At 40.7% G+C, this 70,288-nt stretch overlaps 5 protein-coding genes across 11 annotated transcripts in view; 3 read left to right on the forward strand and 2 right to left on the reverse strand.

Moving 5' to 3' along the window:
* Positions 1 to 1,306: 1,306 nt before the first annotated feature.
* CMC2 (C-X9-C motif containing 2) lies at positions 1,307 to 16,798 on the reverse strand. 5 transcript variants are annotated; one of them, XM_064159978.1, is made up of 4 exons: positions 16,379 to 16,798; positions 10,339 to 10,475; positions 5,597 to 5,668; positions 1,307 to 3,099 (listed from the first exon to the last, which is right to left on the reverse strand). In XM_064159978.1, exons 2-4 carry the CDS (start codon positions 10,417 to 10,419, stop codon positions 3,025 to 3,027), a joined length of 228 nt encoding a protein of 75 aa, XP_064016048.1. In that variant the 5' UTR covers positions 10,420 to 10,475; positions 16,379 to 16,798; the 3' UTR covers positions 1,307 to 3,024. The 5 variants fall into 5 exon arrangements, with proteins under 5 accessions (XP_064016048.1, XP_064016050.1, XP_064016047.1 ...); XM_064159980.1 differs by having other exon boundaries at positions 16,713 to 16,780; XM_064159977.1 differs by having other exon boundaries at positions 16,662 to 16,748.
* Positions 16,799 to 17,117: 319 nt separating this feature from the next.
* Positions 17,118 to 26,732, forward strand: CENPN (centromere protein N). 2 transcript variants are annotated; one of them, XM_064159975.1, is made up of 11 exons: positions 17,118 to 17,206; positions 17,387 to 17,568; positions 18,619 to 18,664; positions 19,731 to 19,787; positions 20,108 to 20,184; positions 21,792 to 21,968; positions 22,676 to 22,777; positions 23,975 to 24,032; positions 24,425 to 24,537; positions 25,098 to 25,221; positions 25,513 to 26,732. In XM_064159975.1, exons 2-11 carry the CDS (start codon positions 17,398 to 17,400, stop codon positions 25,626 to 25,628), a joined length of 1,041 nt encoding a protein of 346 aa, XP_064016045.1. In that variant the 5' UTR covers positions 17,118 to 17,206; positions 17,387 to 17,397; the 3' UTR covers positions 25,629 to 26,732. The 2 variants fall into 2 exon arrangements, with proteins under 2 accessions (XP_064016045.1, XP_064016046.1); XM_064159976.1 differs by having other exon boundaries at positions 24,428 to 24,537.
* Positions 26,733 to 27,775: 1,043 nt separating this feature from the next.
* On the forward strand, positions 27,776 to 40,949 carry ATMIN (ATM interactor). Of its 2 annotated transcripts, none has more exons than XM_064159984.1 (4): positions 27,776 to 28,011; positions 31,802 to 31,927; positions 32,449 to 32,648; positions 33,603 to 40,949. In XM_064159984.1, the coding sequence occupies exons 1-4, from the start codon at positions 27,781 to 27,783 to the stop codon at positions 35,431 to 35,433; spliced, it is 2,388 nt and encodes a 795-aa protein (XP_064016054.1). In that variant the 5' UTR covers positions 27,776 to 27,780; the 3' UTR covers positions 35,434 to 40,949. The 2 variants fall into 2 exon arrangements, with proteins under 2 accessions (XP_064016054.1, XP_064016053.1); XM_064159983.1 differs by having other exon boundaries at positions 27,918 to 28,422.
* A 9,466-nt stretch (positions 40,950 to 50,415) lies between these two features.
* On the forward strand, positions 50,416 to 56,399 carry LOC135184333 (protein phosphatase 1 regulatory subunit 3E-like). The gene has a single exon (XM_064159985.1). The coding sequence runs from the start codon at positions 51,166 to 51,168 to the stop codon at positions 52,120 to 52,122; it is 957 nt and encodes a 318-aa protein (XP_064016055.1). The 5' UTR covers positions 50,416 to 51,165; the 3' UTR covers positions 52,123 to 56,399.
* A 10,391-nt stretch (positions 56,400 to 66,790) lies between these two features.
* Positions 66,791 to 70,288, reverse strand: part of GCSH (glycine cleavage system protein H) — a 7,829-nt gene continuing 4,331 nt past the window's right edge. Inside the window, exons 3-5 of the mRNA XM_064159986.1 lie at positions 69,206 to 69,269; positions 67,498 to 67,629; positions 66,791 to 66,920 (exon numbers count right to left, since the gene is read on the reverse strand). Coding sequence (XP_064016056.1) covers positions 66,823 to 66,920; positions 67,498 to 67,629; positions 69,206 to 69,269 — 294 coding nt within the window. The 3' untranslated portion in view covers positions 66,791 to 66,822. The remainder of the gene's footprint in view (positions 66,921 to 67,497; positions 67,630 to 69,205; positions 69,270 to 70,288) is intronic.

Here is a 70,288-nt window from a genome sequence, read left to right on the forward strand (position 1 = left end):
CTGCCAGTTGCCTTTTCTCTGTGTACCGTCCCCATTTTCATTTTCCCATGTCAAGTGCCCAAGAGCTTCTCACACGATGCACCACAACATTCCATCAAATTTCTTTCTTTCTTCTGTCTAAAACTTGCTCCTTCAGGAAGAACAATGGGGAAAAGCCTTCTATATGTAAATGACATTTCAATAAACTGTCCTCAGAGTCTTCATAGATAAAGTTTATTTCATCCAACACATTCCCTACTCACCATTCAAGTCCTTTAGGAAACAACCCCCCCCCCCCTATTTGCCATTTCACCCTTACCTTCTGTCAGATAAATCATAAATATTATTACACTAGTGTTTCTCAGCTTCAAGATCCAAACAGTAACATGATCCCTCTCAAACAAAGAGGAACAAAACCACAGGAATCAAGGGGTGATCTCATATTGCACTAAGAGTGAGCAATTAGCAGAGAGAAACAGAAGGATAAACATGATCATATTTTCCCTAGGTAAACAAAGTGTACTTGTAAAATAGATTTATTGCTAAATTTAGTTCAAAGTAGCAATAAAAACTGTACTTGCCATTTGGTCTTTCATTCATTAAGCACATTGATCTTTGCAAACACGATTCTGACTGAGCTGTGTTAAGTGGCTCTTGGACTCTTATTCTGTTGCTATTCTAGTGAAAGACGTGGTCTTGCAGAAGCTGATGAAAGAAAGAAAAGCATCAGTGCTTCTGCACTCAGATATCAGCTTCTCAACCTAATCTCTAGGCCAATTCTCCATGTATTTACTTAAAGATTACAAGCATCATCAAATCCTGTTCAAGATCTTGTCTGAAGTAGATTGTGTCATCACAAATGGAAGAAGGATCAAGAATGCAGATTTCCCAGTTAAGGAACTTCACTTACAAAGCACTCTTCAAAAGTATTCTGAAGAGTACCAATGAAAAGACTGCACCACTTCCAACCACTCAAGTATTTAATTCAAATAATGCATCATTTACTTGTTCCAAGAAAGCAGTCAGCGTGCCCAAAGATGCAGAAACAATTGCTTCATGTTTTTCTTGGGCCTTTCACTGCAAACATCTGTGGTTGTGGTTTACCAATTAAACTGGGTCTATCTAGGTATTGAAAAATAAGCAAAATTATTGTAATTTAAAACAGATCACAAAATGAAGCATTATTCCAAAACCAGGTGCATGTACTCATTTCAAGACTGTCAGCAATGCTGCTTACAATAAACCACAGAATTCAATGCAGAACAGGCAATCTCTTTTCAAGACACTTAGCATATTTAGTTCAAAAGGTTTCAAGACACTTAGCATATTTAGTTCAATAAAATATATACTTTTAAATAATCTTTTGTTGTTAGGCAGAAGTACTTTCAAAATAAGGTGAATCCAGAAGACGAGACCCAGAAAAGCAGATCCACCAGAAAAGCAGATCCATCAATGCACAAACCAGCTTATTTTAAGATCAACTCTCCTGAACTCAGAAACTTGTTGAGGACTTCCTGCAGGTTCATAGCAAACAAACAGCTCCAGTAGGCTGATAAGGCAACTTGGTTAGCACAGTACCAGTTGACTTGTCTAAAAGGCAAGTTACACTTTCTTTTACATCAGTGGGAGTTTTCCTCCAACAAAGGCTTTGTCTTTGTACCAGAATATGTAGAAAAACTATTTAGCTTGTATTTTTGGCAACACTCCTCTGCAAAAAAATCACTCAGCACACATTGATTGCACTTAAAAAAAAATAAGACAAAGGTCTGCAAATCCCTGGAAAGGTTCTGCTCTGAATTTCTAAACCTGCTTGCTTTGGGTACAATGAACAAATTGTCTTACCACAGTCTGCACTCTACATACAGCTGACAAGAAGATGGAAGTTTCAGTGGAAGATGGCAATTCCATCATTGTAGCTCAAATACAAATATCAGAAGTCCAATAGGCAATTTCCAATTTCAAGCCATATCTGTTTAAAATTTCTTTTTGGCAATTTGTTTAAGTAGTGTTGTCACAACACTGCAAAGAGCGGTGGAAAAAGTCATTCAGTGTTCTGCAAGGGTAAAAGGGCAAAAAACAAGATATGAAAGAGAAACTGCTAAACACAAAGACATAAATGCAACTCAGTGCAAGGTAGCAATGAGGCAGCAATGTGCTCTTGTGGCCAAGGCCAATGGCATCCTGGGGTGTACCAGAAAGTGTATGGTCAGTAGGTTTAGACATTCTCTTCACCCTCCACTCCGTCCTGTGAAGCCACATTTGGAATACTGTGTCCACTTCTGGGCTGCTCAGTTCAAGGACCTCAGGGACCTGCTTGAAAGAGTCCAGTGCAGAACCACAAAGATGCTGCAGGGAGTGGAACACCTCCCTCATGAGGAAGGGCTGAAGGAGCTTGGGCTCTTCAAGTCCTTCTTATAATGTCTATAAAGATGTGAAGGGCAGTGTCAGGAGGACAGGGCCAGGCTCTTCTCAGCGATGCCCAAGGATAGGACAAAGGGCAAGGAGAGCTAGTTGGAGCATAGCAGGTTCCACTAAACACAGGGAAAAACTTTTTCACTGTGAGGGTGAAAAAATGCTGGAAAAGGCTGCCCAGAGAGGAGACATTCCAAACACGCCTGGTTGCATTCCTGTGTGGCCTGCTCTAGGTGATCCTGCTGTGGCAGGGCGGTTGAACTGGATCATCTTTTGAGGTCCCTTCCAATCCCCAGCATTCTGTGACTGTAGGGAATATTGCTGCATTGAATACATAGCGATCTACACACACTCATTCCTCATTACTTAACAATCCTAACAAAGCCATGTCAGAAGAAAGACTTGCCACAATGTTGCTCTCTTAGAGGTCAAAAAATACATTGTGAGTGATGATTTATTGTATTTTGTTTTCCACACCGTTTGCCTTGCTGGGAATGACTACGTATTAAGCACATTTATTTTTTTCACCATTTCACTAACCACAGGCTGAGCAATGGTGATGGGCAAGAAGTATTCTGTCAGCATTCAACCAAGTGTCCCTGTTGAGATACAGCTGTCCAGCTACAGTTGAGCTCATTTCTCTGCCTTTCTGTGAGCGTTAATTATCTTCCGTCGCACCTCCTGGTTCCTCAGCCTGTTTGCTTCATACTGGAAGACAAGGGAATTAATGGATCAGCTGTTAGCATTACACAGACAAGGAAAATCTCTAAGTGTAGAAAGCATTTATTACTCAGGAACAGAAACAGTATCTTTGATGGATGCATCAGAAATGCAGCTCTAGTTACTGTCTATATATTGGTTCGTTTTGACTTTGAAATTAACATTTATTTGATTAAAATATATGTTTCTGAGTTTGAGGTTATTAAGCTAAGGACTATTAGAACATTATAACAAGATTCAGTTATCTTATGGAGGAACTTAACCATCTTATAACCATCCTATGTACAACAACTACAGATGAACTAGGAATAAAAGCAGCATTTGTGCTATTCTAGAGCACAGGGCAGGCTTCTTTCCTTTTAGAAGATATTGATTAATATAAGTGTGTCTGCCTTCTGAAACATGAATCTGTCATCACAGACTTGGTCTATTTTAGATCCTGATCATTAATTGTGAGCACAGATAAAGAGGTATACCAAGATGAAAGCAATGAAGGCAAATTTGGGTTGGATAGGGGTAAGGAATCTCAGGGTAGGGGGCAAGGGGTGTTATGGTTTAAAAAACCCAAGCAGAGATGAGACTCCTTTGTAAAACAGAATTAAGAAAGCCTTCACAGCTTAGACACATGCAGAAGATGACCATGCTTTCAGCTATGGCCCTGCACCAGCTGAAGTCCAAAGACTGAAGAGCCAAACTCTTTTTCCTTTTTGACTCCAGTGGAAGAAACACCAAACACATGGCTAAAGGAAATGAAAAATTAAATATCAATGCACGACCTTACATTTCAGGAGAAGCAAATATGCTTGACCTTCAGTTAGAGCAGGTACTTGTTCAATTTTTTAATACCTGGTATCAAGAATAAAACCCAAGTAATCCACAAATACTCAATTCTCTATATAATGTAATAATCTCTTGAGGAGATTGATTTTGGAAAGGATTTTCAGGTTTTCATTCATTAGACTGATTGGTTTATAACTGAAATAATGGCCCAAAACATTACTTAACATTTACAGAATGCTTAACTTTTTCCCATGGTAATAGTTAATTTTTCATTAGCCCATCCATATTTTCAGGTAGAATGAGAACAGTGATCTTTAAAAGCTACATCTGTACCTATTCTATGCTTGTAAGCAGCCTTTCAGGGGCTTCCTAGATATGGCATTTCAATGTAGACGTGTTTTAAGAAGGCAAATACAGTGTTGTAGTTTCACCCCATCAGGAACTCCTTTTAATGTAAGTGCTTTGATGGTACAAAGGAAAAAACAAGATTATGTGGAAAGAAACTTCATTATTTTCCATATCTGTGCTACAGTTTTTACAGGGAAAAAGAAGAGTATTTGATATGAGCAGATAAAATTAGTATCTCACAGATTGACAGATAATTAAAGGAGGGTCCAAGCTGCTCTAGTTATCTTGCACTTAAGTTTCCTCTATGAGGCATAACTGTGAAACTTACAACAAAATTAGTTAGTAGAATTTCAAGTTAAAAGGTGTGTGAAAAGCATAGCAACCACAAATAGACCAACTGATACTGAAAATGTGCCCATTTGGTAATTCATCTGCTTAAAATCTTGGAGTCTTCCATTCCTTCCTATCTGCAGATGCAGCATGGCAATGAGTAGGTTCTAAGCAGCAGTATTTCACTTTGCAACTCATCAAATAATTTCAGTAATAAATGTTACTTATGCAGAAGTGACTGCTATGCTTTATATTGTTCTGTGTGAATACCACTAATAAGAAATAGAATAAATCAGAGCCACTCTCTGCAGTATTTGTTTGGTTGCCTGTTTATATATATCCAAAACTAGACCATGCCTCAATTCAAGAGAGATGTTGAGGTGCTGGAATGTGTCCAGAGAGGGGCAACAAAGCTGGTGAAAGGCCTGGAACACAAACCCTATGAGGAGAGGCTGAGGGAGCTGGGGTTGTTTAGCCTAGAGAAGAGGAGGCTCAGGGGTGACCTCATTGCTGTCTACAACTACCTGAAGGGAGGTTGTAGCCAGGTGGGGGTGGCCTCTTCTCCCAGGCAACCAGCAATAGAACAAGGGGACACAGTACCAAGTAGTGCAGGGGAAGTCTGGGCTGGATGTTAGGAGGAAGTTCTTCACAGAGAGAGTGATTGGTACTGGAATGGGCTGCCCAGGGAGGTGGTGGAGTCACCGTCCCTGGAGGTGTTCAAGGAAAGACTGGATGTGGCACTCGGTGCCATGGTCTAGTTGACTGGACAGGGCTGGGTGCTAGGTTGGACTGGATGATCTTGGAGGTCTCTTCCAACCTGGTCGATTCTATGATAGCATTTGTTAAAGCCAGGTTTTACCTGACAAACTGATCAGAAGAAGTTTAAATTTGATCTCAAATGCCCACTCCAGAATGTGTTTATATCTCAAGGTCTATTTATTGATTTGTGCTACTCTGTAAAAAGCAACTCTGTTTCTAACAGCTGAACTTTTGATTTTATTAACCATCTCATTAATGTGTTTCTTACCTCTTTCTTTAAGCACTTCCGCATCTCACGGTCGATATCATTGCAATGGCCAAAAAATTTCAGAATGTTGTGCTGGTATGTTAGGGAAACAAACAAAAAATTACAATTCAAAGGTTTCTTCCTTCTAACAAGTCATTTGTATTTTGAAACATATCCTACTCTTCTTTTCCTTCTCTTGAGTTTGTGGAAAATGATGCTTCGTATCTTTTTGACTCAATAGATAAATTTTACAGCCACTCCTGAATGCCATCTGAACCACCCTCATCTTGCTGAAAGTTGAAGGTTCTCACCATGTTGTATAACCTGAGCAAATTAGGATACTTAAGCTAAAGCTATGAAGTCTAAATGTCAAACATATACTTTATTGATTTAGGAATCAGTCTTAACAGTTTTCACTCATACTAACTTCAGTGACTTACTAAAAAGAAATATTCTGAACCCCAGCTTGTGATCTAGGAAGATGCAGGGGGATCTACAGGCATCCTGGAGGCAGTGTCCTCTGTTCTTTAGTTTCCATTATTTCTGTTATTTCTTCATGGCACAGAAAGTCAAAGGACTTCAACTCCACCATCCTAACCACAAGAATGTGTTGTTGGTCCAGAAGATGCAAGCAGTAGGTTTATATATCAGAACCAATATAAAAAATGAGGGATTAAGTTTCTCCAGATCTTGAGGTGAATAAATAAAATTAATTTATCATCTTTAGGACCCAGCTCAAGTGCAGGCCTTCTCCATACCTTGCATGTTACTTAGTTTCTGACAAACTGCAGGCATTGTCTTCCTGAAGACATTCCCTAGCTACCCTGATGCTATTCACTGTAAAACTCCATCCTCTTAGCCAGGATTTGCTGAAGCAATTGCATATTGTCAGCCATGAAATCACCCTCAGAATGCTTTCTTCTAAAAGGACTACTGTGCTAGCTACTAACTGGAATATTTTAATGAGAAGAATTAGATTATAGGCTGTGAAAAGGAAACAATGGTGATGTCTACTTCACTCATAGGCATGCTGAGATGTATAAAAACAAGAACACAAAACATAGATAAGACACAGTGTGTGTGGGTCTCTGCTGGAGCCTGTGCTTTCTCCCTGGGCTGTTTTCAGTGTAACTAATCCTTTTGCTTTCTAACCTCCCTTGCTGACCCTCCAAGCTCACCTTGCACAAAAGGCAAAGTCTGGGATAAGGCAGAGGGGTGGAGAGAAGGTGGAAGGGGGGTTGGGAGCCCCTCCTGGGGACTCTGATTTCTGGGAGGGATGCTGTGTTTCTGAATTACCTTTAACTTGTATATTTCAGTATATAGCTGTATATATTGTAAATATCTGCTTGTATATTGTGCTAAGATGTAAATATAAAGCTTCATTCCATAACTTTCAACTCAGCTGAGTCTAGTCTGGGTGATTTCATGGGGGAGGGGGGGCAGGTAACACCCAAACTTTCACAACTACTTCTTCAGTGATGCTTACGACCATGCCACAGCATCTCATAGCAGAATCTGGTAGCAGAACATCCAAGTAGTTCAGAAGACCTAAAGGAGTGGAGGTTTTAGTAGATATTGACAGCTATAAAACAAATAGAGACAATTCCAATCTTTTTGAGAACCAATTAATTTTAAAGAAAGAAGACCATGAAGAATAAACCAGATGAGAATGTATTTCATAGGAAACATATGCACATTTCTGCAGCTGGTGAGCAGATAGGTGGATCCATACAAGTAACACAGGAGCACTATTAATAATTCATTTGACAAGATTTCAGCCAATAGAAGATGATTGAAAATAGGAGTGAGCCAATAAAGATTATGACAAACACTTAACCATAGCAGTGCTATAATTAGCTTGTTTATACCTCTCTGCTTTGCAAAGGGCATCAGATGACACTGGAGCAGTTGCATGTGATAATGGTCACTTTACTGCAAGCTAATCTTGCTTTTACAATGTTTTCATTTTAACTAATACAGATTTAATTTTGTATTCTATTGCCATACCTGCAGGGTAAATTTCAAGGTGAGTGCTCCCATTTCAAGCTAACTTCACTGTTACTAGTGCGTGCAGGGAGCTGAATCTGCATTTATTTAGCCAGATTCTTAAGATGTCACATTGTGGCTCAGGTTATGAGGGAAAAATAGAATCAGTTTATCAAAAAATACTTATTACACCTCGTACAGTGATAAGATTGCAAGACAATATGTGTTTCTTTCAGCTACTACCTAGAAAAATAAGTCTCTTTCAAGCAGGCACTTGGCAGCAGAATGGAGTTGTTTTAAAAAAGACCACAAGCAAACAAACAACCCTCCACATACACAAAACAGCAAATCAAAATAATGACATAAAAATCAGAATCTCATTAACCTCACTAGATGAGAAACTTGATATGGACAGGTTCTAGATTAAGAATAAAGTAAATCAATCTGACTTTTGTGAGAAATCACATGCAGGACACTCAATTAAAGATTAATGCTTTTCATCCCTCAGGAATATTAATTTAAATTGTAGATGAAGGTTCTGAGGACATTTTGGCATTACAACAAACCAGCAGGTAGTCACTGATAACTGATTAAGATCACTGACTTCACAGATTTCAGTGACTGCGATTTTAAAAGAATATTTCAGTACATCGCCTTTGAATTTTAAACTAAAAGGTTTTGCTTCCTTTCCATTGAATGTGAGAGAGGTCATCTTCATCCTTTCTATTCTGAGACCACTAGCACAAATACCCTCTCAGCTGAGGACACGAGTGACAAAAGGAATTCTTCTTTGTGTGAAGATCAACTTCAAACAAATCCAGAATATAATCCTGTGCATGACTGCATTATTGCTGCTCCTAGACCTTTCGAAAGTCAAATTGGCAGTAGATGCCTTTGAGTCTCTTGCTGACAGGGAATTCAAGTACTTTTTAGTCCCAGTTCCCTCTTAAACCCAAGGCAGTCTAATAAGCTGCATTATACAACAATTCTATCATACTTGTATATTAACATTTATTTCTATTAAAAATAAGGCAAAGCAAGAAAAGCAGTCAATCATTACTTGCAAGCAGTAAATTACTATTTCAGTATTCTATAGCCAAAACACAGAAAGACCAACTATGCAAGCAGCAAAAAAGCAAAATAAATCTGAGCTTATTTTCTTTCTTGTTTTCACAATTATGAAAAAACACATTTTCAATACTACATTGCTTGTAGAAGTTTTATTCTTGTCTAAACTGACAGTCAATTTATTTGACAATCTTTTTTATAGTATTGTATATTAACTACTATGGGCTCTCAATTCTAGCTGTGTAATTTTACCTACATGACAATATTGAAGTGGTTTCAAAAATAGGATTTCTTTTTAAATCAACAAAAGTTTCTACAATCTCTCAAGTTACCTAGAGTATTTTTAGGCAAATTACAATTCTAAGACTCAGGAAAAAAGAATAAATCTTAGAATAATATCACTTTTAGTTTTATAGCCTGGGAATGTTCTGTAGAACTTTGTATCTTAGATTTGAAAACTTTGGACAGTGCACAGGAAGAGACAGGCATTGACATAGGAAGTACCACCTAGGACATGGCATCAACAGATCCTAGTGTGCTTACATGTGCCAACAAAACACAAACCAGTGTACTCACTGCATGTGAATTTTAGCATTGAAACCCTACTTCATTGTTGTAGTTTAGAATTAATAAGAAAGCATGGTACTGCAAAAGGTATTGCACATGTCAGTTTAGCAAAAGTTTTGTTCTCTCTCAGGTAAAATGTCTTCTCTCACATTTTGTGTATTATCAGTGTTGGTTTTCTTTCTGTACTGATTCTTCCAAACTAAAAATCAGAATCCTGCTCAAAGCAGTGAAGTTAGCAAATGTATTGTCTTAGAATTTATGAACAGAAAAGTATCAACATCACATCTGAACGTGGAGATGAAGATATTGTAGAGAGTGTGTTATGGTGTAAACCACTTTTCATATTCAACATTTAAATATATTTTTGTCCTTGTGGAAATTATGAAATTGAACTTTTTAATGCACTAATACAGAACTACATCTGTACAGAATGTCTCTTGCAAGTGTATGAGACAACAGGGAAAGTAATCAACAATACTGCAGCAATGGTGCAGACAGCTCACATCTAGAGGTGTACTAGAGCACATTTTTAAAGTATACTTTTAAATGAACGGGATGAAAATTTGATCTTTGCAAAGCAGCAAAGAGCCTGGAGAAACCTGAAGACAAATTGGCACTTTACATTCTTAGTTAGGTGCCTACTGAAAGATAGAAGTCAACCAGTAATCATCACTTAGTTCTCCAAGCTCTGAATGTAAGACATGCAGCACTTCTGCATTCTGGCAACACATCTGCTTATAAACAGACTGAAGCATCTGCCCAGTGGACAGCTGGAACATGGAGATATTATGAGCATACAAAAAGAGGGCATTTGAAGTTGCTTTTATTACTGTTTTTGAGCAGCACACACTACTAAAAAATGCAGAAGTTGTTACAATTCTTAAAATCAGTCCAATCTGTCAAACCAAATCAAACTGTAGCACAGGAAATTTTAAGGGATGTTTTACTTCCTAATGAAATCACTGGCAAAGTTTTACACACAGTTGTCAGATGCCTCTTCAGAGAAAACCTCCTAGCTACATTTCAGGGGTGTTGTACCTAAAGGAGGCTTTTCTCTCTATGATCATATAACGTTCTCATTAATTTATCTGACACTCATTTCCTCAACCCACATACATTTTTCTCTGCTCAAAACTTCTTACCTCCTGGTGACACTTCTTGAGCAGACTAATAATTAGGTTACATTCTTCAGTGTGGAGATGAGGAGACAGGTCCGGATGCATCTTTAGTTAGGGATAATTTTAGTAGTGCCAGGACAAGAATCTGAGAAAACTTCTACCTGCCAACATTAAAAGAGTAACCAGAAAGACTGAGTTAATGACTTAAAGATATTATCACACTGTATGATTTTAACTAATTTATTTTGATAAAAAGGCAGCTTAATATCTGTACTACACAAAGTAATTAAGAACACTTCTGTTCTTCTACACAGCCCAGATGTTAACCAGAAGTTAAGTTCTTTACTACCATGGACATCAGCATGCATTTGAGATTTTAATTTTCAGGGACTCCCTAGAAACATTAATGTTTCCTGAACTGCAGGTTACCTTCTCATTCTCCTCTTTAGTTTTCTTCTTTCCACCTTTAGAAGTGCCAAGTATATGTAAGCTGTCTTTCTACCCTCTACAGAGATGGATCAGAACACAGTGGTATTTCATTAAAGCACTCTGAAAACTGGCATCTTTTTTTGTTATCTACATGCTTTTTAAAAAACACTTGATCCAACGTCTATATAATGGTTCAAGAACCAATACTTAATCACTTAATTTAACTACCAAATTGGAATGTCCCTTCTTGCAACTTCACATTACTGGTTCTTGCCCTTTCACTGTGCTCTTCTGAAAAGCACCTGGCTCTCTTACAGGAATGCCCCACTCTTTCAGGTAGTGGAAGACAGCATTTCAGTTTCCCTCACATCTTCTTTTGAACACTAAAGCAGCCTGATTCCCTTAACCTTGCTGCATACACCAGCTGTGCCATCCGCCTGACTCTTTTCGTTTCCCCTTTGCTAGACTCACTTTTTTATCATCAGTGTTAGACTGTGGGACCCAAAGATGAGGACAGTATTCCAGAGGTGGCTTCAAAACTGACAAGGAGAGGCGAATATTACCAACTTCCCTTGACCTGGTGGTTCCACCTCAGCCCAGCATGCTGTTAGCTGGTGTTGCCGCAAGGGTGCACTGCCAGATCACGTTTTAACTTCAACCAGGATCCATCCCCTCACTCTCCCCCGGTTATCTGCAGGGTTCTGTGGGGCCAATTCCATTCTAGAAGTTATTTTTTATATTACCTCCCATTTTATCTATAGATACGTATTCCTAGAAGTAATTTTCCAGATCTTTCGTTGAAAAGGAAAAAGCATTGTAAGATACTCACTGAAGATGACAGCTTTGATGTGGAAGATGACTTCATCAGTGAGGGCAAGAAGAAAAGTCCACCTCATAACAAGACAACTGGGTGCCCCTTGACAAAATTCTACTACTTGTATGAGCCATAATACCAATGAATTAAAGAGATGGGGTTTATTTACTTTGTCATTCCCCTTCCTCCCAACGAGATCACCTTTCTAGCTGCAGTACATCAGGGAAATACCACTACAAGTCATATCAAGTTGCTACCACTGGTTTAACACTCCAACTAAATAGAGATGCTAAAGACTAGTAGCCAGTGGTCAGATTTTACAATTGCAAAATCACAATCTTCATTATAGTGCTGGCAGCTACTCAAGTAGTACATTCAGCTCCAAAGAGGTATGTACACTAATTCACCCAATACATCCTGTTGTGTTCAGCTTAACAATTCCCACAAACTACATTTTAAGAATCCAAACACATTTTAAAGCCTCTTGACACCCATCAGAATACATTCCACAGTGCTGCAGACACATACTATCATTTAAAAAGATCTTCCTCCATGCTATCTGGAAGCCTCACGTTACACTACACAGGCTCTTTGCATAGAATGTGCAAACTATACAAGTTGCTTAAGCATTCTATTGAAAAATCTAACAAATGAATCTTTAGAAATATGACAGCAGGAGCATGACTGTAACAGCAAAGTGATTAAGAACCCTGCTGTGTTACTGCCACCAGCTTTTGATTGCATGCCACACAAAGTCAAAATGTTTTCAATTTATCACTAGATCTTTTTTGATAGCAGAAGAGTTAGCATTCCCTCGAGAGGGTGACCTGCTCAGTGACTGCATGTTACTCGAGCATGTGTGAACCCAGGTGATTATTAAACCTCTTCAGCATTCAGCCTCTGACTGCTGTTCCAGAAAGTGGGAGAGCCAGAGCTGGCTGTCTCTGAAGCAGGAAGCAAGACCCCAGTGACATAAGTGGCATGTACAGCACAGGCCAGAAAGTCAAAAGCAGCATTTCAAGGAAAGATTCACTATTGCTAAATTAAGATTAGTAATGACTGCCACTGCTTACAAAATTATTCTCAGATGAAGTAGATGAAACCTCTCAGTGTCACAAATAGCTGACAGGCCACTTCACCAATTAGAAGCCTTCTAATGACTCAAATGAATTTTCCCATGGCACTTCCTGCAGGACAGATGCTACACATAAGAGGTGCTAACTCACACCAGTTCATAGATCAGTACTCCTGAAATTCACCTTTGTCAGTTACCAGGTACAGTACTTAGCTCATGTAGGCTATGATGGATTAAAGTAACAAAATATCTTCCAGTGTCACGGAAGGCTTTACTGGAGCCTTTAAGTACTTCTGAAGTTCATCACTGAAAGGTGTTATCAGTGCTCAATATCATATTCATGTTTAGGAGTGTCAGATCAGAATGTGACCTATAAACGACGAGGGAAGGCTAAAATCTTTTTGCTGGAGGGCAGTGGCTCTAACATGAAAAAGTGTCAAGACTAACAAAAATATCTATGAATAAAAAGGACAGGATGAGCTTCTTGTTCCCTTGGTTTCTTTTCAATAATGTTCCAATTTAAAATGATAGGAAGTTGCCATCTTACCAGAATTTAAGTCTGCATGGACAGAATTTTAGGTAGGTGGTAGCTCATAAGGAAACTAAGTATGAATAAATACAGGGGAGGAAGGAAGGATATTGCAGAACAAAAATGCAATAAGCAATAGAAAGTGGTCTGAGAAGACTACTAAAAGAAAGGCTGGATAAAAACTGTCAAGGTAAATATGCAATTGGTGTAGAAATGCTAGCTGTAAAGAGGAACAACAATATTAAGAAAACATAAGAAATGCATTAGGAGAACAGACTGCAAAATGCCAAGCAAATGTAAATATCTGAAGGATTGAAGGATTTAGATGAACTCTTCACATAAAGGAATGGACATATTTCAGTGTGTTTCACAAAAATGGTCAGCAGAAGACCACATTTCTTTTTTTAAATAATCAAAATCCTAGTTACAAATTCTCTGACAACTACACTGAATTTTCAGTGCTGACATTTTGTATTCAGACAAATACTTGTAAGACAGTTCCTTGCATAAGCAAGTTTGGACATTAAGCATTTAAAATTGATAAATATTTCCTAACAAAAATCAACATATAAGTTATCAAGTGATACTCACCCATAACCTAAAAGCTGATCTATACACATGTTGAATACATTAAATATTTAATATTAATGTGCAGAAGGAACCTACTTATATTACAGAATTCACAATAAACCTGCAGATGGTCTCTGCGAGTAGGCAAAGACCAAAAAGCTGTCACAAAACAGCAGGCAAGAAGACTGTTATTTTGTTCACACTCCTGTCAGATAGAGACCAAAATGCAGGATGAACCAATTGTTTGTCTGCACAAGCTACCTTTTCCTCCTGACCACCTTATGAGAAATAGCAGCCGAAGGACCTAACTGTGTGGAGGAAGAAAGGGTTTGATACATTCCCACTTCTTTCCCAAATGAAGCATACCATCAGCATATCAGGAAACCAGAGTAGCTTCTTCCTTCTTTTCTCAGCATCTCTCATAAATACAAACTATCCAGTTCCCTGATGCAGAAGAAAAACTAAATCAGGTTGCTTGATTAGCTTAATGCTCAATATTCCTGTTTGGAAATGTTTAAGTCTGCATCATTCTTTTCCTAAGAATTTTCCCACATTTTATTAAAACCTGTTAGAAGACTCCTTTTTAAAACCACTTCTGCTCATTTCGCATTTTAAAAGTTCCTAAAATCATCAGTGAAAAGAACCTCAAGCCACGAATTCAGACATCTTTCAGAAAAATTGCTTGAAGCAAAATGCAAATCCGTATTTACCAACCCTGAAGATAAAAAATCTTCAACCAGGCATCTGCACCGCAAAATAATGGAGCTCCTTACTATAAACACAGAGCTTGCTTCCTGCAATACTAGAGAACACACATTTGCTGCAAACATTCAAGTAACACCCACACAGCTGCAGTGGGGCCATGTGAATGGGAACAGGTACCAAGAGGAATAAAGAGCAAACAGACCTGAACTTTTATAAAGCTACTGAATCCACTCATCATGTGTAACACTGACTGCAGCACTTTTTTTCACTGCCTAACTTGAGTAAGCCTGGATGGTTGGGGTTTTAAGTTCTCAGTTATTATCATATTCTTTGGCTTTGGAGGAAAATATTTACAATCCAGCCAGCAATTTGTTCATTCAAATTGTGGGTGCCTTCAACTATACATTTTGCCATAAAAAAGGATTCAGCTCCACACCTAACTGGCTGATGTTACCTGAAAATGCCATTCACATCACTTCAGCAGAACTTCTTCACTCCTATTTTCATACACAGTTTACAAATATTTTGATGGCAACAGCTTAAATTACTCTGATCGTTCAGTGGAATGAGAAACCAGAGTTGATGAACACCATTGCAAAAATCTAGGGAACTGTGAACTAAGCACTGTTTCTAGCATTCAACAACACAGTCAGATCAAAGTTTCATTCCATGCTGCCATCCTTAAGCTTGTGATGAGGCACACTGTGAATGACCCTCAACTTACCAATTCTCCAATTAATTTAGCAAGACACTTTCACTTGAACCGGGTTTAGCTAAATCTTAAAAAGTAGTCACAATCTCTTGAATTTCATTCTTCAAAACCTACTTTTCCACTCCATTACAATGGGAGGGAACTAATTCAGTTATGCATCTATGAAGACTTGTAAATAGCAAAGAAACACAAAGGTAGGAGTGATGTAATAGCTACTTTTAAAACACTGTCTCACATAGATTGCACTTACTTTCCCTGGACCTAAATAATTAAAAAAGCTTTGATAAATAAGCTTTGTACTGATATTAACTGTCTTTTCACATCACTTTCTGCCAACAACATCCTTCACATCAGCCAAATGAGCACTTATCTGCTGCTTTCAGTAGAAAGCATAAAATAAAACTACATGAGACCTGATTTCTTATTTAGTAAACAAGTTAAGGAGATGCTAGGTCATAATGAATAAGCAAGCTGAACACCAATCTGAATATCAAGTAATGTCCAGAGTTTATTTCTGGCTAAACAAGCCTCAACCAACCAACCAACCAACCTGTCAAGGAGAGGAAAATAAGGAATTTTCAGCTCCTGGCAATGAAGGCTGTATTCTCATAACAAACATCTGCAGAGCCACCAGTTAGCAGAAGATCTTTATTATAACATGCAGTAAGTCACACTGCACAGTATAGCACTGTATCACAGAACATCACTGAAGCAGTCTCTGTTCCTGCCATGTCTATGAAGATGATACAGCCAAGAACAAGACCCAGTCAAGAGAACAGCAAAGCATGCTTAAGAGGAGCTGCTGTTGCCAAATTCCTGTTTTGCAAGCTGCTCTTGGACTTAAGCCGTATCCGCCAGACCAGGCTTCATTTCACGACTACTGCATCCATTTCCCGACGGAGCAGCTAAGAACACTACATTTAGCGCTGTCAGCAGAATTTTCTTGCTTACTGTAGAACTGCCCTTCCCTCTCGGAGAGAAAGAGATCGAGAGGATCGTGCTCCCCTGAAGATTTCATTCCTTGACGCAGCAAGATCTCCCCAAGAAAGGTACACAGCACCTGGCAGAAAGCAAGTGCTGTTCCGCCAGGTGAAAAGGACTGCTGCGCCGTTACCGGCGAGCACGGCAGAAGAGGGCCACGGCACTAACCCACACTGGTTTAACTTTCTCTGTGCTCCCAAGAGTCCTTAAAGCAACGATGGGATACAGACGCAAGAAAGGCAAGCTTACGGCGGGCGCAACGGAGTCCCACGTTCCCATTGAGAACGCCCCTTTTGGAAGCCCTTCTTGAACGCTGAAAGAGGCGAGGTGAGCTAAGGGTCCCAGAAGCCGGCCCCGAGCTCAGACAGGGCTCACCACAGCTCCCCGAGCCAGGCTGCGGGGAGGAAAGGCGGCGACAGGGCGGACGGGGGACTTGCCCACACGCCCTTATTTCCCTTTAGGGGTAGAAAGGAATAACGCCGCCTGCTGCGGTCTGACTAAAGCTCCCCTTCTCAGCCATCCTCGCACTTACTCCAGTCCCCAGAGGACGAGCCCAGCCTGAGAGGGCCAGCACCGTACGTACGAGACACGCAGTGCCCAGAGGCGGCGGGGGTGACCCGGGCAGGCGCCACCGGAAGCCGCCAGCAGGGTCCTCACGGCGCGGACGGGTGCGAGGCGGAAGCGCTTTGCGATTGGGCCCCGTGGGCAGCTGCCGAGTCTGATTGGGCGCTTCGAAAGGCGGGCGGCGGTTGGCGGGCTGCGAGGCGGAAGCGCTTTGCGATTGGCCCCTTGGGCAGCTGCCGAGTCTGATTGGGCGCCTCGAAAGGCGGTTGGCGGGCGGGAGGAGGAGGATGTGAGGGTGCCGGAGTGCGGCCTGCTGCTTGCTCTGCTGTTCGGCGGGCGGCGTGGGGGCTCCGGGCCCTAGGCACCGCTTGCGTGTATGGAGCCTTTTATGTCTGTTTCTGCTGTCTGAAGCCCTCTGGACACCCATCGGGCCGGACACGGAGTGACGGCCCTGGGCGAGGACCAACGTACCCATCTTACGCCAGGAGCTCACACCAGGACTCCGCCTGCCAGGTGATGAGAGCTTGCAGAGAAATCGTCTCTTTTAAGTCGTTGTCGTTGGTGTCCGGCAGTGTCGTGCTTAAGGCTAATGCCAACTCGTGTCCAGAAACAGCTTCGTACACCTTGCTATGGGAGCAAATCTCCTGAGCCTGCTTGTCCTTTAGTCTCAACTTAAACGTTTCTGTTTTTCAGGTGGCTTCGTTATGGATGAAACTGTTGCTGAGTACATCCGAAGAACTGTACTGAAAATCCCCCGAGGTGAAATCAAGTCAATGCTACAGAAATGGGGCTTCCTCTCTGAGGCACAGCTGCAAACCATAAACTTCCACCAAGTGAAGGACAACGTTTCTCAAGAAGTTGTTCACCTCTGTGAGGTAATCCTTGCGCTTGAGAACTGCCAGCGACATACAGAATGCATTTTAAAGAACCACTAGAAAAAACTGAAGAGATTAATTGTCATTTGATGCTGGTTTAGGGCCAAAGAAAGTTTCTAGTCCAGAAAATGTAGGGTTGAGTTGATGATACCATCAATTTCTGATGATGAGACTGCATGATAGACCCTTACTAAGCATGGAAGTACAGGTGTTGAGCTCCAAACCTGTAAAAGATGATGTACTTCTAAATTGTAAAGGTGTTGATTGAGATGCCTACTCGTTGCATGGTGCTAATTAAATTTATTTAGTGTGGGTGATGATATTAGCAGCTTTCAGATTTTTTGTGAAGATTGCCTTTGCCAAAACCCTTTCAGTTCTGTATAATGTAAGCAAAAAAAAGTTTTCTCATCCCCCTGCTAATGTATTTTGGTTTGGGCATGCTAGGAGGGTATGTGTACATACATACATATGTGTATAGTATCATAATCAGGATAGATGCCATTATTAGTGACATCTCTTAAATTCTCTGATTGTTTATGTAATGCCTTGAAATTTCATACCCAAAGATTAATTATGTAGGGAGTTGATCAAACTGCAGGCAAGAAACTTATATTTTTCTAATAAGATAGCAGGTGTCATGTTTTTAAGTCTCTTACTGAAGCATTCTTAGCTGTAACAAGTAGTGTCATAAAAGCTTTGTTTAAAACAATTTCATGCTGTAAAGGTTAAATAGGAAACAATGTCACAAATACCCTTTAATATTGCATTCTATCTGCTTGTGCATCTATTGCTGCTTCTATAAGGACAATGTTCTTCCTGCTGCCTCTGCAGATGAACACTTAAACCTTGCTGAGGTGGCTTTTGTTATTGATTTCTCAAAACTGTACAGTGTGGACATTTGGACCAGGTGTGGTGTCTGAGAAGAGCATATCTGCTGCAGAATTCAGTGCAGTGTCCTTTAAAACAGCAATGCTGAAACTTTTCACTTACGAAACACTATGATAGAGCATTCTGGGCTTGCAGTTCACCAGGTACTGTTACTCTTTTCAGGAAAACTCTGCAGACATAAAGCAAGCAGCTGTCCTAGACATCATTTGTAAGTAAAAAAAAAACCCCAATCCAACAAATGTTGACATGTTTGCATTTTTTTTCTGAGTAACTTGCTTCATTGCATAGCAGTTGTCTTACTGAGCTACAGATGCATTTGGCATAAGCAGATTATGTTGTAGATGATTGATCTTACTAGAACCAACCTTTCTAATAAACATAAATCAAAAACTTAAAATTAGCTAAAGCATGTTTGCTCCTTTTGAGATCTCAACAGATGGGAACTGTGATAGGTCACACCCAGCAGGCAGTTATAAAGCAGGGAGTTGTTTGTCTTCAATGTACACTGAATATTAAAAATTAGTAGTGCCCTGCTCCAGCAGGGAAAGACATGGATGAAACTACCAGTGAATACTTCAGGTGGAGTTCTGACTCTAATTCACAACTTGATTTCATAATAGTTTAAGTCTCAAGGGTTTAACAGTCCACACTTTTTAGTTTTGATTGGTTTACATTGCTGTCTACAACTACCTGAAGGGGACATTGTAGCCAGGTGGGGTTGGTCTCTTCTCCCAGACAACCAGCAATAGAACAAGGGGACACAGTCTCAAGTTGTGCTGGGGGAAGTATAGGCTGGGTGTTAGGAGGAAGTTCCTGCCAGAGAGAGTGATTGGCATTGGAATGGGCTGCCCAGGAAGGTGGTGGAGGCACCGTCCCTGGAGGTGTTCAAGAAAAGACTGGATGAGGCACTTATTGCCATGGTCTAGATGACTGGCTAGGGCTGAGTGCTAGGTTGGACTGGATGATCTTGGAGGTCTCTTCCAACCTGGTTGATTCTACTCTATTCAAACATAAAATCTTTCTTAAAACTCAGTTTCAAAGATACCTTTTAATAGTTGCCTAGAAGAATTACACTAGATCTTTCTGCCTCTTCCAATAAAACCCCCTGGTTTTCTTTTGTGTTTGCTGTGAGTGCTAGCTTAAGGATGCTGAATAAATTATACTGTATTACCAGGTGTATTTTTCTTTTTAATAACCTGGTCATAAAAGTATTGTAAAACTATTTGTTCTGCTAATAATATGTGATTTTATACAACATGTCCTATTTTCCTTAGACAACCACATCTACTCGAACAAAAGAATGTGGAGTGTTTACCAGATGCAGAAAACAGGTAAAATGTCTTTGTCATAGTTTCATCATTTTCATCAATTTATTGCCTCATGTCATACGTTTTAAGCACAAATGTAGTCTAGTATGAGCTTTTTCAGTAGGAAGATCTGTAGCACTTAAGTCTACTCTGGATTTTTCAGTGTTGTTATTTGTGATGTTTTTTAAATACTTTCTATTTCTCAAGCAATTAGTAGAAATTAGTAACTACCAATTGAATATTAACCTTTTCTCTCTAAAGCACTGACGAAGCTCAAATTCAATATATAGCTCTTTGTATGCAACTTGAGCTTGCTTTTAAACATTTCTTTTCTTGTGCAACAGGGGAAGAACCAGAAATTTTTGATTTGCACAGTTTCAAAAAGAAATTTAAAAGACGACTTCTGTCAGCCTTGGAGAACGTAAGAACAAATCCATTCTACTTATGTTATGCTGCTCTGGTGTCAGTAGATTGTTTGCATAAATTCAGTGAGATTTTTTTTCTTGAAGTCTGCATCAAAAATTAAATGGAATTATTCACTTGAGATTGGTAGGAACTGCATGTAAAGTATGAAATGTACTGCATGTGTGTCCTAGCAACTTTACATTTATGCTGCAGTGAAATAAAATGTAAGGTTGCCTTAAAATATGGCAGGCTTCAAGAAAGACAGCTTATTTATGTTTTTTGCCACATCTTTGCCCTGTTTGGGTGTAGATGTTGCTTAGTTAAGTTGATGTTACTTTGCCCTGTTACCGAGTAACAGTACACAAACAAAAATGGAATCAATCAGTATATAGGGAATTCAAAGTAGCCAGTAAACAGGACAAGGAAGTTACTGACTTAGACTAGTAGCAGAATTATATCAATTTCTTCTTAATTCTGGTTTGAAAATATTTTTATGATGGCTGTGAGAACATTGTCCCTGGTATTTCATTACATGTGACTGAAAGACCACAGTCATTAGCAAAAAGCAGTTTCTAGACTACATGGCAAGAAAGAAAAATGCAAAGCAAATACTATCATCTCACTTACTAAGCAACTTGCAGAAGCCTTTTCTTGCTTTAGCTCCCCAGCTTCATTTAAGCAAGGTAACAGAAAACGCCTCTGGCCAGTCAGTGGTGTCACTTCTTGACACACAGAGGATCCCTTCTGAAAACAGCAGAGGGCAACAAACACAAATCAGACTAATAGGTCATAGCAGATCATAGAACTCTTATAATAAAGTTTTGTAATTTTTTTTCTCTGAGAAGTGATGTTGGTCCAGCAATTTAAACAGTTTATGACCAGCTGGACTAAAAGCTTGGCTCTGTATGCCTCAGTCAAAAGGACAGGTTAAGGTTTTTTTTTTATAGGAAGTCTTCCCACTTTCCTCACAGCCAGACAGTCAAGGTAAAAAGAAGTAACCAAGGGGCAAATTTACAAGAACAGGAAAGGTAATCCTCTTCCAACTTCTGTACTCTTGAATGGGGATAAATATTATATTTAAGTATAAAATAGCAAGTTGACCAAAGGTTTAGTTTATCAAATACTGGATGATAAGGGAATACTGCCACTAGCCTTCCATTTAAACAGAGGCCTTTTTGCACTGTCTTTTAGGTTGTTAGGGTTTTTTGTTGTGGGTTTGGTGTGTTTGGCTTTATACTGGTGTGTTTTCTTTTAATGGTGGTTGTTTGGGATTTTTGGGGTTGGTATGTTGTTTGTTTGTTCTTTTAATGAGAATACAGACTTCTGTAATGGGAAGAATGAAAATAAAAATAGCTAAAGTAAATGTATGTCACCAGGAAAAATAAGTTTGAAAGGGGTTGTTTGTTGTGTGTTGCTGTTGGAGTTTTTTTGCCTGGTTTGTGAGGTTATAATTTTTCCTTGGAAATCTGATTCAAATGCAATCTCAACCATGCTAGGGGGATTTGTTTCTTCTTCAAGCAGTGAAGTGCTAAATTATGTTTGGGTCTTTTGATCACAGTGTTAAGAGACAACAAACTTTCTGCATAGCTGCTGGTAAATCAAACCTTTTCTTCTTCTGTTTAGGTCACCATCAATTTCAGAGAATATGAGGATAATGCAATCTGGATTAGGGTTGCCTGGGGAACACCATATACAAAACCAAACCAGTACAAGCCCAGCTATGTTGTATACCATTCCCAGACTCCCTATGTCTTCATTTCTACTTCAATGTTTAAGAGCAACTTGCCTCTGCTGTGTCAGGTACAGAGTTAAACTGCCTAGAACCTGATTTTGAAGCAGTTAGGTTCAGCTATAATTGTGTTGGCTCTTAAGAGGACGGATGAAGATTTGTCATTTAATTTACTAATTTACACAGTCACTTTTTCCTGTAGCTTATAAAAATGGGGCAAAGCCCAGTTTTTGTGACCTTTGGATTTCTGTGTCATGGTTAAATTCACTTTATTGAGATTTTTACTGGCCTTGAATTGTTCTAATTTCCTCACCAAGTGTTAGAGCAATATTCAGTTAAATGGTCTCAAAGAAGTTGAAGTTTACATCAACACAATTAACTTCAAGAACTAAATATAAGAGCTCATCAGGGAATGCTAATAATTACTTTCAAAAGACATTTCCTATTGACTTGTGACCAGTGTTGGTAGTCTTTTATTTTTTCCTTTATTTGGCAGATTTCTGTACTAATAGTTTGATTATTTTATTCATGTGTTTATTTTTCAGCTGATAAGGCTTATAGGGCTTAGCTGGTTAATCCTATGACTGCTTATAAATATTAACCTTAATAACAGCCTATTCAGCACTTTTTTTCAGACATGGGAATGCTGTTAGTTACAGGCCAGTTGTTTACCTTGAAGCAAGCATGGCAAAGTCTGGAAATACCATACATTTTCCATAATATAAACGCAGTGATAACTAAGAACAATGTTTTAAAATATTTCAATTTTTATTTAAAGGCCCTGGTTGTTGCTTCCAGCTACCGTGACATCCGGGAAATGGAGCTTCGAAGTCATTCTTTAAACTCCCTTAAAGATATTGTGTTTAAGAGATATAGTCAGGTGAGCCACTTCACAAGTACATCCTAAGATAAGTCTTGCTTTTTGTTTCAGGCCTAGTTCTCACCCCCTAGCAGGGGGGCAAATTCACCTCTTCCAAGAGACCATCAAGTTAAAATAATATTGAGCTACTGTGGTGGACAGCCTTTGATTAAGGTAACCTTATGATGGGGGTGTAATCACTTGGTATCTCATCCACCTTGCTGTTCGTGACCCTTACATTCAGTCTTAAAATTATATGAACAGCTCAGGTCTAGGACCTTCATAGAGCAATGTGTTAAGGCTATCAGAATGGTCACTTACTCTGCTGGTCCATGAAAAACTTATAACAGGGGAAATGGACACAAACATCACAGGATGAGCATTCTTTTCTCAGAATAATGCTAGGCTTTCTGACTTCAAGTCATTGTCAAATCTTGCAACACTATTCACTTTGGGAAATAAAAGGAAGTTGGAAAAGTTATCACAGTATCACCAAGGTTGGAAGAGACCTCATAGATCATCAAGTCCAACCCTTTACCACAGAGCTCAAGGCTAGACCATGGCACCAAGTGCCACGTCCAATCCTGCCTTGAACAGCTCCAGGAACGGCGACTCCACCACCTCCCCGGGCAGCCCATTCCAGTGTCCAATGACTCTCTCATTGAAGAACTTTCTCCTCACCTCGAGCCTAAATTTCCCCTGGCGTAGCTTGAGGCTGTGTCCTCTCGTTCTGGTGCTGGCCACCTGAGAGAAGAGAGCAACCTCCTCCTGGTCACAACCACCCTTCAGGTAGTTGCAGACAGCTATAAGGTCACCCCTGAGCCTCCTCTTCTCCAGGCTAAACAATCCCAGCTCACTCAGCCTCTCCTCATAGGGCTGTGCTCAAGGCCTCTCACCAGCCTTGTCACCCTTCTCTGGACACGCTCAAGCATCTCAATGTCCCTCCTAAACTGGGGGGCCCAGAACTGAACACAGTACTCAAGGTGTGGTCTAACCAGTGCAGAGTACAGGGGCAGAATGACCTCCCTGCTCCTGCTGACCACACCATTCCTGATGCAGGCCAGGATGCCACTGGCTGTCTTGGCTACCTGGGCACACTGCTGGCTCATGTTCAGTTAGAGGGTGGAGGTCCCAACCCCTACCGTTCTGTGGCTCTTTTTCAAGTAGAGCCTCTAAAGTGCAAATGAACTGATTTATTTTTTTTCTTTCTCTATTTAGCACTTCCAAACTCATTGCCCAAGACCTATACAAGACAGAAGTGGGGTACTAGAAAGTGGTATGTATATTTTCAATGAGGCAGACGTTCAAATGTCATTACTACTGGCTTCTCAAATGAGATTAATATTAGACAATGTACACCCACATCATGTTGACCCGTTCTTGTGAGGTGTCATAATAGTGGCTGCCTCTAGGAGAGGTAAATTTCCCTGAGGCTGTCATTGCATATAGTTAGGAAACTGAAAATACAGATTAGCCAGTATCCTCTTTCATATTAGCTTGGGTAAGAAATGACAATATAAGTGATGGAGATAACCATCTTATGAAAAAAGGTTGTGATGAATACTTTAAAATTATTTTCAGATTTTCACTGAAGAAATCACTTGGTCAGAAAAACAGTATTGTATAAGCTCACAGTTGTCTTTCTTTTTTTCTCTTTTTTTCCTGCAGCAGATTTAAGGATAATTCAGGAAAACAAAAGTGAGAAAGAAAGAATACAGAGAGTGACTCGGGAGATTTTTGGTGATGGTCCCCAACCACAACTTGAATTCGCACAATATAAGGTAGTAAATGCAACCAATTTACCATTTTCTTTATTGTTATTGTGATATGGAAGTAGCTACATAAAATTGCAAATTTTCAACTTCAGTATTTCTTCAATCTAGTGAGAATATTTTAAATCATCTTTAAGCAACCGATTTGCACTGATTAGGTCAGACTACTAGATCACGTCTCAGTCTTTCAACCTTGTGAACCAAGCGTTTGGGCTTGGTTTTGTAATGAAGGCTTACACAGAGCAGTGTGCTGCAGCATGAGAAATTAGGGTTATTTGAAGTACAATGGGTTTCGTGCTACAGAGTGTAATCTTTTGGGTGATGTGCAAATTTTGTCTGATTAACAGATACAACTTAGTTTGTTGTGATGTTACTGAACAAGCTGCCTCTTTCAGCAGAAAACTTTACCACATGGTGGCGCTCTGATTTTGCTCAAGTACTCCAGGTGTATCACGTTAACTTTACACATAAGACACAGTCTTATTGCATGCTCCATTCTTTTATCTAATGTTTAAATAACTTTACATATATTCATTGCTTACACTCTCTGGTTAATTTTGTATTAACAGCTTGAGACAATGTTCAAAAGCGATCCTACAATGGAAGTGTTGGATAAAAAAGAACCATTCAGATGTCTGGTCAAGTTTTCAAGTCCGCATCTTTTAGAATCACTGAGATCCTTGGCACTAGCAGGTAAGTATTCCAGCTCTATAAAGCAGAGGGAAAAATCCACAGTGAAGTAGTTTTGTCATCCTGCATGTGTTCATATTTTGCATAACCTTCAGAGCTGGGTTAGAAATACAGAGCAATTTAGTAGAATAGAAATGTTGCCACTATAAAAAATTGTCTAAATGCATACCAGTTTGTTCTTGAGAATTGCTGGTTGTAGAAAAGATATTCAGGCTGTGTTTTCAGTGTTCTAACAGTTGTGAAAGGTAAATATTGGTTGAGTTAAGCTGTAATTATCTGTCTCTCTCTCTCCAGGTATGGCTGATGCACCACTTTCACCGCTGCTTACATGTATAACAGAAAAAGCTAGGAATAATTTCAAAATTAAAGAGAAAAAAAGTTCCTTCCCAGAAGGCTTTGTAAGCCCTTAATTTAAAACTGATTCACAGAAATATACCACTCATTTATTAATGGCACTAATATAAGCCATTGGAGACTCTAAACCAGTATTTTTTAAAAGTAACTTATTCTTTGGTAATACTTTGAAAGTGTTTTCCAAATAGTGGCTGTTCTGATTATTTTCTCCATATGGCTTTAACAGAAGGGTTAGCCCTTCCCTTAAATAATAAAATCCTATTATTTGTGAGCTTAAGCAAAGGTTGTGGTTATTTTGCATTTAAATATGATGACTGCTTTTAACTGCATTCTTAACAATACTTGTGAAGCTAAAGCTTAATAAAGCAACACTAAGACAGCTGTAGCTGTGCAGTTCCTACCATAACTGTAGATGGCCAAGATATTGGAGGTGGCTGTCTTATTTGGCTCCAGTTCAGCAGCACAACAGATTAGGTGTCCTGCTTTGAACATGTGAATAGTCCTGTTCAAGTAAGTGGGGCTATAGGTTTGCAGGTCAGGCATGTTTTTTGCTTAGTAAATGAAGGCCATTACAGGGCATGAGGAAGAAGGGACTCTTGGAATATAGATGTCAATAAGAGATTTCCTTTCAACTTCAATGGTTATTAGTTCAGATCCAGAGGTTTTATTCACTGACATCAACAGCCAATAAGAAGTGAAAACCTATCTATTGGTATTAATGGTCTGTAAAATTCTGTCTTGGAGTAAATACAATGAAGATTTGATCCTTTTGCAATCCTTGCTACCACTGTTTTTGTACTTGGTGCCATAAAGATTGGAGAATCAAGATAGCAACAGCAGCTTTACACTGGAGTTCTTTAGAATTGGTAAACTGTAGTTGTTGATGATAATTTTCTGTAATTTGCTGCATCATGTTGAAGTTGAAATTCAATCTGAAGATTGAGTCCTAGTGTGCAGGTGCTTTATTAATTCTATGACCTGAAATCTTTGTGCATGTGCTTCAAATTCCATGTGCTACATGCAATTTCTGATTCACTTTGGCTCTGCACATTGATATATCTAGTCTTCGTAACCATGCAGTGTTGATGTTTTGAGAGGTATGGCAATGGTTTTGTTTTACAAACTGTAAATAAATGTGTAAATTACATCTTCTCATAGAAGTTTGTTTGCCCTGACTTAGAAGTGTTACTTAACATACTAGTACTTGGGTTGCTCAGTTTTTCAGCATCTTTGTGTAACTTGCATGTAAAAAGAAGCTTGTTTAGGACTATCTGCTAGTGCTATCTTTTAAAACCTTCAGTTTTAGTTTGCCAAAATATTATGATTCTGAAACAATTCTGGGTTGTGTGATGCACAAAATCTGTGGTAAAGATTTGGCTCTAAGCACTCCTACCCTCAGAGCCTCCTAAGGGTCACAACCATTAATATTACAGTATGCACTTTATTCTGTGCAACTTTTCCTGATGCTCTTTCCCATATTATTTAAATGCCAGAGATAGTGGTTTACCACAACGGTAGAGTATTTGTGAGCTCTAAGACATTGAGTACCTGGCCCTCTGCCTGCTTCTTCTTTCTGGGAAAGGCACTCTGTCTGCTGTGAACAACACAAACGTTGGTCTCGTATTCAAATACACGTACACCACTTAACTTTCTCTAACCAGGGCCCTTTCAGGAACTGCACAGCCCTTCCTGCTACGCAGGCACCTACTTCACAACTAGCACTAGAACTCTGCACATGAAAGGGCAGCAGCTGTACAATGAACACGAGGTCTCAGTGCACCGTGGGAGCACGTCTGTCACTTAACTCTTTTCCCCCTTATACTATCATACCTTTTTAGCCCTGGTCAAGCTATAGGCCACCGCCCAGAGATCCCTTTTGTTCTTTAAAGTGGCCGCTGCCTCCTGTGCAGAGATGCTCTCATATTTTCCCCCTGAATGCGGAACGAGCCGCAACTGACACAAGTGCCTTTCTCACACGCGGTAGCTTCCCCTGCTCTTTGGCGTCTGCATCCTCCTTCGATTCTATACGCGGAAAGCCTTCCCGGTCTCCCGGCTGGGCCCCTCCGCTCCCAGCGCTGCGGCTCGCAGCTCGGCGGTGGTGCAGGGGGCGGGCCCGGGCCGGGCGCCTGCTGAATATTCAGCAGCGGAGACGCCTATTGGCGGCCGCCCCCGGAAGTGCGGGGCTGAGCAGCTGACAGCAACATGGCGATGGCGGCGGCGGCTGCAGCCGGGCGGCGTGGCGGGGGGTTGGGGCGGCCCCCGGCACCGGCGGCTGTGCCCGTGGGGGATCTGCCGCCCGCCGGCGAGCTGGTGCGGCCCTCGGTGACAGAGCTGTCCCAAGTGAGGACCAACATCCTGTGCACGGTGCCCGGTTGCGGCAAGGTCCTGCCCAACAGCCCGGCCCTCAACATGCACCTCAGCAAGGCGCACCCGGTCCAGGTACCGCCGCCGCCCCGACTCGGGCCCGCTGCGCGGTGAGGCGAAGCCGGACTCTGCCCGGCCAGACGCCTCCCTCCTGCTGAACGCCGCGGGGGCTGCGGTGAGGGGGGGGTCGCCCCGCCCCTTACCCTGCACCGTGAGGCTTCTGTAATGGCGCAGCTGCTTTTGCCGCTCCGGGCCGAAGCCCCCGAGGCCGGCGCGGGGTCCCGCCAGAAGTCCCATCTTGGTCCGCCAGAGCCTGGCGCCTGGGCCTCCTCCCGCCCCTGCCTCTCTCGGAGGAGCCGCCCTGAGCCGCAGGCCTCCGGCCCCTGCCCGCTGCGGCGGCTGAGGGGATCTGCCTCTGCCGGGCGGGAAGCCGAGGCCCCTGTGGGGCCTGCGGCCCTGCGTGGGGCCCGAGAGGCACCGGCTGAGGTTGGCTTTGCTGGGGTGGACTGTGGAGTGTAGTGAGAGTGGCGGGGGTGGGTACTCCAGAGGGGAGTAACTAAGCGTTTCTCGTTGGCTGAATCTTCCCCGAATCGAGAAGAGCGTGCTGGCACACGGCTGTGCGACCACTTCACTAAAATTACCCCTAGATACTAACCGGGTTCGTACCGGCATTAAACAGTACTGAGGCGATTCTTTGGGTCTCTGTTTCTGTTATTTCGCTTGCTTATGGCTTCCCTTTCTGCTGTAAGACGTTAGAGCCCTACTGGTCAGGTGTTGTGCAAACATTCTGCGTTTCCTAGCCTCAGCAGTTGGCACGCCATCGTAATCCACATGCTGAGTGCTTTTGTGTTGGGGGTTTTGTTTGGTTTTTAAAAGTGTCTGTGAGCCAAAAAAAGAACCCTAGATGGATGCCATTTTGGAAACAAGCTCTCATTATCATAGTACTCCTGGGAAAACGCAGCATGTGCTGGGGGGAGGAGAGACCCAGTTCAGCAAGTGCGTGTTCGAGTGTGGGCCGTGCAGAAGGATGTCTGCTTCTCTCAAAATCGTAATGCCAAGTGAGGATAAATCCTGTTCCTGGAAAATTCAAGCAGGGCATTCATAGATGCATGCTGGAAATGCAGCTCCAGTGGGCAGACAATAAATATCCTTGTTTTGTGAATGACAGAATCAGGCATGTGTTACAGATGAGCATTTGTGATGAACAAAAGGAAGTAGTGATAAAAAGCATACTTGCCATCTCCTGTCTCTGACTGTAGCGTTTGATTTCCTGATGTGCACTAACAGCTTTGTGTGTGCTGTTGGATCTCACACGTACGTGAGGGGAGCTGCAGCAGAAGTTGAAGATGTACGTTCAGGTTGAGCAGACTGTCCTTGCAGCTGTAAGCTTGTGTTCTGAGTGCGTGCAGCAGCCAGCGAGGGCTGCAGCTTGCAGGTTATGTAACTCCTGCTCAGGGTATGACGGGTGAGGAAACGCTGCACTTGTCCAAATAATTGTTAACTATCAGTGCCATGTAGAATTGTAATGTACTTCATACACCTAATTACTAGATCTTGGGGCAGCTTGGATAAATGCTGAAGTGTGTGTGGATGCAAATTTTCAGCATGGTCTAATTTATTCCAAAGGCTTTGTAATTGAGAGCAAAAAGTTACCGAGATTTAGGGGAAGCTAGTTCGCTGTACTGTGTCTTGGATGAAACATCTTGACTTGGCTTGAGAGTGCATTTTGAATGAAAAAGTCAGGATGTGAAGGTAAAAAGAAAAAAGTCTTACGTGTTGGTTACCCTTTCTCCAGAAGGATGTGGACTTGGACTAACATTTTAGTGTTTCAGCTTGTTGCAACAAACAGACATTCGAGGCACAACCATTAAAAAAAGCATCTTAATAATGGTTATATGGCTTTTAAACACTTGGTATTATTCTATACCTCAGTACTTAGGTAGCTTTAAATAACCTTTTAAGTGCCTAAACATATTTGTCACATTCCTGCCTTCGTTGTTGGATTGTGATATTGAGTATAAGGCACACTGAATAACTTCTTGCTTAGCAGTAAGGAACTCCAACAAAACATATTGATTTTATCTGCAGTGAGAGAGACTAAATGTAGCTTTGTCTTAAAGGAAAATCTCTTTGTCACCTGAAGGCTTTGAGACTGGCATCTGGTCAAATTGTTTGTGGGTAAACTCAGGGTTAAAAAGCGTAATTGGGTGTAGTGGGGCTGGAACAACTGGATTTCTTTGAGTCATATTCCTGTTTTGGGCAGTGGCTCTATGAGATGCAAAAATAATCACATTAGTTACTCAGCAGAGATAAAACAGGCCTGTGTATGAATGGTTTGTCCATGGGGAAAACTGCTGTACACAAAAATGCTTAGAATGTTAAAACAGTACATGAAGATTTCCTTTTTGGATATTTTTCTGGGTTTTCTTGATGAAATGACAGCTGAACAGCAGTGTTGAGCATCTGGAAATATAACTGAAGTATTGCTTGAAGTGATTACATTTTACATGAGTATCCTAGATCGAGAGACGATTTGAGGAAAAACAAAGTTATCCAAGTGTCTCACTCATCTGCTTTTTAGTATTCTTGAAGTGCAAATGAAAGGAATGCTTCAAAATCGAGTCCCAGGTAGCTCAGAACAGTTGTTGGGCTATGACTAACTATAGATAGGTAAGAAGCAGGAGTGTGATCAGTGTCCTGGCAACTGTGGTGCGTACTTTTTGTTTCACATGGGAAGGCTGCTGTGCTTCCTGGATGCTTTATGTTTGACCTAATCTGTGCCAACACAGAGCTACTGGAGACCTGCCCAAAGAAGGTGGTTAGGGAGTGACCAGTACACTAATCAAAGTTCCACCCCTTGCTGTGCTTGCTGTCAGTGTCATCACACTGAGGAAAATTGGGTGCAGAGCTCAAAGAGGGCATGGGCTGGTAGTTCTTCCCGGAGTAGTTATCTTGGGGATGCCACTGTGGGCTACTGTAACTGGCTCTTCAGACTTGATTGGCCTCCCACTCAGTCTCAGGATGTAAGGAGACTCACAGCTACTCTGATTTTCAGTAGCTCACTTTATGTTTTTTTGCTTAAACACAGATGTCTGATGCTTCCACTGAGATTCTCTTAGATGGATATGTCTAGACAGATACATCTTGTCTGGTTTCCATGGCTGTGTTCTCAACAGGAATAAATTCTGTGTGGCTTAACAATCCAGACAATCTGACTAGTGTGTCCTTTTTGTATGTCTTGGTGAGAGTCTCACAGAGCAAGTTGTATGGTTTTCTTCTGTTGTGTGTATTTTGTGGTCAGTGAGGCAGAGCACACAAGGCAAGCACAGGTATGCCAATCGTTTAAGGTTTGGAGGCTCAGAATTGGCACAGAAGTTGTTAATTTGACAGACTTTAGTGAAAATTGGTTTATGATTTTAAGTAAGTGACAGTGTACTTGGCATCTTTCATTTTATTGCAAGTAGACTCCAAACAGTGCCAAGAGAATTCCACTGTCAGGGAAGTGTTGTGTTACACAGTGTGTGACTAATTTTAGTGGAGCTTGAAGTAGGCTGTGCTATTAACAAGTAAAACCACGTTGAGTAGGCAGTGTAGTGTAGTATCTGTAGGGAAAGCTTTTTGGCAGTTGTAATTGGCTTGGGGCAGCAAGTAGCTTGGTAAAAGTACAGTCCCGCTACTCTGTAGAGCTTGAGGTAATTTCACTTGGTTGCAAAGTCTCATCCGCTTAGGTGAAAACTCCATTTAAACTTAAAGGGCCTTCAGCTCATTGAGGTGAAACTCCTTGAGACAGAGTTGATGCACATTTGGAATGTTGTTAACTTGCAAACTTGTAGAATTGTCAATTTCTCAACTGGCTGTTTTTCAGGATGGAAAACGAAATGCACCAATAAGGAAGGGTTTGAAAACTTCACAGAAACTCTACTGCTGTCCCATTGAAGGCTGCCCTAGAGGACCAAACAGACCATTTTCCCAATTTTCTCTTGTAAAACAGGTATTCATGTTTCCTAAAGTATCCTTTTTGTACTGGTTTAGTCTTTACTTCTAACGGCTGTACATGTTTGTATTCAGATATACTCAATTAGTGTGAGCCATAGGAAGTGACTGGCTGGCCCTTGGTGCCATAAACAAAAGGGAAAAGTTCTGCTGTTTGCTCTGCAGTTGACCTGTTTGACTTGAGAGTATTTACTCAGTTGTAGATCCTCTGTGCACATGTTGCAACATCTGCTTTTACTACACTCTTTGGCAAGATTTGTCTCTAGATTTATTAATGCCCGTAGGAAACCTCCAATAGCATTGGGACATGTAAATGTGATGTTTTGTTTTACTTATTATGTTTTCAGATGCACATAGCACAAGCAGATTTGCAAACTTTAATGCCATTCTGTTGATTTCTTTAAGCTACTCTTCAGTGCATTTAACAGCTAAAAAAATGTGAATATTATCTCCCCTAAACATGGTTTTCTGTTTTGTCTTACCTGACAGCTAATGTTTCTTTTTCATTGTGTATTCTAGCACTTTATGAAAATGCATGCTGAAAAGAAGCACAAATGTGATAAGTGTAGTAACTCCTATGGTACAGAATGGTATCTGAAGCGGCACATAGAAGTCTGTGGCAAGACTTTCCAATGCACTTGTGGGTGCCCTTATGCCAGCAGAACAGCACTGCTGTCTCACATTTACAGAACTGGCCATGAAATTCCTGCAGAACACAGGTAAAAGCAAAGCAGTTAAACAATGATATTTATATTCATTACCATGTCCTCTGTTTCCCATGTACTGACTTCTTGTCTCCTTTTTTCTCTATTACATTGGAAGTAGGCTCACATTTTTTCAGCTGTAAGATGGTTTGCATTTTCTTTGTTCTGCTGCTTGTGGTTTCTGGTTTGTCAAAGGCAGTACTGATTGTTTAATTAATAAGATCATGTTTCCCTAAATAGAAACACAAAAAAGTACTGATGGCACTGTGCTGCATTGGTATAAGTACTTATGGTGCTTGTTGCATCTGCTTTTACAGTTCTGTGAGAGTAGAAATGATTTGGAAATGTTTATAGGTGGTCTCTGGTGTGGAATGCAGTTCAGTTTATTTTCTAGTAACCTTTGCAAGTATTAGTGGATTCTTTTTTGGTTTTTTAATGCCTATATCCATGCATGTTTGGATTTACAGTTGTCTTCACGTGTCCATAGATTTCATAAAGGGTAGTCTGTTTGCTGAGGCCTAGCCTGTCTCTCTTGGAGATTCAACTGCTGCAAAATTAAGTTTCATGTGAAGGAATGCTAATTGTATCTTCAGTTTCCATGAATATCCTTCACCTGCACACTAAGAGCCACTGTCAGTTCTCAGTCTTAGCATCAAAGTAACAAATAAAATATCTTCCTATCAGAGTGCTTTTACTGTACAAGAGGAAAGAAACTAGCATCTAAACTCCTACCTCCGTTTAGAAAGAGGCCTCCATAAAAGAGGTTCCCTTCTGCCTTATTAAGCGGAAAGAGTGAGGAATAAAATGTTACAAAACTGAAGTTTGTGCAGCCTTTCTGTGTTTTAATCAAGATTACTTGCAACCTCATCTAAGGCTTCAGTTCCTGTTTTCAGTGCAGTGACCCAAAAGAATGGAAGGCAGATGTTTTGTGCTTGAAAGGAGAATAAATTATTGATCTCATGTTCACAGGGATCCTCCTAGTAAGAAAAGGAAAATGGAAGCCTCCGTACATAATCAGCAGTTGGCAGAGAAAGCAAAGGAAGCATTCATCAGTACACACAGTAATAACCCTGGCACTCAGGAACTGGAGTCCTCTGAAGTGAAACTAGTGGCCTCTCTCAAAAGCTCTTGCCGCTCGAACTGCATGAACCAAATGCAGCCAAAATGTACACCGAAGATGCTGTTACCAAAGCCCAAGGTGGCTTTGGTTAAACTTCCAGTGATGCAGCTCGCCCCCTTGCCTGTCTATGTCTCTGCAACAGACCCTTCTGTCAAACCTGCTGTAGTGGCTGTTGATAATCAAGGTTCAGTTGTAAGTACTGTTCATTTATTGCCTCAATCCATAGGAATTCTGATTCCAGCACTGGAGGCAGAAACACTTGTATTTAAAGATAGTATGCCTGTTTCAAAAGTGACAAATTCTGGTGATCATGAACCAGTAAGCACTGGTGTACAAGTTGAATTGGATAAGGTTGCATCGACTAACACTGGGCAAGAGCTGGGGAATGGTTGTCACAAGAACAAAATTTCTTCAATAAATATACAGACTGATTTGTCTTGTATTTCACAGAACTTTGTGCCAGCTGCAGCCTGGACTCCCAATGCTTCTGTCTCCTCTTGCTCTCAGACAGATCTGTCATTCAGTTCACAGGTGTCATTGCCCATCAGCGTACAAACACAGACGCTGCTGCCTGCTTCCAAGCTGACTTCATCCATAGCTGCTCAGACTGATGCTTTTAGTCAGGTTTGTTTTCCAACGTGTGGCATTTCTAGGGAGACTCAAACCAGTAGGACACAGGACTCTATTGATGGAAGGGTGCAAATGGACCAGGCAGTAATGTGCAGTGATATATTTGACAATGTTCATTCATCTTACAATGTTTCTACTCCCATCGAACTTCCAGAAAACAATTTAATGCCTGCAAATCTAGATCAAACCTTGCTGCAAAGGAGTAATGGGAAGAGCCTGAATCAAGATGCAGGAAAGTCTGAATCCCTTATTGGCTTCAATACACAAACTAATATACTTCCACCTCAAAATACAATGGATAATCAAACCCAGACAATGGACCTACTAAGTGATCTGGAAAACATCTTTTCAGGAAACATATCTGGCCAGACACTTGATAATCGTGGCCTTTTGTCTGAGACAAGTTCTAATGCTGATACTCAGCTGCCCTCTGGTCCATCACAGAGCACAGGAATAGATTTTGACATTGAAGAGTTCTTTTCAGCATCCAATATCCAAACTCAGACTGAAGAGAGCGAGCTTGGTACCCTAAACTCTGAGCCAGTTTTGGAGTCACTGGACATTGAAACTCAGACTGATTTCTTACTTTCAGATAATGCCACACAATCATACAGCTGCCGAGGGAATTCTAACTTCTTAGGTCTGGAGATGTTTGATACACAGACACAGACAGACCTGAATTTCTTTTTGGACACCAATACCCACCTGCCTTTAGGAAGTATTCTCAAGCAGTCTAGTTTCTCTATGAGTACTGATTCATCTGATACAGAAACCCAAACAGAACTATACCCAGCTACTAAAACCATACCTGCTCAGAATCTTGAAAGCAAAGTCCAGCTCAGCAGTGCTGAGACACAGACTATGGATAGCTGCTTTGAGAATCTAGGGAGTTTATTCCTTACCAGCAATGAGACACAGACAGCAATGGATGACTTTCTTCTGGCTGACTTAGCCTGGAATACAATGGAGTCCCAGTTCAGTTCAGTAGAAACACAGACCTGTGAAGAGCTGTGCTCCTTGTTCCAGAGCTCTAATAAGCGCAACCATTGATTACTACATAATGTAACTGGTTCCTGTGGTTTGAAATTTAGTTTTTGGGATGGGAGAGATGGCTTGTCCAAGTTAGCCACTTTGCTTTATTGAATGTAACTATTGTGAGCCATTGGCCTAAGAGACTTTCCATGCTGAAGGTACTCTGTTGAATATGTAACTTCATATAAGCTATGTATGTATAAACGGGGTGAAGGGGAGGCTGTAACATATTCATGTACTTTTGAACCTTAAAAAAGATCTGTGTGGTGCCTATGTTTTTCTCCTCAAACTTCTTTACAGAGATGATACTGCTTTCATTTAAATGGAAGAACTTCTGAAGTTGTTCTCTCTCTATATATACATCTCCCTATTTCTGGCTTACATATAGGGTTCCAATGTGCTGGACCAAAACCCTGACCTGTCCAATTCAGATACTTCCCTGAACTTATGGGGGAGGATTCTATTAGTGTAAGCTACTTCTGTTTACTTTTTTTAGTAGCTTGTACTTTAAATCCGGCGTGAACATGATAAGCCGTATTGTCTTCTCTTTATGCCTTCACAGCTCTTTCTCTCTCTGCATAAGTTGGTATTTACCAAATACCCATCCAACACACTACACACAGACAGACTCTTGAATTGTTGAGTGTATTTATTATTTAAAACATGTAGAATGCAGTACTTTTAGTTATTTTTCCCCCTGAGTGGCATTAATGCTCTTTGAAGGGTAGGAAAAGGACTTGGAATACGTAAGTGTAGGGAAAATTAGTATGTCATCTTTTTAGCTGGTATAATAAAATGGGACTAACATTTTTAGAGTCTTTGTGAGGGATTTCCTTGAATTATTTCTGTCTGTAAGATGTAAATGTATGATGTGTGTGCCTCAAAGACTGGAATAATTGTTTTCACTGACATTCTCCTAGCTTTATGAAGATACAAGTTAGGAAATGTTACAGTGGTTTATACCTCTTCTGTCCTAACAGAAATCTTTAGAAACAGGAAATTCAGTTCTCTAAAATGCTCATTCACCCAGACTCATGTTTTTGGAATTCTCACTTCCAGAAACAATTGGAATCTGTACAACAGAACTGGGAGATGAGTTCACAGAAACCCTTTCAGAACAGCTGTATCTTGTTTTTGCACATGGATCTGTAGCTCTCAGTTCTTGCAGCTTCTAGAGAGGTTTTCTGACTATAGTCAAATTCAGACAAACTTGAGTTTTCCAAGAAGAAACCTCTTGGATTATTTATTTATTTAGTGTTTATCTTGCCCCTCCTTGTTTGCAGTATTTTTTCATTTGCATGGAGAAAAAATAATCCACTCGTGAATGTATGTGGAAATTTGGCCTTAAGCAATTTTTATCTCTAACTATAAAAGCTGCAAAATGTTGGTCTCTGGTTTTGTCCTGGACAGGTTTTAGTTTCTTTTAAATGAAAAGAGAAAACCTCTTCTTGTCAAATTCCTGAGCCTGTAACAGATTTCACTCCTCCACTGTGAGAGGGGAGGTGTTGGCTGCATATTTACTAGGCAGCCCATCAGTAAATGTATGTCCAAGCCTTAGTTTTTGAAGACTTGCTGTGCTTTGTGCTTCATATCCTCAAGGATGTGGGAGTTAAGTTACTCATCCATTGCAGCTAGCTTGTTTTGTTGAAAATGAGCAATATCTTGTTTTTTTCCTCTTCTACCACTCCTCAAATTGCCATATGATGCTGATACAGTAAGCATCTCTAGTTTTACTGGTAGTAATCTATTTAGGTTAACCTCAAAACTCATCTTTTCCTTCTGAAAGCCTCCTGAAACCATAGCTGTGCTGCATGTTTAGTTTTTCAGCATTTCTAGGTGTGAGATCAGACACTTCCAGTCTTTGGCTGAGGAAGCTGCAGAAAGGAATATTGCAGTTCCTTCCAGGAGTACAGTGATTCTGCTTTAGGGAAACCCTCCCAGGTTTCACAGTGCCTAGAGTTTTGATCCTGAAGGTGGGGTGTGTTAGAAAAAAGACATCACTTGTGGTTCTATTTCTCTTGAACGTATGACTGATTTGTGCTTATCTGCCTGCTTTGAAATTGGGAAATAGGGTAAATAACAAAATTAGGTTAATTTATTCTATCACAGTATTTTTGTATCTCCATTCTTGCCCCTGGCTGGAATCTCAGACCCCATTTTTTCAAAGATTTGTGTCTTCCCATGTTTGAGTCATCTACTGACACGTGAAAAAGAAGTAATTACTATGAACCTGATTGGAGAAAAGTGAATTTTTAGAATGCAGAAGTGAGACACTGTTCATTACCTCTGGATGTAGAAAATCAATCTTTTTCTGCAAGAGAAAGGACTCACAGGTGATGAGGAACAGAAGGCTTTGAACTGTAGCCATCTGAGAGACCAGATAGCATTTAAAGAACTTTGAAACTACTTCACAAATCACAATAAGAATGGCAGGTTCTTAAGAGTGCAAACCAAAGCTCTTAACATCAGTGACTATCAGAAAAAAACCTAAGGTTTGTGTGGACACAATTTTACAATGTAACTGTTATTTATTGTACTTTATAACTGAAAGTATTTATGAGCTTTGTGTGTTTTACTAGAACATGCAGGGTTTATAATAGTTGTAACTTAAATGAGGTGAATTCAGTAGTGCAACATGACATTATTTATTGAAAGGGCAGGGTTGGGAAATTATTAAATGTCTGCACTGCCTAGGGGGAGTGGCTCATTCTGACCAAAATTAACTTTTTTTCTTCAGAAATTTGATGCTCGGTAAATTATTCATAAAAGTTAGAAATGGATTTGGATCCTGTGCTGCTGACATCTGTCAGACACTTTGGATTTAATAAATATTTTTGTGAAAATGTGGAGAATGCAACCTGACTTTATACTTTGCCAAGCCCCAGAGTAAACTTACTGAGAGCTGATCTGAAATAATGCTACTGAATGTTGCAAGTTCTTCAGCTTTGAATGAGTTGTTTCGAGTAAGCTCTTTAAAAAGGCAAATTTTCTACTTTGGCTGTTGTTTTAAAAATAAACTGCAGTCAGATCTCTTTCTGGTAGTGCTGAAATGATACTTATCTCCCTTTTTCTGCAGTTTGTCTCTGATTTGATTTTCAAGGCACTGTGTCTATTGTAAGTATTGATCAGCAGTGACTTCTTACTTTGCTTATTCTCTTTCGTGTCCAATGAATTGCTATAAAAAGTAACATCAGATTCTTCATGGCCGCTTAGCAGAAGTGTTTATCTGGAAGTGGTACTAATGTTACATGCACTTACTCTCTGCCTTTCCTGCTTAAATTTGTTATGCTGTGATTGCTGACCTTGAGCTGAATGCTTGTATAATGCTACTCTAAAATTTAGTTAGTAGTTTTGTAGCTTGACTTGAGCTTTTCTCTAGTATATAAAACAAACAAATAGAACATAGCAAATTTGGCACATGTGTTCTGTGAGAACTTCAGCACAAAACATGGAAAATGAGAGGTCTTATTTTTGTACTGTGCCTTCCATATTTGTTTGTCACAGTACTAAAAGTTTGTATGTCAGTAGATGTACATTTCTTCTAGTTTTGGCTTTATTGTGCTAGTACACTTCTTTCTGCTTTGGGTAGGGAGCAATCCTCCCTCCACTCTTCAGGTCAACCTAGAGAAGTTGGTAGTTTAGAGCTGGTGTTTACTAACACTACATGTTCTTAGCTATGCAAAGCTGCTTGTGTCTAAAAGAAATTCACCTCCAAAGGATATGAAATCTTAAAATATGCACTTGCAGCTGTAAGTTACACAAGCCTTTGAGACCTCCTCTAGGTTTGAACAATTCAATCCATGTCTGTAACGTCACGTACACAACTAATGCTCCTTACACTTTTTTATTCCAAGATGCACATGCAATGGGTTGGGGTTTTTTTTTTGTTGAAAACAAAAGGCTGAATTTCCCTGTTAGTCAGAGGTACCTTCATTGCGTAGAGGCAACAGAACAGAGAGATGGCTGCCTTCCACTGTTGTAAAATCTTACATTGCTATCACATGCTCTCATCTGCTTAGATCTGAATTTGGCTTTTTCTGTATTTTTGGATCAGGCTGAGTAGAGATGTCTGTTAGCAGGATTGAGATTTTAGGGGGTTAGAGGGGGTTTAATTTATTTTTTGAATAGCCTTGCAAATATAGGGTAAGTCAATAGGTCTAAGTCGTTCTAGATTAACATAGGGCTCTCAACTTGCAACTGAGATGACAACTTGGAGGTGAACCAAATATTCTTACTGTTATTGTTAAGGTTGTACAGCATCCTTTGCTTTAATATGTTTCTGACATGTTGGAGTTTTAAACTTGATCCACATTCACACCAAAATGTTGTTTACATTCTGGGCCTCGCAAGCTTTTTTTGTTCATGTTTGGCTTAGGGTGCTGCTGTGGTTGCATTCCTGGTAGAACAGGTCTGCTGCAAACAGATTTCCATTAATAGCTTTATATGAACACTATGAGGATAGGGTTGTGGAATGCAGCAAGCTTCAGTGCAGGATGCAAACATACATATTCTGTTTCTTCTTCTTTTAGCAGTTGATGTGATTTAAATGTATACTAGAAGGATTTGCTGCTTAGAGCATGAGTGAATTTTCTTGTTTCAAATGCCATTGCTATGCAATGAACAGAATCAAGGTAGTACATGGTTCAGCTCTGCATTGCCTTGCAGTCAGGTGGAGGGTGTGTTTGTATTCATGCTCCAGACTCTTCCGCTCACCAAAAATGTAATCAGACAGCCTGAAACAGTGCAAGCTCCCAAAGGAACTGCTGAGTTAAATAACAGAAGTCTTTCACTTCTGATTCTTTTTCATGTACTGGCTTTACAGCAATATCTTCAGTATACCTAGCAATGGAATAGGTGACTCATGGCAACATAAACTGCACATTTTGCAACACATGCTTTACATGTGTGCTTCAAGTACTTGCATGCAGAGCTAGATTGACAGTAATTCTATCTACAGATACTTGCCAGTGCATCTCTGATAAAACTAGATATGAACAGGCCATGTTTTTTTTCAGCTTGCAGAATTCAGCACCTGATTATGATCTATTTAAACTTGTAATTATTTGGAATGGATGAGTAATAAACCTTGTGGGTGAGTCTTTCCTGAAGCATTTGTGACTTAATTTCAGTAAGGCTGAGGAATGTCCTTAAAATGTTCTTCTCATCACTGGTGGGATCTTGATCTACTGGACAGATCTAGTTTTCAAATTATGTCCATGTTTAACTCTTGCTGTTTAAGCCAGCAAACGTGAAATGAGTAGATAAAAGCAAGCATTCAATTTTTAGATCTTTCACAAGTGACAATCCCAAAGAAGGAATGTTATCCCAGCAATTGTGAAACTTCTAAGTATATATAATGCATGCAGAGAAAACCTTGTGCCAAAATACTGTTTCATATTTCCCTCTGTTGGAAACTGAAGTGTTACACAAAGCTACTAGTAAGTTATTCACAAGTATTGAAATGTTTTGTTCACAAATGAAGCACTTAGTTCTGTAAATTATTCATATTTTGGAATAAAGCTAAGTGAAATAAATATTTGCCTTCTGTTTTAATGACTGTGATCTGCCTACAGAGGCATGGGTGGGGCGTTTGGTACCATTTGGCATGTGCCACCCATTGCTCCTTAACACCTTGCCTCTTGAATGCTAGGTGTCTTTTGAATTGGTAGAGATTTTCTGCATCAAAACTGACTTGCAGTGGCAGTCCTTAATCTCCACAGGCAGCAAAAGTTTTCCTGCATACTCCTCTTATGAATCATAGGAAGTTCAAATGCTACACAAATTTAATTGGAGTGTCTGGATAGAACATTTTATAAACATGAAACAAATCCATTCAAGAGATTATCTACTGCAGGTGACCCTGGTGTGCAGAATCTAATGTATACAGGCAGGGCTGCACTGGTAGTGCTCCATCTCAAGTTACCTTGTGTGCACAACACAATACCTCTACAGCTCCAGCTTAATCACAGATGTCTTTCTTCTACAGCAAACTTCTCAGGACTCAAGGATGACTTCATATTCTTCCTCTGCCTTACCATCCACTCTCCTGTCATTTTCAAGATCATAAGTAACATAAGTAGAAATTCAACTGCTTTCTGGTGATTAGTTTTCAGAATAAGCTATCAGAGTATTACTGTGCCCTCTGACAGCTCGTATTATTTTGTATTATATTTTATGTAACAGATTCTTTTTGTTCTATGAATGCTATGATAAAAGGTAGAGTAGGTTGGTTTGCCCCTCTTCTGTGCACTTGCCATGCTTAGTAATCATTTCATTGTTTTCTGTTAGTTGGAGGATACAGAATGCTGATTTTTACTGTACCTGCATGTCTTGTATATGTAATTCAGAGCAAATTAACAAGCAGGTGCTTCTTTCTGGAAGTTCATCTGTGCTATTTGCTATAGGAACCAATGAGGCATTCTCTGATGTGTAGCAGGCTGCCATCTTCAGTCACATCATACTCTTGAGATATTTGTAAAAAGCCATATTCATCTCTAGTCATAGCAAAATATGGAAGGAAGTCCAGAGACAAGTATGTCCTAAGTGTCTGGAAACTGTGTGTAAGATGCTGACTATCCTTTCAGGAGCAATAGCCCTGTTCCTGTCGTAGAGTGATTCTGCAGAGTTCAGGCTGTTACTTCAGACTTTTCACTCTTCAGAACGGATTTGGCCCATGGACAAAAGTTGTATCTCTGACAGACTGATCCTCATGAAACTTTCACAAATAAGAGACAGTCTGAACAGCACAAGAAATTAACACTCATTTGAGAAACGATCAAGAAGAAGATAATGGCTGTGTAGAGATCAGGAAAGCCTCATGTATTTTTGAACTATGTGATGTTGCTGAGAGTTCACTTGTTTCTTCTGTTGGCAGTGAAAGCGTCCTGACTCGTTTGTGCTTAGTTCTGAATTTCCTCCACTTAAAGAAATTGCCTCCTGGCAAGCTAATTGTTTTCTGTCCAAACAATGAAATTAGAGGTAGATTTTCGTTCTGGCTCTGGGTTTTGACAGTGAGTCTCCTGGAATCAGTCATTTGGAAGTTTGTACCTAAAACAGAAGGAGAGGAAAGGTTGATTTAACTTTCAGGTGTGTCATTATTGTATTTTTACACTGTTGTCAACAGTTCCCTCTTTGCTTGTTTTGGTTTAGCACCTTGAACACAGGAAGCACTTACAGCTGATCTAGCCCTGAAGTTTCCTTTCCCTGATTGGGATTGTTGTTATTCTTGAGAGAATTTACACGTAAACAAGAAGCTGCTGTTTCCTGTGCTAGAAGAACCCAGCCTATTCAAGGGCACATAACTTGATTAAGCTTGTGGTGACTTAAGTGCTGTATATTTGTTTCTTATGTTCTTGGCCCTTAGCTGGCAGCTTTTCTGATCTCTCTCTGTAGCAATAATCTGCCAGTATGGTTCCAGAAATATCTTGCACTACATTGTAAACCCTCTGATCTGACAGTTTCCAAAACCTCAGCAAAATTCTTTCCTAGCATGAAACACTGGAAAATGGGAAAATTAAGTGTATAGTTTTCCCTGCAACTATAAACTTCCCTCCCCACCCGCAGTTCTTAGGAATGTAGTACCTATCTGCAGTCACCACAACTTTTAATTACTACATGTTTGGTTTTACTTACTGTTAACTGGCAATGCAGTTCATTTTTCAGTTATCTCACTGAAACAGCTGTATTTTTAGTGGTCTGAATGGGAGAGACTATCTTTTCTCCCTCTACACTATGGAAAATGTTACTAGTTTCACAGATATGTGTATGTTGGAATTTTCAGTTTAGTAGAAAATGGGACTGAAGTATGTAAGAATTCCTTTCATCTCATGGCTTCTTATGAAGGATGCTTCTTTTGTAAAGCTTGCATTTTATATCTAAATATGAAAAACAAGATTAGAAAATGCCATAGAAAGAAGAAAATGGGTCTGTTAGAGGGCGTCTCTGGTCTGTCAGAATGATGCTTGTGTCACTGTAGCACCATAACTGAATAGCAGTTTGGAGGGCTCACTACTACAAAATAACAGTTTCCTGGGAATTAACTAAGTAGAGCTTGACTCCGAGTGGTCATTGGCTGATGTTTTCAGCTATCCAGAGTACAGGAAGAGGTAAAACATACATCTAGATCTATATAATCTACTAGAATGACCTTTTCTAACTTTTTAATAGGTTCTTTGTAACTTTCCCTCCTGCACCAAAACTCCTCCCCGACAGATAAAAAAAACTACTTTTGTTCTTCAGGAAGGGTGAATGAATGCAGAAGGCAGCAATCCCTGTGCTGGTTTTGGCACAGGTGCTTATTTTGTTTGCTGTTCAGTAGGTGACGCTCCTCTCTCCACTACAGAGGTATTGTGTCACTTAAAAGATCAGATTTGCTGCCAGAAAAATGGTGGCCCTGTTCTACTAACCTCATACTGTGCACTGCAAGCTGTAGTCGTCTCTAGAGGTTGTTTCACATGAGTATTGGGTGAAGAGATGAAGCTGTGTCATCCTTCCATGTTATAAAGGAATAAATATGTGATTATTTAGATACATAAAGTACATAATCACCTCTTCTACTGAAACTGTGCCTCTAGAAACAGCTCTGATGCTGAGATACCAGAAGATGGACACAATGAACAAATTGATGTGAGAAAACTACTAAAACCTGCATTTATGCAGGTGTTTATTAGTAAATTAATTACTCTAAAAGGAAACTCCATACGTTTTAAAGTGGTATTGTCTTTCCCTATCCCATTTTTTTATCAAAGCATCACCAGAGGGGAAGGACAAATTGCAATGAATGCTGCATTGAAGTGCAGTTATCTGTGTACCCATGGAAAAGACTGCTATTTTATTTGGAGTTTTGTTTAACACAAAAGCAGCAGAAAATTTGATCTGAAAGTCTCTCATTTGGTAGGAGGTGGAACAAGACTAAGTGAATATTAGATGCACAGAATACATATCAAACAGAAACAAGCAAAGAACACTTAAAAGGATTTTGAAAAGGAATCTACTTACCAGTCAGAAAAAATAGTTGTAAATAACTGTCAGTCCCATGGCTGGCTGCTTTCTAGGTCATTTCCATTTCTTTCAGGTGCCAGATTAGCAAGGAATATAGGCAAACATTTGTCTGTGAAGCTCAATAGGAATTAGCACTGTTTAAGGTAATCATGCTATTAAATGCCTTGTGAAGTAGGCATGGATTTAGGAAAGTTCCTGAAGTTAGGCATTGCTTCGGTGCTCAGCAACAACAAATAGCTCATTACTGTGCTAGCCGACTGTGGCCATTCAGAGAATCTAAATGAAGAGATAACACTTCCTCCCCAGAATAAGCTATTTAAAGCTCTAACGAATCTTATAGTCAGGAAGAAACTAAACCTATATGAAAGTAATTGGCATTTATCAGCTTATAATTCTATTAATAGCCTCTACAAAGACACAAATACCCATATTGCTCACAAAGGATTTTTTTTCCTCTGTCAAGCTTTTGAAAAAGCATGGAATGGCAATACAGAAATATTAGGTCAGTCTGGACTGCACTGCAGCTCCTGCAACCTGACTGACTGCTGAGGAAGGTAATCCAGAACAATGGAACCTCCTGCATTTTTCATTTGTTTCCTCCCTTGACCTCAGTGTTATACCTGCTGCTGACATCAGCAGTTAAGCAGCCCTGGATATCATTGTGATCTTGTGTATTGGTTGTGGTTTGTGTGTGCAATCTGCATACAGGCTTCGTGACCATTGTTTTTGAAAGCAATAGGATTAGAAATGGTTGCAATACTTTAGTCTGATGTAAGAGCACAGTGCCAGTATAACTGCTTAGAATCTTCTTGCAGGAGACCTTTGTGTGGCTTAAGATAATTCATTAATTTTCTATTTTTTGTCCTCTCACTTTGTCATTCATGATGTCTGCTCCTTTTCATTTCTGTTGCTCAAGCATTGTGACTACAGGAAGCACTCTCAGCTGAAGTACCATTGAACATGTGAGAGATAATGGCTTTTGTATTACTCCAGTAAAAGTCTGAATTACCTTTCCCAGTGGCATCTTTTTACATGTGGATGTACTTGTGAAGACTTAAAAGTCAAAGATTCGCAGCCATTTAGGATCAAGCAGGTTAATCTCTTCATGCCCTGGAGCTTCTGGATTTGCTGTCTTGAAAGTTCCACTTAGAGTGGTGGATCTTCCATCTTGGAACGTTTGAACAGTGTAACTTGTTCCATATGGCAATTTCAGTGCCATATGTTGTAGGGCAACAGCTAAGACTTCCTAGAATGGGTTGCAATCTCTTTTGAAGCTGTATCAGCTATAGCATCTACACTTAACTCACCTTCTGATTCTAATTGATTTCTTGTGGTCTTGGCTTCCTGACCTGTACTTATGTCAAGAGATTGGCTCATTTTTGCAGCTGGGAACAGCAAGTGGATCAATTTTACCCCGGTCTTGTACATGGTTAGGTTGTTGGGGTATTTTTGTTGGATTTTTTTCCTTTTCTACTGTAGTCTTGATTGGGGCTTTTTTTTTTTTTTAAGCTTACCTTCTCTCTAGAAGTCTTAAGCCAATCATGTCTGAGTCAACAAAGATGGTTAATGTTTAACTAATAAAATTCTATGAGCATCGTACAATAAGGCAGATTCACAAGGTCATGAACTGAGGTAAACTCTTTAAATGGTATTTTTGTGATGATCTTGTGTCTTTCTTTGGCTCTCAATATTCTGAGAGAAAGCCAAAAACCCACAAATCAATCTCTCCAAGTGTCACATCTCTGTTTAGCAGAATGTAAAGCCTTACAGCCTCTGGAAATTATTCACTGATCTTTGTTTGACATCAAATGTCCCTGGTAACAGCTCTGTGGATCACACAGTTTGCATCTCAAATAGATGGGCTGTATATCCTGGTTAGATGAAGATAATATTTGGTACAGAAGGTGCCATTGTTCTCTAACCAAATGCTTATTTTTTTTTATATTTACCTCAGGCATTTTACCTAAATCTAACCTGACATCTCTCTGAGATGTGACCAAGATATTTTCTTGGGGAAATCAATAAAGTCTGAGTTAATCATTCATGTGAAACAATATGAGAAGGTATTTTTAAAGTAGAAGTGTGCAAAACAAGTGTTTCATGCAAGGCTTACCAACTGTCAGTGTAAATACCATTGTCAGATTCATGTAGTCATATAAGATTATTAAACTCTTGGGTGATATTCTAGGGTAACCCCAGCACAGCTCATGGGTGACAGAAGCACTGCACAGACACAAATGAGAGCAGAAGCTGACCTTTCCAATTCGTACACTGAGTCACAACTTCGTCTCAAAAGCTGATGTAATTGTAATGCACTTTGCCTTTACATCCATTTTATCTGCCTACAGTTCTCATTACTAAAAATAAACCTCTGCTGGAAAGTTAAAGTGGACATGTGACAGCGGCCACTTTGGATAAGCCCCAGCACTCAGACACTCCTCTCTTTTAATGGCTCCATTGTAGTTCTGCCTAATGCTCCCCAGCACCGGCATCTGCTTTCTCCTAGATTAACTGGAGTCCAGACAATTGATAAATGCAGCAGAAGAAAGCTCCCAGTTCATTGCCTCCATGGGTTTTGCCGTTTTCTTTGTGAATCATTTAAATCCTATCAAAAGAGGGGACCAAAAGTCACTGTTCGGTTAGCTGGAAATTCTCTGGCATCAGAGGGATTTTAAAATGCAGTTTGGCATGGCAGAAATGTCAGACTCACTCAGTGCTACATCGGCAGAACAAGAGACTGTCTTTAACATTTTTGATGTCAGCTGGAAGATGCAGAGACAGGTTGACAAAAAGTTACTGGGACAATGTTATTTGGACAAACTTTATCCTATGACCATGCTATTTAAATCTGCAAAGGGAGAGGAACCTGCAGGAATGAAAGCAATGCCCAAATGCCATTTCCTAATTGTGTCAACACCAACAGTAATATAAGACCTTCCACTTTCCTTACCCTAAAATACAGCAACACACTGTAGCTCTAGAATGTACATTATGAATACTCTATTCCTGCTGGCCACTTCTAATCTGCCTTGTCCTAAACCCACCGTTCTTCAGTGAATAAACAGTAGGTGTCTCTTCAAGGGGGCTGGCCAAGTCTGTACTGATTTCTTTATCAGCTTTGTTATTGACAGCATCACTTAGAAAAGAGCTGTGGATAACATCCTTAATATAGCACTGTAAATGAACAGACAGATTAGACTTCTAAACTTAGGTGTTCAGAATTTTGTGAACTAAATCAAGATGGAGAGGGGGTGCTGTGTGTATGCCTACCACTGCATATCTTAAGCCATGGTTTCTGTATGTGTGGTGGTGCTTGCTTGCTTCTGAGAATGTAAACATTTGCTCTGAACAGATATTTACAGTAGGCAACACTCAAAAAACTTCCTTTTACAAATAGTGTGAGATGCTTCCCAGCTTCCATATCACAGAAGGATGCACAAGGCTGCAGCTATTTGGGGAAATGTCTCTCTGTGTGTTTGTTAAATTATGTGCTCAAAACTCTCACTTACTGTGTCTGTCTTAAATTCATTATATGAGGAAGATCAGTCTAGTAATAGGGACACTCTGAGAAGTGAAAGATGTAAGAGTTCCCACAACTTCAGCCTTGACAGGTGAGCAGGAGAGTAAAAAAAAAAGCAGCAAGCATCAGCACACCTCCCACAGTAGATTCAGCGAGAAGTGTTGGGAAATAAGTGAGAAAGTGAGAGATACCTAAATACCTTTGTTATGTATTCTGGTGGATTCATGGTGACAATGCTCAAGAGACAAGGCTGAGGTGCTCCATGTGTGCCACAATTCGAGGTGTGTGAGGGAAAGTGCAGGTGCAAATGTGAGTACCTCCAGGATTAGCTGGTGAGTTGTAGTTTTGATTATTTCAGTACCATTTATTTCTGATTTCTTACAAGCCTGTGAATGGCTTTCTTCCACTCTACTCCAGAAAGATGAGAGGTGAAGTTATTCACAGTCGTCAGGCAGTTGTATCAAGTCTCTTTACCCTTTTCTCCACTATCCACGTGCCCATACAAGATTCTCCTTCCCATGCAAGTCTAAAAAACCATCAGGTCTTACCTGATGATCAGAGCTGAACCATGTTCTCATCGTGTCAGTCACTTAACATGGGTGTCTCTCTGCATCTCATGTTGCCTTGACCTGGCTGGTCCAATGTTTACTGCCTTGTTTTGTTGATTGTGGGGTTTTTTTTATTGTTTTGTTTGTTTTGTTTTTTCTTTCTTATCACAGAATTTTTTTTTCTTTCTTCTTTGTTTTTCCTTTTTAATGCCAGTCTTTTGTTCACACTTTTTGGGAACCTCTATTTTCAAATCGGTTACATGAACTACATTGCCAGCCACCACCAGAGAAAAAAGGAGTAGGTTAATTACTGCTTTTTTTTTTTTTTTAGTGCTGTGAAATATTACAGAAGAGGCCTGAAAAAGCCCAAAGGCAAGAACATTACACAAGTTTATGATAAGAAGTTAGGCAACTAAAGTTACTGGAAAAGGGGAAGTCAAACTCTGCTGAGGCACCTCAGTCGTGTAAAGCACAGCAGAAGCTAAATTACTCCAGTTGTGCTCCTCCTGTGCACCTAAAGACATTGCTCCAACCCACTGATTGTCTAATCATGTTTCAGCCAATTTGGTTTTATTAGTTCTGATAGTTTCATGATAGTTTAAAAAATGCAAAAACTTTGCATGTTAATCTAAAAAGTTCTTACTAATTACTGGTTTATAAGTTAAATTAACATCAGCAAAAACAAGGGTTCTTTATAAAATTACTGGAAAATCAGTTTAGAAATTACTAAGACCAAAACTAAACACAAAATAAGCTGTCATCTTTAAACCTGTTTGAACAGTTCTTTGGGGCCTGTTCTTTTTATCCTCCAAATTATCAGGAACATAAAAATACCAAACATGAGTTCATGTCATTTTCCTGACACACTCAATTTTTTTTGTGAGCAAAGCTTGAGAAAGAGACCTAATGAATGCTTCCTGTAGTGTGTGTTAAAAGATAATTGAGACAATCCTAAGATTCTGAGCTAATTAGCTCAGATGTAATTCTTTATATTATTACTACATCATCTTTCAAAACCTATGATCAACCTGTGAATGTAAGACAATGACATGACAAATCACTGGGAAGCACAATGATGTCAAATTTAGCACTGCTGGGCATAATTTTTCATTCCCTACTTATGAGTCATCTGTCATTAAAAAAAATATATTTGGAGCCCAGCAGCAATAACTTAGGAATTATTTTCATACTTATTAGTAAAGGAACTAAACCTGATTGTTCTGACATGAGACAGGAGGAGCTTTCCCTAGCTTTCTGCTAGTCTGTCCTTTCTTTCTTTCTTTCTTTCTTTCTTTCTTTCTTTCTTTCTTTCTTTCTTTCTTTCTTTCTTTCTTTCTTTCTTTCTTTCTTTCTTTCTTTCTTTCTTTCTTTCTTTCTTTCGTTCTTTCTTTCTCTCTCTCTTTCTCTCTCTCTTTCTCTCTCTCTTTCTTTCTCTCTTTCTTTCTCTCTTTCTTTCTCTCTTTCTCTCTTCGTCCTGCTCAGGTTTACTTGCCCTGTGCTTAATCTCATCAGCCGCATTTCCACTGCCTAGACTTTCAGAGGAACCCCAAGTGCTGCAGATAAAGTGCTGAAGGTGTAAAAACTCCTGCTGAGAAGCTAAATCAGAATCGCATGTCAACACAGTTCAGGCTCAGTCTCTGGCAGGGTGGCGGGATCACTGGTTTTAATGCAATTTACTAATTAAAAGCAAGTAGAGATTACGGAAAGTCTGGAATGAAGCGGCTTGCTAGAAGAGTATTTTAGCTCCCTGGACTGCCTGCACCGTAGTCTGCTTTTCATTAAACTACAGCTAATTTGGATGTTGCTCGGCAATGATTAAATACTCTCCAGAAAAGGACAAATGAAGCTGATGTTTCATAAGCAGCTCTCCATGTTTAGACTGGAGCTGCTTTTACTGCGAATGCAAAACTGTAGTAGGGCCACGGCAGGTGTATTTTATCCAGCAGATGTACTGTAAACGCATTACAGCAGATTAGCTGGATTTCTTCCTTTAAATGTACACTGCGAGATCCAACTTGCAAGCCAGCTGTTTCTTATCGGCCCGTTTAATCTTTCAGAGCCCAGCTTTGCTTCTTCCTTGAGCAGCTATTTCTGTAGCGAATCGGGCGAGGGAGAGCGCCGCTATGAATTTTAATGCATCCACCGGGGAATCCCTCCCGCCTCCTCTTTTTGGATGAGATCCTCGAGGAAAGACCCAGAACGCAACGAGGAGGAGGACGAAGAGGGAGAGAGGGACGGCAGAGCCTCAGTATTGAGGAAAGCAGGGCGGGGGAGCCGCCGGGAGAGGGGGGGCGGCAGCCGCGGGAAGTAATTAGGGAAGGTGGCGAGGACGACACCGAGGCGGGTGGGCAGCGCGGAGCCATGGGGGAGGAAGGATGACTTGGGGCGTATTCCGCTGCCTGTCCCCGGCACGTCAGCAGCAGCCGGAGCGCTGCGGACACATGCACCCGCAAGCACACCCCGGGGCCGGCCGCGACGGGGACAACGCGGAGGTGATCCTGCCGCCGCTGGGTCCAGAAGAGAGGCAGGCACGGTGGACCGAACGCTAGACCGTCTCGCCAGCTACACGCCGCGTCCCGAGAGAAGGAGCGCCGCCAGGCCGGGAGCGGGGCGCTGGGCGGCGAGCCCCCGGGTCGTGCGCTAGCCGCTGGCACAGTCGCCGCCGCTCTCACCCGCCGCCCCATGGATAAGGCAGGCTCGCTGCACACTTCGGTGCCCACGCCGCCGCCCCGGCTTTACCTGCCGCGCAACTTCAGCTGTAGCGCTTGTCTCTATGGCAGCCTGGCCGAGCAGTGCAAGGGGGGCTGCAGCCCCGAAGGTGAAGCCGCGCTACCCCAGCCCGTGGTGCGAGAAGCGGCGGGCGAGAAGAAGCCGCCGCCGCCCCGCGGTCGGGAGCCCACGCTGTCCGCTGTGCCCCCCAGCCCCACGCAGCGCCGCCGCGCCAAGTCTCTGCCTACGCCCGGCGACCGCAGCCTGCGTCCGGCGCTGCAGCAGAGCCCCTCTCGCCGCAAGACGGTGCGGTTTGCCGACTCCCTCGGCCTGGAACTCATCTCCGTGCGCCACTTCTGCGAGGCCGACCTGCCGCAGGTGCCACTACCCGCCCCGCCACCGCCTCGCACCGCCGACCTCTTCAAGACTAGAAAGCCGCCGACGCTGGGTGACCTGGAGCCGGTGCTGTTCGGGCCGCCGTCACCGCTGCTAGAGCCGCTCTTCCCCCCGCAGCCCGGCGCTAGCCCCGGCTTCGCGGAGCGGGTGCGGCAGCACAAGGTGAGGCTGGAGTGGGTGCGGGCCGAGCCGGCAGGGCTGCGCGGCGCCGTGCGCGTCCTCAACCTGGCCTACGAGAAGGCCGTGTCGGTGCGCTACACGCTCAACAGCTGGGCCAGCTGCGCCGAGGTGCCCGCCGCCTACCAGCCGCCTGGGCCGGCGGACGGCTTCACCGACCGCTTCGTCTTCTTCCTGCCTTTGGCCACTGCCGCCGAGGCCACGCTAGAGTTTGCCGTCCGCTACCGCGTCGCCGGCACCGAGTATTGGGACAACAACGAAGGCGCGAACTACCGGCTGCGGGGCCGGCAGCGCGTCCTGCCCGCTGCCGGACTCCCGCAAGACCCCGACAGCACCGCCTGGATCCACTTCATCTGAGGCGGGGACGCGGCGGGGAGCGGTCGCCTGCTGAGGGACTGCGGGCAGGAATCGGCGCTGAGCAAGTCGCGGAGGGAGCGCGGAGCCGGCAGGCCGGTCCCGCCGCCGCTGAGGGCCAAGGGTTGACTGCCCCTAACCCTCCAGAGGGGCTCGGCACCCCTCCGGCCTCGCCAGCCCCTCCGGGGCTCCGCGGCCCAGCGCAGGCCTCGCTTCCAGCCGCTTCTCTGTAAGTCGCCGGAAGTTTTTTCCTGAATTGTGTTTACAGACGGACAGTTTATAGTCTATATTGCACTGGCGATGCCGACCGAAAGCCTCCCAGGCTGCTGGCAGGGAGGCCGGGCGCACGGTGTGCGGCCGGTGCGGTTTTCCGCTTCCATCTGCTTCCCGCTGCACTGTGGCTACCACCAAAGCAGCTGCCCGGCCAGGCTCAGGAGGGAGATGGGCCCGGCACGTTTGCGGAATTCACTGCCTTGGCCCAGGGGCCTCAGGTGCGAACAGATGCTCCCGGGTGCCAGAGGTCAGGATCATCTGTCGTCACCTCCAGGGGTCAGGCTGTGGTGATAGGGAGGGCACTGTGATGAGGCACCCGCCCCAGCCATCCTCTTTGCCAAAGCCTGCTTAAGCGAAGCCTGGCTCCGGCAAGGTGCTGGGTCCCATCTCAAGAGCCTCGCTGGCCCAGTCGTGTTCATTGTCCTGTGGGGCTGTCTGACAGGGCAGGGCTACGAGCAAGTTACCTGTTTGAGCCGAAAAAGAGAAGAGTACAGATGGACCCAGCTGTAGCCCTGTTTCATCGTGCTCTAAAAACGATCCATCAGTCTAAGGCAGAGAGCTTTTGGTTGGTTGGTTGGTTTGGGGTATTCTGTTTGTTTGTTTGACCTAAATTATTTCGTGTGTTTAAGCATACTTAGAACAGAAAACATAAGGTCACATTCTAATTGAATTGCAGCCCACTGAGAGACTTTTAACAAGCAAGCATTTTGTCTAAAATTCACATGTGTGTCACTGTAAAGGTTTGTCAGGATCCATTGTTTGTTTCGATAGGACTGGTCCCCTAAAGCTGCTTGTGTTCAGGTCAGGAAGGCCATGGAGCTGCACCAAAAGGAACTAGAGATGGTAAGAGCTGAATCTGTCATTTTAGTCTGCATCCTGAGCAACACTTCCAGTTTTACTCCTCCTCACAGTTTAATTTGATTTTTTTATGCTGAGGTATCAGTGCAGGATTCTGCTTTCTGAAAAGCAAAATGCTCTGAATTTTCCTTAAAACTTTCCTGAGTGGCAGATTTCAAGTTGTCTTTGAAGTTTTGTGAAGAAAGCCATGTCTTGCCATGTAAATATGTATCAAAATTGCAGAGAATGCTGACTTCTGCCTTCAAAGGCATGTTTTAAATTACATTAGCAGTAAATGGAGGCTTTTCCTTTTCAAAGTTGCTTTTTCAGGAGTTTAACTGAGGATATGTTAAGCTGGTGCCCAATCTGGGTCCTAATTTCCCAGAATTTAGGCATGTCTGTTTGCAGGAGGGACCTCTACAAATATGACTTCTGAGGGTGACAGAACTGATGTCAGTGTGGTTATGAAGATCTGTAAGATCAGGCCCTTAAATTTTGGATCTTCTCTAGATTGGTTAGGAATTGAATGTGATTTTTAGCTGCATTTGCACGTTCCTTGAAAGAGTTAAGTGTCCTGAAGAGCTTGATTAATGTCATAGAACCTTTTGACCTTGGTGGGAATTGAGAGTACTTTTGTCTCCTGAGAGTTCAGTCAGAATAATTAAATGTGTACATTCTGACGAGGGGAAAAAAGTAAGAAAGGTCTGGGAAAAGGAGTTTTAGTTTAATTTCTCTAGTTCCCTGCTTCTGATCTAATAGAAATAAGAGCGAGACTGTACTACCAGTAAGGTGGTTTGTACTTAGCAGCGTCTACTGAGTGCTTCCACTGGTGAATATTAAGTGTCTGCATCACATAATGAAGCCATCCTGTATTACAAGTACATATAAAGCCAGAACTGCAGAACTAGGGTCTTAAAGTGTCCATGATTAAAGAAATTAAGTGGTGTATGTGATGAAGAAAGCCCAAGTGACTTTTAGATAAACTTATTCTCTTAAGAAGAGCCTTAATACTGGAGAGAAGGGAAAGGACTTGTCTCCATTTGAAAGCACTTTGTTATCTGGTGGAAATAAAGCCAAACATCCTTTTATTTATTTAACTTTCCAAAGTATCTTTTGGTTGTGCTTTCCTACCCAAGTAGTGAATGAAAACCAATGAAAATGCATGGGGGAAAAAATTGTGTCTGTGCATTTCAGACTAGCTGATTCTGCAGGCTTTGCTTATAAAGGTTTGACAAGCTTTCCTGTTTTAATGGCTTTAGGAACATAAATGGTGCTAAAACCATTTTTAACAGTGGATAACTTGAGTTCTAGATCGTTTTTTGTCGTCGTTACTTGGTTTATGCAGCATCTGCAGATCTCTAGTCATTTAAAAATCTTATAGCAACTGTGGCTTAAACTCTTTCTAAATTTAGGCTATCTAAATGGATGTATGTACATTGAGTACACGCACAAGTTATTATATTATCCTTTTTGTTGTGACTTAGGTGAGATTGAAGTTGCTTTTAGCTGCCGTGTTATAGGCAGGACTGGGCTCTGGCTTTATAACGCCATTCAGATATTATCGCTCTTTTATTTGTGACCCCCTTTGTCAAACACAAGCCTGAGTACTGAACCTTTTGAGGCTGTAGCACATCAGAAGACTGTTTTGCAAAGCAGAGCCTCCTGAGCTTTCAAGCAGTTGAGCCTGGTCTCAACACTGAGTTTTGTAAGTGCAGTGGGTTTTGTGAGTGTGCGAGGTGTTCTCTGGGCTTCAACTTGATCACGGACTGTCAGTGATAGAGGTGTGAGTTCAGGAAGAGGCATGATCTTCTAGAAGCATTTATAAACACCTACTTTATAGAGCCTGGAGGGGTAAGGTTGCACCTGGTCATCTTTGACTAGGAAATGCTGTTGATGAGGCTTGAGATGTTTTAACAGGACTTTACCAGTGGTATATGCCAAAGCTGCACTACTCTGATTGCACATTTTCGCTCCTATTGCACCAATTGATTTCCAGGCAAATTTTATCCACTTTCCAAACCCATTCTCAACTGCAATGATCCTGAGTATTCTTTGTCAGCATCCATATACGATTTCCAATCCTTTAGATTGCAACCTGATGCTGTATGGCTTGCTACAAGCATCGTAATCAGTGGAGATGAAATAAAAATCCCAGATAATAATTGTGTGATAGTTACATAAATGATGACTTTGAGGAGGAAGACCTGTGCTAAAGAGGATTATTTTCCAATTGGTGGCTCATCGATTGTTTTAATGGGAGCAGGTGCAAAATAACTTTGAAAAAACATTATTTCTAAAGAATATAGTCCCACAAAATGAACTTTCACAGGCAAAGGGAAATGTTTGAAAGTTTTCAAGCCAACCTTTTTCTGGAATAAATGTCACCTCTTTGTATGTTGATTCCCCCATGCAAATGGAGCCCATGCCCCTTTCTATTATGGTTTAGGCAAGGCAATAATCCTTAGATGGTGTAATTCACTTCTGAGTGAATTATTCATTGCTTCTGTCTGGGCAGAGGTAAGAATGTTTCTGTCATTTAGTGTGCAGAGGTGTATGTAGCTTTGTGCAGTGTGCCATGTTATTTTATGTGCAATCTAATGATCCTTTACACAGCGAGTCAAATTGTACTGTACGCCTGATACACGTCAACGTTTGCTGCTCCGCACTTCGACTGGCAGAGTTTTTGCATGTGGTTTTATGTCCTTTATGGCAATAGTTCTGAAATCTACCCCAATTATTCTAAATCCTAGAAGGAATCAGAACTGTCAAGAGACTGTAAATGGGATTTCAGCTAGCTAAACTTATTACTATTTACTAGCATAAAGTCCATAACAGGCTCTCATATTCGGTACCTGTACAGAATTTCAGGTCAATCATTTTTGATCCTCTTTTGGCCATTTGCAAGTAACTCTTTGATGTGACTGTGTGTGCCCTGGTATCTCAGTAACCAACAGAATAAGTGCACACCCTCTGTTGTTTCAGCATATGTGAGGGGAAAGTGTACCACTTGGATGAACAAATGTCTGCTCATGCATAAGCACTGCCTCTTTACAGACACATGAAACGTTTTTCCATAGCGCCAACAGGCAAACATCTGCTAATTCTGTATTTTCATGTAAAGTAACCTACAGAAACACTTAGAATCTCCTTTTTCTCTTATTTTATTTATATATATAATGAATTTTATGTGCCTTTCAACATTTCCTAGGGAGAAATCTTACGTATTCCTTAGCTCTCTCACCAAAAGACCAATAATGACTTTGTCATTAAAATGAAATTTATACTAAAACTATAATTAGCAATTCTAATTCCTGATACATTTCAACTGTGCCAGAAATCATGTATCTGTAGCAGCTAGAAGAATTTGATAGCATTTCCCCATAATACAATAAAAGAAATTGCAGCCACAAATATGTCTTCTTGGTAGACCTCTACAATGATGTAGTTAAGTAAAAAAAACCAACTGTGACTATAGTTTATATGACAAAAGATATTTGTTGTATATATTCACCTCTCTTACACAGATATTCTAAGAATATATTCTATCTGAAATAAGAAAATCTAGTTTTTTATGACATCTATTTGTGAAGACCTGTTCTTTTCAGCTTTTATTTATCTGGTGCTGCATAATGCACATTGTTAAAACTTTTGGATGGATTTAATCTATCTACACAGTTTGTATAAGACATGTGCTGACTGTAAGGAATATCTGAAGAAAAGGACTTCTACCTTTCAATTATACTGCACAGCTTCTTGGCACATCATCAGTGATTCTGGTTCCTGTATGCACTTCATCTGTGCACGATCTGAACATGTGAAAGGTTATCTACTGAAGTGAAAATATTTTTGAGCACTGTTTTCCAAACAGAAATAGTTGAGGATAGGAAGTGACTGTAGCCTATTTTGCTGTGAAACAAAAATAACTAGCCTTATGTAGAGCTGATCAGTACTTAGTAAAATGGAAGAAGGTCATGTCTGAAATCAAACACATTCAGGGAAACACAGCTGTTTCGATTGAAAAAGGTTTTCTCAGGTTCAGCTTAGATGAGAGAATTGTTCTGAAGCAGTGAAGTGGTGGGAGAACTTCCTTACATCATTGTATGGACATGAATGTGGGGCTTCCATGATCCAAGGGAACACTGAGCTGTAAAACCACTGGCTACCGCTGGACTATGTCCAGCTTAAAATGTAACTTTTGCATTATTTTATAGAAAGGATTTTTGACCATGGATTTCCCTATCTGATATGAATATCCTATGCATTCAGCTGTCCTGGCTTCTGTTTGAGCTTTCTGTTGTTGAGAAAGGTCTGGTTTTATTTTTATGCAGCACAGGGAGATTATGTTCTGGTTTTGAGAGGAATGCAGGAAAAAAAAAATCCATTTTCCTTTCAATTTCAGTGTTTTGGGTTTGGTTGTTTGTTTTGTTTTGTTTTTTACATTAAACAATAGCATGCAGAATTAAAATATGCTTGAAATAATATGTGCACTAGTGATTCCAAAGAATATAGCTAAGAAAAAAAGGCAAATGTGAGGTGTGCTTTGTTAAAAAAATATGTGCTTTGACTTAGCAAGGCAGGGAGAACTTCCTAGTCTCCAGTGCAAGTGTATTAATGCCAGGGATTTCTTTCTATGCAATATTATGGTGCACCTGGGGTTTTTATTTTAGGGATTAACTTGATTTGTCTAGTTGATGTATTGGTGTGTCTATGTAGAATGTTCTGTTGAAAGTGTCATTAAGGCAACTGTGTGTCTTAACTAGTCTCATATCTGTAGGCTCTTGTTTGTCCAATCTGACTTCACTAAATAATAGGAAAGCTTATTTGGGTAACAGTAACAAGACAATATTTCAGCAAAGTGCATAATGAAGCTGTAATTTCTCACTTTCTAGGCTGAAAGGTGTTACTGTTGTGAGTTTTAGAATGATTTTTCTTTTTCATTTCTGTATCTTTAAAAATAAGCCAAATTGTGTTAACTCTTTTGAACTTCAGAGAGCTCATATATGTGCTTTTAAAGCTCACTGAAAGTTTAGTTAAACTAAAATTGGTTGGGATCACTTGCAAGTCCAGTTTCTAAACTGTGGTGTCTTTGTGTGCATCATGTAACTGGCCTCGTGGAGATGCACTCTGACACAGGTTGTGCATTTTAAGGTTGATACAAAATGAGCTTGACCTGGGTGCAAAACCTGCTTACATCTGGACTCAAATCCGTGTTGTAAAGCAGAAACCCTGACTGCTGTGACACAAAATCACTGTTCTTGGAATGGGTTTAAACAAACCTAACTCCTCACTTAGAGTGTTACACAAATTGTTTCTCTGTCTACTGGAGGTGCTGTCCACTAAAGACAGTGCTCTCTAATGTGTAAGTTATTACTGTTTCTTTGATTTACCTTGATTTTGTTTGAAAGCAAAACCCCTCATTGTTTCTTAACTCTGTACTTAACTAGTAAATGACTTTTGGTTGTAGTTTCTTCTGCAGTGTTTGTATTTCACCAAGAAATGTTTGTTTTTAATGTTTGTAAAAGTAATGTAATATCACCAAAAGTTGAAAATCAACATTTTCTAATAATGCCTTGTAATTTACCTAGCCTTACAGTATTTCAGACAATTTTCCACCAAAACCACACCTAGTTACTGGTTGTCACAATTACAAAATATATATATATTTATAAACCTGTAGCTTCCAGTTGTCATTAAAGATTATGATATGGATTGTGAGCATGTGGTGAATATAACTCTTTATTTTTAAATCAGAAATTAACCATGAGTTCTTTGTGGAGGGTCTGAAACAATCCTGTTCCAATTCATTTGTAGTGCCTGCATGTGATGCACCTGCACATCTGAAGACAAAGAGCTAATATTTGTGCCAGATTTTCCATCCAGCTTGTCCTCAGGAAGCCTCTATTAAAAGTGTTCTCTGTGTAAGCTGCAGCTACCAGGTTGTGTTGGTAATATGTTCTTAAGTGTAACCAGGGTGCAGGAAGATAGGATGAGGTTATGGGTGGACATAAATGTACGTAGCTGTCTTCATGGTCTTGTATGGTAATCAGTGTTCCAGACCCAGCCAAGCACTCTGTAGTTCAGAAAGGGATGTCTCTAAGTCTTTGTGGCTTTACTCCTTCCCAGCTTTGCATCATCACGGTTGCTAGTAACAGGTGAAACATCCTCAAGTGCCACTCAGGATTGAGCTGCCAAAAGCCTGTGCTAGGTGCTAGAAAGTACAGAAACACCATCTCAGGAGAGGAGAGAGTGGCCTCCTTAGAGGGTAGATGTGAGGTGTGTTAAAAGAACTCAGATTTTTTTTGTTTTTAATAATAGTTCCAATCTTTCAGTGCTTAGGGACTAGGAAGAAAGTTTCTAGGTCCCATCTATATTCAGCAGTAGCTGCAGTCATGCTGCTTATAGCCAGCACATGCCTTTTCCTCCAGTGGTGATGTAGAACTGAGGCTAAGCACTAGCTCAATGGATTAAAGGACTCTTCCAAATATTCTTTCTCTGTTAATTACTGAGTTTGAAACATTTGTTTCTTGAGCTGTTGTAATGCTCTGATTTTTGCCTGCATTTCAGTGTAGACAGCATCTTATCTTACAATGCCAAGAGCACTTTTCAGCCTTTCTTTAAGCAAGACTTTTAAAACCATCTTTGTAATACAGATAAAAATCATGTAGTCAGAAGACCTGTTATGTATTTGTTCTCATGTAATAAGTGCAACTTATTTTTCTACACTCTTTCAAAGCATCTGCTTAGCTACCTCATCACTAATATTATTAATAATAGCATTTTCATATTCCATTGGAATGACAAAATAATTAAAATGCAGCCCTAAAGTTCTATGGGTTTTTTTGTTTGTTTGCTTGTTTTTCCCAAAGGGAATGATTTCAGGTGTAATGTCTAGCTAGTGTTAGTGTTCAAGCAAAAATTAACTGTTAGTTCACATAAATTACAGAATCCAGCACTGTTTTCTTAATAATTTTTTTAAGGTGCCATTATATTAATATTTGACTGTAGTGATTAGAATAATAGAGTGCAAATTGCTTTTTGATAAGGCATATGCATTGAATTTAAAACTGCTGTTATGTTTGAGTGATCTTGAAGTAATGGGGTTACACATTTCAGAGTGAAGATTGTGATGAAGTCATGGTGCTCTAAAATGAAGCAAAAAGGAAAACAAACAACCAAAAAGAGTATATTTACATCATCTTTTTGTCTTGGTTTAATTTTTTTAGTGTTTTAACTCTTACATGGGACAAAATGTGACCACAATAATTCATGTGAACAGAATTACAGTAGATTAAGAGTCTTATAACAAGTGTTATAATATGGAGTATTCACAGAGCAGTACTGCTCTTAATGATAATACCAATCCTTATATTCTTAGCATTCACGGGATGCTTTTTGTAATCTACCAGTAAATTTTGATCTGACTGACAGCTGAATTGGCTCAGAAGATGTGTTGTTTGCCATGGCTGTCTCATAAGGGGCAGCCCTGATGAGAGTAAAGAGGATCTGGTGCAAAGAGGGCAAAGAGGAGGGAGAGAGAGCAAGGACCAAGGAGCAGGGAACTGAGATCAGCTCAGGTCATGCAACCTCATCCCAATTGCTTGTGTTGCTGCTGTAGTCTAGTCCCATAGTTCCTAACCTTTTTCTGACCTTGAGATAACTGCCTCTTCCTCTTTGCAAATCTCCATGTACATAGGGGCAGGAAGAATGGAGAAATGGTTGTTGGCTGTGCTGCCTCTAAAGAGTAGCCCTTTACAACACTGTCAGATTCTCTGTTAGAAATACTGCTTTAGATCACACAGAAGCAGCAGCATGCGTTAAAGGGCCACATTGTCCTTCAATTTCTCTTCAAACCTATGGAAGATAGGGGAGATAGGAAGGAAAAAAATTGCAATCAGGGTTTTGAATGGCTGAATTTTCTTTGTCTAACTTGATGTAAGAAGTGTCCCTTAGCATAATAGAAAGCTGCAAAATCTTCTCAGTTGTAATTGAGGATGACACGCTGCAGGGAAAAAAAAGCAATGGTGATATGGCAGCAGTTTTACCACTGGCTTTACCTCACCAGTTATGGTACAACTGAGGGGTTGTCAGGACAGTCAGGAGTTGCCAAGAATACTTAGTTCTCAGTCACTTTCTCTTGATCCAGACCCATCCAGCAAGAAAGAGAAGGGAGAGAGGCAGTGGCTGAAAAGCAGTACCCTTGAGTCTAAAGTGCAGAGTCATCCTCTTGTGGATTGATTTTCGTGGTTAGAGAAAGGTACAGCTGCTGTGGTTCCATTAAAATACATCTCTGAACAAGAGACATTCAATAGCATAAATAATTGAACACTATAAACAAACGACAAAACAGCCTAATATAGTAGGGACACTTGTACTGCACTAAAATACATCAGCTCTGAAGCAACTGATTTATACTTTGCCAAGAAGAGAGGAATATCAATATCTTGAGGTGAACTCAGCCTGAATTCTCCTTCCAAGGGCTGTTCCTCTGGGAATGTGTCTCAAGTAATGTGGGCAAAGTGGAGAAAATTACATGGAGGACATTCTCAAGCTGCTCTCAAAATGTGCCTGTGCTATCTGCAGCATATCTTGCTGGTAATTTACAAGGATGGATGTTGCTTGGGAGTATTTTAATACTGACTTGCATCCATGATGACCTATTGCCTGGAAATGCTTGCCCAAGGATTTTCAGCTGTCCGTCAGTCCAACCATGTTCCTCCACATTAAAATATGTTTACTTGTAGAAGCATCATTGTTTATATCCATGACTTTGCAGTCTCTCTGAGATTTTGCTGATGTAAAAATATCAGCTTTTACAACATGATTTGGCATTGGTGATGCAGCTTTACTGGTGTCAAAACACTACACCATGATGGAGCATTGGTGATGCAGCTTTACTGGTGTCAAAACACTACACCATGATGGAGCATTGGTGATGCAGCTTGACTGGTGTCAAAACACTACAACATGATGTTGCATTGGTGATGCAGCTTGACTGGTGTCAAAACACTACAACATGATGTAGCACTGATGATGCAGCTTTACTGGTGTCAAAACACTACACCATGATGGAGCATTGGTGGTGCAGCTTGACTGGTGTCAAAACACTACACCATGATGTAGCACTGATGATGCAGCTTTACTGGTGTCAAAACACTACAACATGATGTAGCATTGGTGATGCAGCTTGACTGGTGTCAAAACACTACACCATGATGTAGCATTGGTGGTGCAGCTTTACTGGTGTCAAAACACTACACCATGATGTAGCATTGGTGATGCAGCTTGACTGGTGTCAAAACACTACACCATGATGGAGCATTGGTGGTGCAGCTTTACTGGTGTCAAAACACTACACCATGATGTTGCATTGGTGGTGCAGCTTTACTGGTGTCAAAACACTTTCCCCTGTGACTTTGGTGGAAGAATGTTCCCCAGAGCTCCCAGTCAAACTCAGTTATCAAAAGGTGCCTATTGATGCAGTGGCTGGCATCATGTTTGGGACTTGATAACATTTTAAACTGTCTATGCACATCCCTTCCTCACCAGGCCACATTTTAGACATGCTGCAAGAAGGGGGAAGAGGCGACTTGGGGAGATGAAAGATGAAAAGTTGGGTACAACAAAATGAGGTTTAATTGAGTTCCTTTGTTACATATAGTGTGCAAAGAGCTGTTCCTAAACATTTTCGATGAAGCAAAATGTGCTTCACGTTTTTCCTGCTCTCGCAGCTGGCCTAGGAGAAGAACTGGCACTGATGTCACTGAGGCACCTGGGCAGCTGAAGGGGAAAAGCAGCTGCCCGCTGCCCTGCCTTGCTCACGCGTGCAGCGCCATCGTGTGGTGAAAGGCTGCCATAATCCCTCTTTGGACTTGGACTTGCTTTATTTAACCAGCAGGTCACCCTGACAGCCTGCAGCGTTCCACCCACTGGTGAACTCGTGTGATTAATTATGCACTGCCCTTAGTTTCTTTCTCTTCTCCCAAATATACAGTGCAAGTGGTGCTATTTCCTTTACCTCTTGCTGTGTGATGTCTCCCTGCCCCACACGCTCTGCTGAGGAGCTGAGATTGATTTGTTGGTGCAGTTCTCTTTACTCACACAATGAGGCTGACATGAAGATAGATATTATGTCCTTTATGTGCCAGATTAGCTTATGAAAGCTCTGCGGTGAGATCCATTACCAGAGAAAGACTGAACATTTCTGATCTCTCAGTATAAAAAATAAGGGAGGGGGATCCTTATCCACAGATGACACCTGTTAATAGGAGCATTAGAAACTGAAATCCACTGCACTTCTAATCATCTGAGCTGCTTAAGTAATCATCTTACTGCTAATTTAATGACACTGAAGATGACATGGCCTCTATTTTATGCTCATCAACACACCACTGATTGTTATTACTTCTAGTTTTATACTACTGATATTTCTTCCCCTCTGGTGAGAAGTAACAATGACATGGTATGTATTTATATACTTGATGGGCCAAGATTTGCTGAGAGGCAGCATTTCATTGGTTGAAAAACAGACAAAATTTCAGGTATGCAGTCTCTTCAGGACTGATGTTGATAAAAATCTCCAAAAACTAGATATGGATTGAAACAAAAATAGTTCCAAATTCAGCTCCTATTATTCAGTTATCTAATTTGGGAGATAGAGTGGTTGGTACTTGTGAAACAGAAGGGCAGTGTTGGCAAGAAGAAAGATGAGGATGTAGTTTACCCTTAGGAGATGTAGAGATGTAATTATTGGTTGTGGGAAAAGTATGGAAATCATAAATTTCCATAAGACCAATCTCTCTACTAGGGCTATAATGTTTAGTAGCCAGTAGTTACGAGTGGAAAGTTCTTAAGCTCAGGGTTGAGACTTAAGAGGTCACAGATAAATCAGTTATTTTGTCTCATTTATTAATTTTCTGTAGGAGCACACATTGGGGAACAACTGGTGTTTCCCCCTGTGATTTATACAAAAGCATTTACAGTTGTGTCATAGACCAAAGCTAATACACATTCACTCCACCTTTTTATTTTGATGAAAGGCATTCATTATGGATTCATGCTGGCAAGCTTTGCATTCATGCCTTTGCAGAGCTTGGCTCCAACCAGTGCATGCTGGTCCGCCTGAGGCTTCCTGCTGCTGCTGAATGTAGTGGAGTGATGGGATTATTTGAAAGCTGAGAGCTCTGCTTGGGTAACATACACCAAGCAGGAAAGAATACATTCTTTTGGTAGTGTAATTCAGGTACTTCAGTGAATTGTAGAAAGATATAAAACTATTTTCTCCAATGCACATCCTTTGGCCTAAATAACTGCAGAACTGCAGAGCTTTTGGCATGAACCACGCGTGAGGAACACCTCAGTATTATTGTTCTCATTTTAAGAGGAACTGGAAATTTAATAAATCATTTTAAGGCCATGTAAAACTGTGAAAGAATCAGAGACAGAGAGGTTCCTAGATCTCCTCTTTTGTAATCAAAAGTTCATCCCTTTTCCAGTCGTACAATTTGAAAGAAAGGTTGAATGGACTTTATTTCAGATGCTTCTCCACAAAGTTGTCCTTTAATCATGTTCAAGTCTAACCTTACAAACACTGCTAAGGGCAAAGCTTGAGGAAGAGATCAGATCTGCCAGTTTTCACTATTCCCCAAGTTCCCTAGGAGTTACAGATATTGCTGTGTCATGTTTCATTGATGAAAAGGAAAGGAATTTTAAAAAGAAAAAAAAAAAGCATTAGAATTCTCTAGACTAAGCACTAAAGGGAGATCCACAAGGGTCATACATTGCCTGGCAGTGGCTGAAGAACCTATTACTTTGCAGCAAAATTGAGAGAAAAATAGGGTGGATGAAACAGTGTCCAGCTCCATTTGCCTGCACTCATTCTGATCTGAAACAAACTTTCCCTTTGGAACGTACACAGGGAGGTCAAAGATCTGAACTGACACAGGGAATCTGTAATCCGCCAGGATCAAGCTCCCAGCTCCGTGGGCTCTGAATGTTGTCACAATAAATACTGCATGATAGTGTGAATAATGGATAAGTACTGACGAATTTTAAAGCACTTAGAGTGAATTTGCTGGAGCCTTTAGTTTATCAACCACTGCCAAGCTAGGACTCCTCTGGAACAGTCAAACACAGTCTTTCCTCTCGGTTACTATGCAGTTTAACTCCTATGGAGAAGGCGGTTTTATCTTAAACACACAGTAAGTCTGCCTCTCGGCAGGGCTTTTATCTGGGACTTGTGTAGGAAAAATCAGCTCCTGGGATTTCAAAACCACACCAAATACTTTGACATCCCTTCAGATCATAAAAGAAAGCCCTCCATTTTCATACGTTAGAAAGGATCCTGCATAACCTGCAGTGTATTTCTGCCCTTTACACAGGTTGTGCTTTAGAAAAGAAGTTCCAAAGGAATATGAATTTTGCCTTTGTCATCTTGCATCAATTAAATATTCCCCTGCTTCCTCTTACACTAACTTACATAGTACTTGATTTTCATTCCTGTGCTGTGCTTAGCTTCTAATCCCCCTTTTTTAAAAGCATGGGTCAATGAAATTTAGACTAAAACTGTGCTGTACTGTTACATTCTCCTAAAGTGCAGACCTGTACAACTCAGCCTCAAAGTTGATGTGACATCTAAGGGTGAGTGCACATTTTGGACTCGTTAAATATTAAGTCTAATGGAACCAGCTGCTTTAAGTTTACTGGTTTGCAAAGCAGAAGCTTGTTTCATTTAGTTTCATTCCTCTGATAGCATTACAGCAGCATGCTCACTTAATCTTAAAGGCAGACACACATGCTACATTCTATGTCAAACTACTGCTGATCACACCATTTTCATAGCTACTTTCCTGACATCATCACAATTGCCAGGCCCAAAATGTAGAATTCCTTAACTACTTGTGCCATATTATTTAACAGATTAAAAAAGTACAGCCTAAATAACCCACTGTAGAACCCTGCTAAACTATCACTGCACGAGTTTTGCATACTAAGAAAGCATATAAACCAGAACTCAGACACCTTCTGCCTCAAGGGCAGACTATTTGATTCCATAATAAAATGAAGAAGGAAAACAAAAGGATTAATACATTCTGCAGAGAAGTAAAAATCATGCAAAGAGGTAGTTTATGTGATTTCTTTTTTTGGTGTCATCTTCACAGCCATAATTAGGAAACACATCAGGAGTTTAGGGAGACGCTGCCTTCCAGTACCTTGAGAGCAACAGAAGTGTTTCAGGGGAAGCTGTACTCCAGGTTATGCAAACAGTCATACTCCTACTACAGATTTACCACATTAAGGCTGCTGTTACTAAATTTGATTGTCAAATGAATCTTGGAAAGCATGTACTTTATCAAATGCATTTACAGTATCCAAAAATATTATAGCTAACACCCTGAAGTTACATAAATCAGAAAACTCAATTAAAAACCCTCAGAGGTATGAAGATTTTTTTATCACTGCAATTATTTATGGCCTTGTATGTATATGATTGTGAGTGGTATTTTTCAGGGTGCCAAAAAAATGCATATTCTGCACTTCACCAATTGATGACAAACTACACCAACATTTTTTATGGATTTATTTAATTGTTCCAGCTCAGTCCTCAATGGATTTTATGTACTTCTCATAGGCATCTTCGTTCATCAGTTCATCAAGTTCAGCAGGGTTTTCCAAAGTCATCTTGATAAGCCAACCTGGAGTTAGGAAATTAAAAACAGTTGCTAACATCCTACAAGAATGATTAATTTGTGTTGCTGCCTGAGAAAAGTGTTCCCAGTAGACACACAAACCCTGGAGCATTCATCAACAGGCTTTCTTGTGGAAGCAAAACAATGTTTTAATACTCTAAAAAGTTTAAAACCCCCAGCCTGTTGTAAGAAGTGGCCCTTTTGAGTCAGTACTAAAACAAACAACTGGTCTGTCTCTGACAGTGGCATTAAGGAAATGCTGTCTAGGAAGAGTAGAAAAGCCTGACCTCCTAGCATTTTACTGTTACCAGTAAGATCAAGAAAGAGAAATGCAATCAAGGGAAGAGCTTTAAATACAGCCATAGTCTATGCCTGCAAAGAACACGCTATAAAACAGCTGTCAGCAGAGGCAAGACTACAGTAATACTTTCAAGATAAATTGTATTGGACTTGATTTATAGCCAATAAATTCCATTTAAGCCCTCACACCATTAAACTGGAATAACTGGGAGCTGCAGATCTATTTGTGGTAGCCAGAATCCAGGTGGCATTCATTGCTGAAAGATAAAAATTGTCAACTTACCATCTTGATAACAAGATTTATTGACGAGCCCTGGATTATCTGCAAGGGCAGCATTAACCTCAGTCACTTCTCCTGTGAGAGGAGAGTAGAGTTCACTAGCAGCTTTCACACTTTCCAAAGCACCAAACTCATCTGGAACACAAAATGTGATTGAACACTTTTAAGAGGGAAATACAAAGTACTTTAGGTTTTTCAATCAGACATTCTGGTGATGACCTAGCCGTTGAAGAAGGGTTTTGATCTTGAGCAAGGAAAACTGTCAAAGAGACTGAAGTCACCAACTTTAGGACAACGCCCATTAGTATAGAATTTGATGTTTATGCACCTGAATTATTGTGGGCAACATGCATAACACCAGCTAGTGGGCTACTATAGGAGGGACAGAAACTTCTTACATTGGGCTAATGCTTTGGCAAAAGCCCTACAGCAAGTAGGCTCTAGACACCAAAATATGCCTGTTAGCTACAATTTCAACATTTTTAACAGAATTTGGTTACAAAGTAGTCACAATCTCAGGCATCCCAGCTTTTCCTTCGGAAACACTACCAAGTGTTACATTAGCACTCCCTGGAACACGCACATTAGTATTCTGAGGCACCACACTAGAATCACCCAGCTGCTCTTCCCTTGTTTCTCTTTTGCAGGCAGTTAGGGAAATGGTGTCTGGAGCAATGATAGTCCAGAGCAACTCCAAGTTGCAAGCAAACAAGGCAGATGCTGGAGGAAGATGGAGCTGTCAGAAGAGTAGATAGACATCAGCAACAGGAATCAGAGAATGTGTTCTGGGAAAGCTGGAAGTTAGACTAAGGCCAGGACAGATCGAACAGAGAACCAAATAGAAATTAAATTGCTTCAGATAAAACAAAGGTCAAAGTTGGTTCATTAAAACTCTAAAGAGACCTTTTGTCTATCCTCCACTATTCAAGGTGATGCAATAGATTTGGCCGAACAGTTCAATACAGACGTGTTCCACAGAAAGGATGGCAACAGAAAGGCCTGCTACTTTGCCTCAGGAATGCACATTCTTTCTCTGCACCATCTGAGGCTAAATGCAATCTTTTATTCATACACTAATAGGGCAGCTATCCATGTAAATACAGAAGCAGGCTTTTGCTTTCTACCCCACGAGGAGCTGTTCCTTTCTATCTCACATTTTCCTTTCTATCCTATTAATGGTCACCCTTCTTTAACGTGGAAAATAACTGAATGCTGAAGAATGTAACCATTTGTATGCGTGTCACCAATAAGCAAAAGCCTGTGATTACAGCTGATACCCCAAAATTACAGTCTGTGTATTCTCAGGAAAAAAATAACTACATTCATTTGATCAGTTGAATGTTTTACATTGTGCAACTCATGAAACACCTACCAGCAGTTACAAACTAGCCATACAAATAAGGGAGTCCAAACCAAAATATAAACATTTTTAAAAGACAGGAGAGGTTAAATTATCACCAAAAATATTTCAATCATTTAATTTTTAAATGAATGTCTTCACAGTTTAATAAGCAGGTATTTTCTGCTACCATGAATGGCCTGACAGTGAGAATTTGAAATTAAAGCTGCCTCTTGTAGAGATACTCAGATTTATTCTGCGTCAGGAAGATTTATAGTGGCATTAATGAACATAAAGTTCCCTTCATTTATCTTTGCAAAGTGAGAGTGGGATGAATAGAATAATTAATTATAAATTAGAGCTGAAACTTACCATTTTTACTCAATTTTGTCCCAACTTCTGGAAGACTACAGTAAACAACGTCTCCTAATGCTTCCTTTACAGAAAAACAAAAGCATCAAAGCATTCATTAAAGAAGCTATATACAGGCTAGATCTGATACAGTAAATTTAGAATCTATACATAAATAATCTCTGTCTCTAAATGTAGTTCTCATTCTTTGAGGACTGTATATTTTAGCCTTCTTTAACATTTAATGTGGAAAAAACCTGGTTTGCTATTATTCCTCAAATGCCACACAATTGTTTATCTATTAGTGTTAACAACTCTCAGGCTGAGTTACAAGGTTTATACACAGATCTCTTCAGGCAGAATGTGAAATAACATCTGCTGATCTTCTTTGCTCTAGACTGAGTAACAAACATTTTAAAGGACAAAGTTCCAATGATCTGAGGAATTATCTTTTTTTTTGGTCACAAAGCAGAGGATTTACTTCCAGTGTAGTTTGATAGAACATGCAATAATTCCTCCCCAGAGACAGGGACAACTCCAGAGCTGTTAGCATACAGTTTGTCATTACTGACTTAACAAGGAGCCTCATCATCATAAGAATCATCTCAACCAGAACAATCTTCAGCCTCTTCACAGACAATGTTCCCAGTCTCACAAGAGCCATGTGGTATTACAGAGTTTAGTGATACCTGCAGGAAGCTGGGATTACAGGAAACTGCTGTTTGTCCTAAGAAACATTAATTCCACTTCATTGATAACTTCTCACGCTAGATCTTAGTCTTCACAAACAGTGAATCTCTGTCTTGAATCTGCCTAGAACTACTGCAGATCAAGTACTTGCATGAGAACAAACCCAAACAAAATAATCCAAACTAATTCCTGTCCTAGAGTCTGAAGTATATGCCATGTTGTGTTGCTACTCACTGTTGCTCTTTAGCCAGAGGGATTGCAGTGTTTTCATATTCAAGGGAAATCTGGCCTAAAACGTGCACGATATCCTCTGCACATAGCCAGAAGTAATAAAGGTTTTAAGTTCTGCTGAAGCATTACATATGTCATCAAATTCAGCTTTCCATAAGCTCAAACTGAAGTGATTAAGAAGCT

Source organism: Pogoniulus pusillus, chromosome 20, assembly GCF_015220805.1.
Source record: "Pogoniulus pusillus isolate bPogPus1 chromosome 20, bPogPus1.pri, whole genome shotgun sequence".
Classification (NCBI taxonomy): Eukaryota; Metazoa; Chordata; class Aves; order Piciformes; family Lybiidae; genus Pogoniulus; species Pogoniulus pusillus.

Coding starts and splice junctions, on each gene's coding strand:
- CENPN (XM_064159975.1), top strand. CDS start 17,398: ATGGATGAAACTGTTGCTGAGTACATCCGAAGAACTGTACTGAAAATC. Junction 17,569..18,618: donor AAGTTGTTCACCTCTGTGAG/GTAATCCTTGCG, acceptor TACTCTTTTCAG/GAAAACTCTGCAGACATAAA. Junction 21,969..22,675: donor ACTTGCCTCTGCTGTGTCAG/GTACAGAGTTAA, acceptor TTTTATTTAAAG/GCCCTGGTTGTTGCTTCCAG.
- CMC2 (XM_064159978.1), bottom strand. CDS start 10,419: ATGCATCCGGACCTGTCTCCTCATCTCCACACTGAAGAATGTAACCTA. Junction 5,669..10,338: donor TCAAGAAGTGTCACCAGGAG/GTAAGAAGTTTT, acceptor CTAACATACCAG/CACAACATTCTGAAATTTTT. Junction 3,100..5,596: donor GGAAGTGCTTAAAGAAAGAG/GTAAGAAACACA, acceptor CTTGTCTTCCAG/TATGAAGCAAACAGGCTGAG.
- LOC135184333 (XM_064159985.1), top strand. CDS start 51,166: ATGGATAAGGCAGGCTCGCTGCACACTTCGGTGCCCACGCCGCCGCCC.
- ATMIN (XM_064159983.1), top strand. CDS start 28,162: ATGGCGCAGCTGCTTTTGCCGCTCCGGGCCGAAGCCCCCGAGGCCGGC. Junction 28,423..31,801: donor CCCGAGAGGCACCGGCTGAG/GTTGGCTTTGCT, acceptor GCTGTTTTTCAG/GATGGAAAACGAAATGCACC. Junction 32,649..33,602: donor GAAATTCCTGCAGAACACAG/GTAAAAGCAAAG, acceptor TCATGTTCACAG/GGATCCTCCTAGTAAGAAAA.